Below are 71,754 nucleotides of genomic sequence, written 5' to 3'. Positions count from 1 at the left end.
GGACATTTGAATAAGCTTTTATATACCCTGTTTTCCTGACAATAAGTTACCCCTGAAAGTAAAACATAGGAGAGGTTTTGTAGAATTGCCTAATACTAAGGCATCCCCCAAAAGTAAGACGTAGGAGACGTTTCGTTTCGCAACGTTCCCGAACAGAACATATATAACACTGCTGTCCATAAATTGCATCCCAAAACGCTGCATCAATCAGATTTAAAACACATCCAACACGCATCTAACATGCGGCTGCGTGTTTGGATGCATTTTTGCTGCAGCAGGATACAGGATACAATTTATTGGGGATAAAAATAAGACATCCCCTGAAAATAAGATGTAGCATATCTTTGGGAGCAAAAATTAATAGAAGACACTGTCTTATTTTCGGGGAAACACGGTAACTCTTCATAGACTTTAACTCTGGAAAATCCTTAGTAAAGCCAACAAGGAGAATGCGTTATACTTTGCCTTTCCAGAGGCTCCTGGAGGAATCGGCACGGTGGTGAATGCTTTCGCTCTCTGAGATGTTTTCCATGAGCCCAATGGAGTGACTCCTTTGCTGCCGTTTCAGCAATTCCCTCAGCTGCCATTCTGGAGGTCTGGGAATATTCTTTTGGTCTTCTGAGAAGCTGCCAATTGACACTGCAGAGGCAGTTTGCAACCTGGGGCCTGCGAATGAAGTCTGCGCCCTTCGAAACAGAGAGTCTTTTGTCAACGTCGGCTCTGTTAGCTCATTCAGAATGCTGTCCAAAGCACAAAAACAAAAAAAGTGACCATGTGGGAAACGGCATTATTGTTCATTCATTATTAACCAGTTTTTGGGAACAATAGTAACAAAAGAAGTAAAGTTCCAGACTGGGGTTAGAGTTAATTCTCTTTGACACAATGAGACAGGGTTTTTCACACACCCCATCCATAAATTACCATTGTTTTACTAACAAATAAAGATGCCTGAGGTATGAAAAGGTGAAGTGACTCTCAAATTTGGATTAAAGCTGCAGATAACAAACCAAGAAAGAAGAACAGAGGAAGAAGAAGGAAGAAAAGTGCTTCCTTATGGACACTTACTATGTCAGTAACATTTAAGAGTTTCTGTCTATCTATCTATCTATCTATCTATCTATCTATCTATCTATCATTATTATTATTATTATTATTATTATTATTATTATTATTATTACTACTACTACTACTACTACTACTACTACTTTATGCCACCCCTCTCCAAGGACTCGGGGTGGCTTACAACATACAATAAAACAATGTATTAACATTTCAGATCCAATTAATGAAAGATAAAATCTAAAAAAAACCAAAAGCCATAAAAAACAGTCATTCCTATTCAATCAACTTTCTCTCAGCACATTTATTGGCTGGGGGCAAGAATCTAATGGCCTCAAGCCTGGAGACATAAATGAGTCTTAACTCTTGCGGAAGGCAAGGAGGATGGGGACAGTACAAATCTCCAGGGGGAGTTGATTTCAGAGGGCCGGGCTCCCCACAGAGAAGGCTTTTCTCCTAGGCCCTGCCAACTGATATTGTCAAGTTGACGGGATCTGGAGAAGGCCAACTCTGTGAGACCTGACCGGTCGCTGGGATTCATGCGGCAGAAGGCGGTCTCGGAGGTATTCTAGCCCGATGCCATGTAGAGCTTTATAGGTCATATCCAACACTTTGAATTGAGTCTGGAAACCAATTGGCAGCCAATGCAGTCCGCGGAGTGTTGGAGAGATATGTACATATCTAGGTAGTTCCACAACAGTTTGCGGGGCTGCATTTTGCACAATTTGCAGTTTCCAAACACTCTTCAAAGGTAGCCCCATGTAGAGAGCATTGCAGTAGTCAAACCTCAAGATGATAAGAGCATGCGTGACTTTATATGCTATACAGATTTGGAAATCACTTATCGGTATGGATTCTCAGTGGTTTACAAGAATACAGTGTTCCCTCGATTTTCGCGGGTTCGAACTTCACGGAACGTCTATACCACGGTTTTTCAAAAATATTAATTAAAAAATACTTCGCGGTTTTTTCCCCTCTACCACGGTTTTTCCCTCCCGATAACGTCATATGTCATTGCCAAACTTTCATCTGCCTTTAAAAAACATTTTTTAAAAATAAACTTTAATAAATAAACATTGTGAGTAATAATCTAAATGATTGCTAAGGGAATGGGAAATTGTAATTTAGGGGTTTAAAGTGTTAAGGGAAGGCTTGGGATACTGTTCATAGCCCAAAATAGTGTATTTACTTCCGCATTTCTACTTCGCGGAAATTCGACTTTCGCGGGCGGTCTTGGAATGCATCCCCTGCGAAAATCGAGGGAACGCTGTACTCACAAATAGTGATAAAGCTGAAATAATTTATAGACAACATTTTGTACAAAGCAAAGAAGGAATACGAGAGAGAGGTGAGATTTCAAAAAGAGGCAGTAGACGAGACACTACAATGACAGGCAACTCAACAAGAGGAGGACATTGAAGAGAAAGAACTGGAAAGAGCAACGGCTCTACCAAAGAGTTTGGCTGATTACTTGAGTTTCAACAGGGAATGAGGTGAATATTCTGAAGATGGACACTGCATGTTCTTTTATGATCCAGGTCCATGATCTTGCAGAGCACAGCCTGATGGTTGTGTACTTTTAACAACCTAATCTGAGATTGATTCAAGTGATCCAATTCTATCTGACAAATATACCTGCAAAGCCATAAGTATCTCTTTTATTATATGGAGTTAGTTAGTGTTGTGGTTAGCTCTGGCCCAGCTGCTGCCACAAGGACTGTGGATGTGGGGGAGACATCCACATGCCGCAGGCCTGTTTTGCTCCCGGTGGAATCTGCTGATGAAGGCTCCTCTGACCAAGAAGACATGAGTGACAGGAAGGAGGAGAGTGTGGCAGACAGCTCAGAAGGAGATCAATTATCTAGCTCCTCCTTGGATTCGGAACAAGAGTTAATGATACAGCCACACATGCGGAGAGCGATGCATAGGCAGCAAAAACTGAGAGATTATTATAAAAGAAAATGAGGCCACCTGTGGCTGGGTGGGGCTGTGGTAATTAGTGAGGCTGCTATAAATAGCAGCCTGTGGGTTTGGCCATTGTGGAGGATTATCTGATCGTTGTGTTTTGTGCCTGCCTTGCTGAGTTCGACTTTGTGTGCTGATTTTCCCCCGCTTTGAAACTAAACCAGAGCAAAGGGTGTTTCACTTTGTGAAAGAAGAAGGACTGTGAATTGCCTCACAGCTGCAAGCTAAGTATCACAGAACTGATAAGGGACTTGTACAAATTACCAGTTTATTTGGAGACGAGTGCTCTTTGCTATACAAAAAGAGTGCTTAGTTTATTTGAATGTTTGGTATAAAGAACATTGTTTTGACTTTTAAAATGTGTGTGTGTCTGAAATTTGTATCTGTGAATTTTTGGGAGGATTCTACCAGAGAGCTCGACAGAACAGTTAGGATATAGTTTTATAATTAAGTTATACTTTAAATAAATTAATAATAATTTTCATGCAGATGAAATGTTTAGGAGACATAATGCCATGATCCACTTTTCTCCTGGTTTATATAAATTCCACATTATTCTTTATCATCCAGTATTATACTACTTGCTTCTGCACGCTGTATTACTTTTTCTGTATTAAAAAAAATATATTTACTGTACTGATTTGGGTGCATGTGAACTTTCTGTCCTAAACCTATGCTATTTATTTCAACCTTATCATTCTACTGAATAGAGGAGTAATTTTCTAAAAGAAATGCTGAATTGTTGAAGTCCAGGAAGAGACATCCCTGAGCAGGCATCTTCAGGGGCTAAAACAGATCACTACCCTACATTTATGTAAAAGTATTTAAGCTAAGAGAAGTCAGAATAGGATGGGCATTTGGTGTAAACAAGACTGGGAAAGTTCTATATTCCAGCTGATCCAAGAAGAGGTTCACCTAAAAAAAATTCAGTTTTATCTGCAGAGAGGATATCCAGTAATTTATATTATTTTAATAAACTACTGGCCTCTTTGTTTTATGAATATTGCTTTGCATACTAAATAAATCTACTGGTATCCCACTGGCTTCTGGATGACAGAACTCCTACTTCTTGGGAATTTAATCCTGTTTCCCTTCTATTATAATTGAAAATTATAATTTGCCAGTAATTTGGGTTCTTGGGATTTCTCCGAAGGTTTTTGGGAGCTACAGATTGCTTCCCAAATGTTGTAGCAAACCTATATCTCCAGAACATCCACCATTGCTGTTCTGCCGGGCTCTCTGATAGGAGTCTCCCAAAAATTCAAGGGTACAAATTTCAGACACACACACTTTTGAAAATTCAAAACAATGTTCTTTATCATAAAATTCAAAATAAACAAAGCACTCTTTTTGTATTGCAAAGAGCACTCTTCCCAAAACAACCAGGTAGTCTGTACAATTTCCCTTAAGCAGTCATTAAGTACTTAGCTAGCAGCTGTGAAGAAACTTCACACCCCTTCTTCTTCCAACAAAGTGAGACACACACATTGCTCTGCTTTGGTTTCAAAGGCGTGAAAAAGCAATAAAGTCCAGCAACACAAGATTCCTGATGAACTCCGATCACATATTCTTCCACAACGGCCAAACCCACATGCTGCTATTTATAGCAGCAGCCCTAATTACTGGAGCCCCACCCAAACACAGGTGGCCTCCCTTATTTCCTGTAATATGTTCTTATTTGATCTCTTCTACGCATAATTCTGCGCTTGCGTGGGTCCAACATGTCATCATCTGAAGCAATAGAAGATAAGGAAGATTGACTGCCTGGGCTGTGTGCCAAGCCCTCCTCTGCCGAGTCACTCCCACCTTCTTCTTCATCCGAGGAAACTAAACTCTGAACTGATTCTGTCAGCAATAATACAGGCTTGTGACATGTTGAATTTTCCCCTGCATCCACCTCCCCATTCCCTGGGGCAGGAGCTGGGCCAGAGCCAACCACAACAATTGCTAGAAAATAATGGAGCACAATGGATGGAGTATGTTTCCTGGCTCCCCAGATCATGTACATTTCTCAATGGCTAAACATATGACAACAAATAAAATGATGTAAAGAGGAATGGGATGAATTCTCTTTAGTTTTGACTATGGTCTCCTTAGATCAGGGATGTCAAACTCAATTTCATTGAGGGCCACATTAGGGTGGTGTTTGACCTTGGGAGGTCAGGGTGGGTGTCGCCAGCTTGACATCACTCATATTGGGGGAACCCATGGTGGCCTGAGTGCTCTGCCAGTGAAAACGGACTCCCAAGTTCCGTTTTCAGCTGCAACAGCCTCCTGCAACCCTCTACCAGTGAAAATGGATCTCGGGAGGATGCGGCCCTCCTGAATTCTCTTTTCACTGCAAGAGGCACCATAGGTCAGTTCTTTGCTGTTTCCAGGGCAGCCCCTTGGGCCAGATCTAATCACCCCTTGGGCTGGCTTCTGCTCCGGTTCCTGGGCCTTAAGTTTGACACCCTTGCCTTAGATCAGGGGTGTCAAACTCATGTTGACATGGCATCATTATATGATGTATCAGGACTTTCCCTCCCCCTTCAGTAAACCGGGCAGGGGTGGGGCCAGCATATTCTTATATCTTCACTCCTATCCTTCCTTCCTTCCTTCCTTCATTCCTTCCTTTGTTCGTTCCTTCCTTCCTTCCCTCCCTCCCTCCCTCCTTCCTTCCTTCCTTCCTTCCTTCCTTCCTTCCTTTCCTCTCTTTGATATATATTACCACATGGTTAATCTCATTAACCTTCATTATGTATTGGACAAAATAAATACATAAAATAATAAAAAATCTGGCCTGCAGGCCGCAAGATTTGCACCCCTGCCTTAGATGAACTTTTTTAAACACAGAAGCCAATTACCTGGCTGAAAGCCAACTAAAAATAAACATATGCTGCAGCTTTGTGGTGAGTGATAGTTTTAAACACTGTTCTCATGTTTTGTTTACTCTTCAATGTTGCTTGGTTACATGAAGCTAATTGGAAAGCTCAAGACATGTTCTTTGCTAAAATATATCTGTGGTATTTCCCTACTGGAGATTAATTATTCAAATATCCCGGACGACACAATAAACCAGGCGATATAGAAATAAATTTTAAAAGACAAAATCTCCTTTGAGTTGAATGTCATGGACAGATGTGAATATTTTTCGTATTAATACTATCAAAAGGTTTGTCATTTACTTTTTTTTAAAGGCCCATATAGAAAAAGTTCTCGTTCACTGTGATTAACTAAATTGGTTACAGCACTAGTAAGAATATCTAAGGCGTGTGATTCACATATATGTGACATAATCATTCTATATTCTGCCGCACGAATCCCAGCGACCAGTTAGGTCCCACAGAGTTGGCCTTCTCCGGGTCCCGTCAACTAAACAATGTCGTTTGGCGGGACCCAGGGGAAGAGCCTTCTCTGTGGCAGCCCCGACCCTTTGGAATCAACTCCCCCCAGATATCAGAGTTGCCCCCACCCTCCTAGCCTTTCATAAGCTCCTTAAAACCCACCTCTGTCGTCAGGCATGGGGGAATTGACATGTTCCTTCCCCCCTAGGCTTATAAAATTTATGTATGGAATGCTAGTGTGTATGATTGGTTTTAACATGTGGTGTTTTAAAATTAATTTAAATATTGGATTTGTTTACATTGTATGGCGATTGCTGTGAGCCGCCCCGAGTCTGCGGAGAGGGGCGGCATACAAATCTGATTAATAAATAAATAAAATATAGTTTTGTTTATTCTTAACTGATACTTAACTGGGATGGGATGGGGATGGGAAGGTAATTGACTCATTTTATCCATACTAGCACTTTATCCAATTTAGTTAACCACAGTGAATAAGATTTTTTTCTATATGGGCCTTTAAAAAAAAGTAAATGACAAACCTTTTGATAGTATTAATAAGAAAAATATACACATCTGTCCACGACATTCAACTCAAAGGAGATTTTGTCTTTTTAAACTTATTTCTATATAGTGTTCTGTCGGGCTCTCTAGTATACTCCTCCCGAAAATTCACAGGTACAAATTTCAGACACACACATGTTTGAAAATTCAAAACAATGTTCTTTATAATGAAAATTCACTTAAACTAAGCCCTCTTTTGGTATAGCAAAGAGCACTCATCTCCAAACAAACTGGTAATTTGTACAAGTCCCTTATCAGTCCTGTGATACTTAGCTTGCAGCTGTGAGGCAATTCACAGTCCTTCTTTCACAAAGTGAAACACACTTTGCTCTGGTTTAGTTTCAAAGCGGGGGAAAATCAGCACACAAAAGGTCAAAGTCAGTAAAGCAGTCACGAAACACAACGATCAGATAATCCTCCACAATGGCCAAACCCACAGGCTGCTATTTATAGCAGCCTCACTAATTACCACAGCCCCACCCAACCACAGGTGGCCTCATTTTCTTTGATAATAATCTCTCAGTTGTTGTTGCCTATGCATCGCTCTCCGCATGCGTGGCTGTATCATTAACTCTTGTTCTGAATCCAAGGAGGAGCTAGATAATTGATCTCCTTCTGAGCTGTCTGCCACACTCTCCTCCTCCCTGTCACTCATGTCTTCTTGGTCAGAGGAGCCTTCATCAGCAGATTCCAAACAGGCCTGCAGCATGTGGATAGCTCCCCCACATCCACAGTCCTTGGGGCAGGAGCTGGGCCAGAGCTAACCACAACATATAGTATGAGTGCTGTTGCTATAGTAGTAAGTTGCACATATTGTAAGTCATCAATGAATAAGATTGTGTGACTGAATAACTGGCTTCCCCCCCCCTCTTGTCATAGAAAATTGTGATAGACCAGCTGCTGTGGCCTAGAGATAGAGCGCTTAATAATAATAATAATAATAATAATAATAATAATAATAATAATAATAATAATTTATTAGATTTGTATGCCCCCCCTCTCCGAAGACTCACAACAACAGTAAACAATGCAGTACAAATCCAATAATTAAAACTATAGCTAAAAACACACTATCATTTAAAAACAGTCAATACTACCCAATCATAACCACACATAAATCTTGCATCACAGTCAGGAGGTTGTGAATTTGATGCTAAGTAGAGGCAGAGGGTCTCCTTCTTGGGCAGGGGGTTGGACTGGATGGCCTGCAAGGTCCCTTCCAATTCTGTAATCTGATCTGATTTTTAAATATGCAAGGGAACAGAATTTTCATTCCTTACAAAAAGTGCTTTTGCTGAGATGTGTACTCTTAGCAGGAGTCCTGCAAAAGTTGTTAAAAGTTATTTAAAAATATTCCCTCTGCACTGTGAATTTAATCACCAGCATGCCAGAAATCTAACGTGTTATTATTTTTTTTGCAGGAATACAGTGGCTTTATTCTTAAGTTTCTCCTGTAAGGGTAAACCTTAGGTTTTGCCATCAGAAAGTCCCCAGGGGACTGAAGGGTGATTATAATCCACTGCATCTTCTAAAAACAAAAAACCCCAAAAACTAGCAGACCATCCTACCTAAATGTTCACACTTTTCACTGAAGCTAAATCCAGGGGTCAACTGTGCATACTGAACTCCTGGCGAGATAGAATTGAGGAAGAATCATTGCTAAGCAAAGAAGCCATAGTGCCAGACACAGACAATTATAATTCCTACGCAAGGGGGGAAAACAAACGCTAAACTCCAACAGCTTGGTTTCCCTGACAACCCCACAAGCTTTCCAGACATTGGCAGCTGCAAATAAATCTTGTTTCGTGTTGAAAGAAAGGAAAAGAAAATAAAGGCAGCGATGTGTTTCTGTTTAACGTACAGAGATGTAACATCGTCCTTTCTCTATTTGCCTCTTACCTGGTCAGCGTGGAGGACTCCAACTTTCCAGAAGCAGAACTTGGCCGTACTTTTTTCCTTAGGGGCATTATGGAAACTGAATCGTCGTCGTATTAAATCCAGTGGCTGAAATCTTGGATTTGTTTGTCGTTCATAAGGCAACGGCTTGTGCTAACTTTCATTTAGGAGCCAGGAACCTGCTGCCTGCAATGCTCAGGTTGCTGCAATCTTTGCCACCTCCCTTAAGTCCCCAAGCATCGAAGGAGGAGAAGTCGGGGAAGAGTTGTCACATGTATTAGGACCCTGTTTTCCCGAAAATAAGTCACCCCCAAAAGTAAGACATAGGAGAGTTTTCGTGGAATTGCCTAATATAAGCCATCCACATGCCGCAGGCCAGTTTTGCTCCTGATGGAATCTGCCAACGAAGCCTCCTCTGACCAAGGCAGCATGAGTGACAGGGAAGAGGGGAGTTTGGCAGACAGCCCAGGAGGAGATCAATCATCAGTATCATCCCTGGATTCTGAACAAGAATTAATGACACATCCATGCATGCATAGAGCGATGCATAGGAGACAACAACTATAGGATTATTACAAGAGAAAATGAGGCCACCTGTGGTTGGGTGGGGCTCCAGTAATTAGGGCTGCTGCTATAAATAGCAGCGTGTGGGTTTGGCCATTGTGAAAGAGTATCTGATTGCAATATTATTATTATTATTATTATTATTATTATTATTATTATTATTAATATTATTATTAATTAGATTTGTATACCGCCCCACTCTGAGGACTCGGGGTGGCTCACAACATAACAATAATGCAGTACAAATATAAATCCAATATTAAAAAGTTTAAAAACTAATTTAAAAATACATTGTTATCTCAATCATTGACTACAAAGTCATACACATTCAGTCCAACTAATCATCCAAATGAGCGGTCAAAAACATTGCACCCTTGATGGCTACAAGGTGTTCTGCCCGGCTCTCTGGTAGGAGCCTCCCGAAAATTCAAGGGTACAAATTTCAGACACACGCACGTTTGAAAATTGAAAACAATGTTCTTTATCACAAAATTCAAAATAAACTAAGCACTCTTTTTGTATTGCAAAGAGCACTTGTCCCAAAACAACCTTGTAGGCTGTACAATTCCCTTAATCAGTCCTTAAGTACTTAGCTAGCAGCTGTGAAGAAACGTCACAGCCCTCCTTCTTCCAACAAAGTGAGACACACACACTTTGCTCTGCTTTGGTTTCAAAGGTGTGAAAAATCAACAAACGAAGTCCGGAAAACAGCAAAACACGGTCCTGAAGCACAACGATCAGATAATCTTCCACAACGGCCAAACCAACACGCTGCTATTTGTATCGGCAGCTCTAATTACTAGAGCCCCACCCAAACACAGGTGGCCTCTCTTATCTCCTGTAATATGTCCTCAATTGGTCTCTTCTAAGCATAACTCTGCGCCTGCGTGGGTCCAAGACTTCCGCATCCGAATCGAAGATAATGGAGATTGGCTTCCTGGGCTGTGTGCCAAGCCCCCCTCTTCCAAATCACCCCCACCTTCTTCTTTGTCCGAGGAAACTGCACTACCTGCCTCTGTCGGCAATAAAACAGGCCTATGACATGTTGATGTTTCCCCTGCATCCACCTCCACATTCCTTGGGGCAGGAGCTGGGCCAGAGCCAACCACAACACAAGGGTATAATCAAAGTTCAGCCCCTTTATTGGCAAAAAGTGGCAGAAAGTCAGTCAATATCTGTAGCTTCCATTGTGATTTTTTTTTTTGGACATCTCTCCCTCCAATGAAAGGGGGGGGGTAATTTTTATGCCAAATGAAAAAACAAACTTGTGAAAAAAAGCTACAAATCAGATGATCATTTATTCAAAACACATGTACACAAATCATCTGGTGAGCTCAGAATCTTTTAACTGGAAAACAAATTAAAAAATAGCTCTAAATAATTCCAAGAATGTCCTTTTCTCTTTTGGGTTACACAAGACACAGGAATGTGACTTTGAAGCCTTTCCAACTTTTCTCAAGTATTGTTTCCAGTATTTCTGATTAAACAAAAATACATTGAGGAATTCTGAAATGATTCATAAAAGGCTTCTAGACAGAATATTTCAGAAATATAGCAGAACAGGCACAATCATTTTAAGATTCTTGTATATGTTTAAATTGTTTAATAAATATGCATAAGAATTCCAGTGAAAAAGGTAGTCAACAGTTGAACTAAAAGGCATTTGCTCTGAAAATATCTCAATATTTATTGATTGATTGATTGATTGATTGATTGATTGATTGATTGATTTGTATGCCGCCCCACTCAGCAGACTCGGAGCGGCTCACAACAGTAATAACAACAGTATACAATGTAACAAATCTATTGTTAAAAGAAAGTATCTAAAAACCCATCATTTAAAAATCATACAACATGTTGTGATTCAGCCTGAGGCTCTTCAGGGACCGGCTGGATCTCTGCCGGATACATGCCCAGAGGAGGAGGACAGTGAACAGGAGGGGGAGGACCAGGCAGACGGGGGAGAGGAACGTCAGGAAGAGGAGGAGGGAGAGCAGCCTGAGACCCCCGGGGCGGGGCTCTCCCCAGCTAGTAGCCTGGATTCATTGGATGAAGACGCACAGGCTATAATAGACATGAGGCAGCGACGAGCAGCTCAAAGACGGGGCCAATTAGAAAGGTATTTCCATCCCTGAATTGGCAACAGCTGGGTTTGGGTATGGTTCTCCTCAGCAGGGTTGAAAAGGCAGGCCCGCCCTTACAGTCTTGTGGAGAGTTATCAACTAGGAGTCCTGTGACCTTGCTTCGATTCTTGGCATCTCTGATCTTGGCTTGTGGCCTAGAAGTCTGGAAGACTTGGGGGAGGCGTGGGTTTTATTATCTCCAGCGTTGTTTTTGCCAGCAAGAATCCTGTTTTATTGCCTGGCCTTTGTGAAACCTCTGTGAAGCTTCATAGTGTTCCTGTCTGTAAGAACAGTTTTTGTTACCTGTGTTTGCTTTGAATTATATAAACTGCCTTTGCTTTTTACCAGTGTGTCTGGCTACTCTTTTTGGTTGGTGTTGGCGTCTGGGGGGACCCAGACAGAACACAACACAGGCATACCATACATAAAATATATAAACCCAGGGGAGATATCTCAATTCCCCCATGCCTGGCGATATATGTGGGTCTTGAGCAATTTACGAAAGGCAAGGAGGGTGGGGGCAGTTCTGATCTCTGGGGGGAGTTGATTCCAGAGGGCCGGGGCCACCACAAAGAAGGCTCTTCCCCTGGGGCCCGCCAGACGACATTGTTTAGTCAACGGGACCCGGAGAAAGCCAACTCTGTGGGACCTTATTGGCCACTGGGATTCATGCGACAGAAGACGATCCCGGAGATATTCTGGTCCAACGCCATGTAGGGCTTTATAGGTCATAGCCAACACTTTGAATTGTGCCCGGAAACTGATCGGCAGCCAGTTCAAGCCACGGAATGTTGAAGAGACATGGGCGAACCTGGGTAACCCCACAATGGCTCTCACGGCCGCATTCTGCATGATCTGAAGTTTCCAAACACTTTTCAAAGGTAGCCCCATGTAGAGAGCATTGCAGTAATCGAATCTCGAGGTGATGGGGGCATGAGCGACTGTGAGCAATGACTCTCTGTCCAAATAGGGCCGCAACTGGGGCACCAGGTGAACCTGTGCAAACTCCCTCCTCGCCACAGCGGAAAGATGATGTTCCAATGTCAGCTGTGGATGGAGGAGGACACCCAAATTGTGGACCCTCTCCGAGGGGGGCAGTAATTTCCCCCCAGGATAATGGACAGACAAATGGAATTGTCCTTGGGAGGCAAAACCCACAGCCACTCCGTCTTGTCCAGATACATTTCTGTTTTGTAATCACAGAAACCTGTGTACCTATGACAGATGCCTTGACAATTTACCATTGGCTGGGTCCACACATAATTGTAATCTAGGATTGTCAAACCGCATCTACACAAAACATTAAATCCTAAAATACAGTTTTGCAAATCAACCCATCTGGTTTTCACAACCTAATGCAAAAATTAGACAAGCTGTATCACAGGTGTAAAACATGATGGCATCATGTGATCTATCATGACTTTTTTTCTTTTGCGGAGCAGGGGTGGGCGTGATCTCATGTGACATATCTGGCCCACGGGCCACCAATTTGACAGGCCTAATGTCAAGGTTCCAGGTAACACCTGAACTAAATCAGAGTCCGAATCAAAGTACTCCTCAAAGTTCCAATTTATTTCTGGAGCCATCCTGACATCTACACTAGGAAACCTTTAATCTGAGTTTCCCACTCAGTTGAAAGTTCACATCCCTTATCCCCCACCCACAAACTTCTTCCTTCCTCCGCTTCCGCCCAGGTGGGTGGGCATAGGATGTCCTTGAACCAGTCGAAAGAATGCCTTACGGCTGCATCTATTCCCTCGTGAAAATCACCCCTCGCAAGTTCCCAGAAACATCAGGCCTTCTTTAGATAGTGTGGCAAGTGTAGTTAATTTTGCACCAACTTCTGCCTCAGCTTGACACCCACATTATAGATTAACAGAGCTGGAAGGGACCTTGCAGGCCATCTAATCCAATCTCCTGTCCAAACAGGAGACCTTACACCTGCCTGTACCTAGGATCGAACTCACAATCTCCTTCTTGATTGTGAGGCAACAGCCCCATCTCTAGGCCGCAGCAGCTTGGTAATACACTGATACCTCGTCTTACGACTTAATTGGTTTCGGGACGAGGTTTGTAAGGTGAAAAGTTTGTAAGACAAAACAATGTTTCCCATAGGAATCAATAGGAAAGCGATTAATGCACGTAAGCCCAAAACTCACCCCTTTTGCCAGCCGAAGCGCTCATTTTTGCGCTGCTGGGATTCCCCTGAGGCTCCCCTCCATGGGAAACCCCACCTCCGGACTTCCGTGTTTTTGTGGTGCTGCAGGGGAATCCCAGCAGTGCAAAAACGGGTGCTTCGCTGGCAACGGAAGTCCAGAGGTGGGGTTTCCCAGCGAGGGGAGCCTCAGCGAAATTGCAGCATCACAAAAACACGAAAGTCCTCGAAACCCCACCTCTGGACTTCCATGTTTTTGTGATGCTGCGATTTCGCTGAGGATCCCCTCGCTGGGAAACCCCACCTCCGGACTTCCATTGCCAGCAAAGCGCCCGTTTTTGCACTGCTGGGATTCCCCTGCAGCATCGCAAAAACACGGAAGTCCAAAGGTGGGGTTTCCCATGAAGGGGAGACTCAGGGGAATCCCAGCAGCGCAAAAACGGGCGCTTTGCTGGCAACAGAAGTCCAGAGGCGGGGCATCCCAGTGGCGGCGGCTTGGGTTTGTAAGGTGAAAATAGTTTGGAAGAAGAGGCAAAAAAATCTTAAACCACAGGTTTGTATCTCGAAAAGTTTGTATGACAAGGGGTTTGTAAGACAGGGTATGACTGTATTAGGATTACACTAATTCCAGAGCAGTGTAAAACATTTGAAGGGAGCACGATGCACCAAACCGGCTTTCCTAGATGTATTAAAACAACTGGGTATTGTCCCTTTTGCCTTGTTGCAAAGCAGCTGTATTAGCTTTGTCCTTGAATTTAATTCCTAGCACTTCTATTTGATTTCAATAAAGAGCATAGCATTTTATTTTTATCCTTCCTTATCCCCATAAACATACCCAGCTGTATCTGAAAAGAAGTGTTTTCATAAACATTCTAATTTGCATATGTTTTGATTAAGCTGCTATGAAGCACAGCAGGAATATTATATATTCTATCATAATGTCAAGGGACTCCGATTTCAAATAGCAGGCTTATTTCCAAATACGTGTGCAAGTGATTGTAAGCCTTAACTTCCCCCTCTAACTTTGTTCCACCGCCTTGGATGTATTTATGGTTTTCAATGTAGCTGAGTACTGGATTGACTGAAAATAATATACGTAAAATAAGCACATACAACAGAAATATTTTCTAATGAGGTTTTCTTGGATTTTTTTTGTTTCTGACCAATGAACATAACTAATATGTAAAAATAGTTCTTTACCTTGCAATATGTAAAAATATGGCTTCAAAGAAATAAAGAAGTTCATTGAAGAATGAAAATCTTGCCATTATAGTTGATTAATTAAAATGGAGGATTGTTTAATGAGAGAAATATTCACAGAAAATATGCAAATACCTAATGGCAGAGAAAAATAGTTTTGCAATGACAAAAACTCCTATGGCATTCAGATTTTTTCTTTTAAAATGATGGTTCTTTTAAGATGATACCTCTTTCTTTTACTTGAGAAAATGTAATTATTTAATTATGCCCATCTATTTTACCCATGCAAATGCAATTGATGAATTTTGTCTTATGGGGATTTTCAACTGTTTTGGTATCAGTATTTTGGTTGGATAATGTAGGGGGTGCAAGTTCCAGTGAAGGGTTAACAAAAATTTTACGACCACACTGTGGGCGTGGCTTATGCAGGACATCCTGCATTTTCTTTCAACATCTTTTAGTGCACATTGGGTGTTCTAGGGTGGGGCTCCATTTTCGCTACTCCATTGCTCCCCCCCCCCGTCCGGGCAGTAGCCCACCCCTGGACTACAACCAGGGATGGGCAGCAGGCAGGACGGGGTGGAACGCAGTTACTCCGGCGGAAATGAAGCTCTGTGTGCAGCTCCATCTGATTGGCAGCAGTCACTTCCTGTATTACCCGTCTTGGCTCGGCTTTCCTTTTTATCCCTGCTGCTGCTGCATCTGCGCTCCTTGCTTTTTTCCTCTTTCCTCCTTCCTGGCCTCGGATGAGCTTCCTTCTCTCCTGCCTGGCTCCCCTCCAGCCTCACGTGGCCATCTCTCGCCTGAGGTGCAAGCAGAAAGTGTGGGTGGAAACGGCACTGGCAGCATTTATGCTTCTGGCAGCACCCATTCGCTTAGCTACCCAGCCTGAGGTGGGGGGGGACCCAGGAAGGAGAGTGCGGGAAGCGCAAAGCAAAATGTCACCCCAGCGAGCGACACTGGTAAGGTTGTAAGTCGAGGACTTAACAGTTTCCTTGAACGATGATGATCATTCAAGCCACTCCCACCTGGTCACATGGCTGGCAAGCCACTCCTCCCCAGTTACATGACCATTAAGCCACACCCACAAAATAAGCCACACCCACAGTGTGGCAATAAAATTTTTGGCTGCCCATTACTGACTACAACCCTAACAAAATTGGACGGGATCAGGTTGCAAAGAAAAAAAGACGAAGCAATTTGTCAACAAAAACTCATCTATTTATTAAATTTGTAAGGTTACAGTCCCAATTAAAATGTCTGATCATTACGTCAGTACATTTAAGCAAAAATAAATGTGTGTGTGTGTATGTGTGTGCATAAAATCTTTATTTAAAAATTTCTCAAAATTGCAACAAGTCAAACAAAGATGTATAATTAATATAATTAATTAATGCAATTAATGTAATCTCACAGCAGGATGAAAATCAACCTCAAGTGCAACTGGAATGGATTAAGAGTTTTGATCTGCAATATATACCAAGCATACCACATCCTAGGTAATAATAACAACTGAAAACTGCTTAAATTCACATTATATTGTCAGTGCTAAGAAACTAGTAGTTGTTCTTTAGAGATTTCTAAAGAAACTCTCAAGTATAAGAAAAGTAAATGTAGCCTTCAAATGGTTTACTATTAAGACAGATCATAAGGATGTTGCATTTTGAAATAGCCACCCTTCAATTTTGATGAATTTTCTTCTGAAAAGTATCAGACACATCTGATTGGATTTTCTTCTGACTTCTTGGATGTAGAAGGTCTTTGTAATATTTTGTCTCCACTGACTCTATCAAGGAAATTCTGAAGTATTATTTTTTCTGGGGAAAAAGGGGGGAAGAAGGTTATTGCTTACATCTGAAGAGCCAGACAAAATATATGGCATTAATCATTTCCAATTTGGAGTATGGATTGATTGTCAACAAAATTTGCCTAGATGTCATACTAAAATAACTCTCCGTATTTAATTTCATATTATTTTTTTAAAATGCAAATTACTGAGGAAGTTTTGACAAGAATTAATGATTAGAAAGGGATTAACATTTTTTTCCATGTTATGGTATGTTAGGACTCTGTTTTTAACTGTTGGGTTGGCAATATATTGGCTGCAGGTGTTGCAGACTGCCAAAAGAGGGAGCTAGAGTTCATAACTTATTTCTCTGATTCACCCTCTTTGTTCCTCTTTGTCTGGCTACTCACTTTTAAGGGCTACTTTGCTCTGAAATTCTCTGCATGCTCTGTATTGTAGTTATGTATACTGCTCAATAAATGAATGAATGAATGAATGAATGAATGAATGAATGAATGAATGAATGAATGAATGTATAAATGAAGGGAACACTCAAATAAATAAAGGGAACACTCAACACATCCTAGATCTGAATGAATGAAATATTTTCATTGAATACTTTGTTCTGTACAAAGTTGAATGTGCACAACTGCATGTGAAATTGATTGTCAATCTGTGTTGCTTCCCAAGTGGACAGTTTGATTTTACAGAGGTTTGACTTACTTGGAGTTATATTGTGTTGTTTAAATGTTCCCTTTTTTTTTTTTTTTTGAGCAGTGTGTTACAGTTAAAATGTGTTTAAGCTTGATATCTTACTGATTATTGTTATGACAAAGACAACCGGTAAGAAAGACTACGTACTTAATATTTGGATTGTTATTCTGACTATTATGCGTATGATTTTGGACTGTTTATAGGAACATGCTATTTCTCAAAGTAAACTTTAATTCAAATTGGCACATCTGTGTGTGGCTGAATAATTATTCACAACTAATCCCAATATAAACATCTCTGTGTGTGCATAACCTTGGTAAACAAGGATTACTCTGCTCATACATTAACATTGTGTATATAAAAATTATTCCACAAATCATGGTATTTGTCACAATGTGAGATTTATAGTAAAAGCAAATTATTTATTTCAGTTGGACAATTTTCATTTAAACCAAAGTAGGAAAGAGCTAAAATTATAAAATTGTATTCCCACATTCACTACATTGCCCATTATTCACTGCCCTCCCCGACATACACTGGTTACCCAAATTTCTGTAATAATCTAAACTTTGAGAATCAATAAGATCTAGTGGATAGCTATAATACTCCTCATATCAATACATTTTTTTCATATACAACAAAGGGCTTCTGATTGTCAAGCACACAGACATTCATACTTCCAAACAGGATCTGTTTTCCAACTTCTGCTTCAAGGTCTCCTCTAAGGTCAGATGGTTCTACTGATTTACATGCATCAAGTGACCCAGACAATAATATTGTTTTTCATTTCCCCAAAAGATCTTGAAGATCTTAGAGATGAATTAATATGAATAATTAGAAGTTGTTGCTCAAGTATACTAGAGTTGGCTATCAAGGTCTCCTCTATAAGGCCAGGTGGTTCTACTGACTTACATGTATCAAGCAATCCAGATGCTAATATTGTTTTTCATTTCCCCCAAAGATCTTGAAGATCTTAGAGATGAGTTAATATGAATAATTAGAAGTTATTCCTCAATTATACTAGGAGTTAACAATTCTGTGTCTGAAGATGATTAAATCATTCCCAAACAACCCATGTGACTTCTGCTAAACCCAAACTCAAATGTTTTTTTTTAAAAACCAATAGCTTTCAAAATTTTAAAACTGATGTCTTACATCATTTTACAGCTTTTAATATAAAGACATTACCCTTTATAACACCGTTGATATGCATTTGTTGGGTCATGGTGTCTGCCATATTAAAAGATTGTTGACTCCTACCTTGTATGTTTTAGGTTTATTTAGGTAGGCAACAGACCCAGGTCTTGAAATAAACTTTGGAAATGGAATAATTTAAAAATCTTATCATTGCAGATGGAAAGGACAATTACAAAGTCTTATCATATTCAACACATTAAGTCATCTACAAAAGTCTTCCTCCTCCCACCCCACCCCACTCACCACACAACCATCTACCTGGCTTAGGAGCTCTTTCCACATATTGTTTAACTTCTTCTGGATCTAGAGAATTCAGAACTGATAAGATATCAAGGTAATCATGTCCGAAATCCTTCTGATAGGTGGACAGATGTTTGCTGTGTTCATGATTCCAGATCTGAGCAATTGTCATTGAAGGCACTGTTCAGGCAAAACAGCCGTGTCAAATTAGAATTCAACAAAACTTGAGTATTGTTTATTTTATGTTTATGGGGAAGGCAAAACATAAGCCTACTGGGCCCACCAGAAATTGGGAAACAGGCCATTTCCAGCCTCCAAAGGGCCTCCAGGGAGCAAGAGAAGCTGTTTCTGCCCTCCCCAAGCATTGAATTATGAGTGTGGGCACTCGCACATGTATGATAGCGCACATGCACACTCTTTCGGCACCTGAGAAAAAAAAGGTTCGCCATCACTGCCCTAGGTTATAGATGCTGAACATTGGCCTAAAAATCTGACCCTTGTTTTTGGTGAAGAGCATTGTCCACCGCATTTATGATCATTGAAGCTGGAAAGTGTTGTGGTTGGCTTGCAGCCAGGCCCTCTGGTAATGGACTTTGAGCCTGATGAACTGGGGCCATCTGGGCACGGTCGGCCTGTGTGGCTGTCAGAAGAGTCAGACAGCGAGCTGAAGGAGGAGGGAGAGTCTGGGTGTGAGGAGCCTACAGAGGCTATAGTACCCTCAAGTGGAGCTTTGCCAGGGTCTGAGGAGGAGGAAGAGATAAGGGACCCGATCCTGAATGTACGGGTGAGAAGGATGCAGGGGCGGCAGGAGCACTTAAGAAAGCTCAGAAAGAGAACGTGAGCTCATCTGTGCATAGTCTTCACTCCCAGAGAGTATATAAGGGGGAGGAGTTGGAGAGTGCTCTTTGCAAGAAGCCAACGTTCATGCCGGAGGAGAAGAGCCTGTGAAGAGTGTCTTTGCCTGACAAACCTGGAAACCATATTGGACATTCATAGAGTTAATAATATTGTGAGTAGACTTCTGGCTGAGAAGCAACTCTGTGGGACTTTATCTTATCAACTTGGACTCACACCTGGGTTTTGGCAGGGGAAAAGACATTGTTTTGGTTTGCGTTTGTGCAGTTCAACAAACATCTTTGTAAACAGACTCTTATTCTTTTTGAAACCTTTGTGTTTGAGTTTTAATTTGGGTCTAATTACCAGCCGGCTGCTGTGCAAGACTGAACAGAAAGAAAAATCTAACCAGGGAACAAAAGATGACTGCAAAGTTCATTTATGGACCTATATAGTTCAGCAGTAGAAAAACAGTGCTTACCGGCACCTTTGACTGGAATTTTACGTTTTGCATTGCACCCATATTTCCAAGTGAAATCCATTAATTCAGGTGCACGGACTTGCGGCTGATAATGGCGCCTGACTTCCGTATCTGGTGGCTTCGGGAGCAATGTTTTCCAATCTGGAGGGACAGCAACTTCGTCCCTTGGAGCTCCTGAAAGGATTTAGTAATAGAATGATTATTACAAAGAAATGGGGAATGGGTATTAAGTGAAAAGCAAACAGCAGAACCTTATTTCAGTTGTAGTCTTAAATACACTTGTAAATACTATTAATCTCACCAGGGCTCAAATTAAAGAATGGTACCTTACCAAATACCCCACTTGTAGTTCACCACAAATTCACCATATAAATGTTCAATGCATGACTTCGTGCAAAGAACTTCCTTCCTTCCTTCCTTCCCTCCCTCCCTCCCTCCCTCCTTCCTTCCTTCCTTCCTTCCTTCATTCATTGGATTTATATGCCACCCCTTTCCAAGGACACGGGGCGTCTCACAACATATAAAAAGAAACAATAGAATACAGTAGGCTAAATCCAATTAATTAAAGGAAGTAAGCTAGTCTAAAATGCCCAATCATATTAAAAATCAATCATACCCATCCAGACAACAATTTGTCAGCCAGGAAGCTAAGGTCTAATCGCCCCAACCCTGGTGGCATAAATGAATCTTGAGACTCTTGCAGAAGGCGAGGAGGGTGGTGGTAGTGCGAATCTCTGGGGGAACCTGTTTCCAGAGGGCTGGGCCCCCCACAAAGAAGGCTCTTCCCTAGGCCCCACTAAGCGACATTGCCTAGTTGACGGGACCTGGAGAAGGCCGATTCTATGGGGCGTAACCGGTTCCTGGGACTCCTATGGCAGAAGATGGTCCCGCACGTAATCTGGCTCGATGCCATGATGCCATCATGTTCTTCAAGGCTAGCATTCCCTGTGTGGTTACTTTTTATAATCTCCTACTTAATCAGAAATTTTCTGGGGACTTCCAGTGTGAGATCGAGCTCTGAATTCATAGCACAGATTTCTTTGATCGAGAGCCCAATTGGGGCACTGAAGATCCTGGGGAGATCTGCAAAACTATGGGGGTGGGTGGGTTTTCTGGAGAGTGTAAAGGTGTGAAGCAGATATCTGTTCACTTATTATTATTATTTATTGGATTTGTATGCCGCCCCTCTTCGCAGACTCGGGGCAGCTAACAACAATGATAAAAAAACAACATGTAACAATCCAATTTAATAAAGTTTCAAATTTCAAGTTTTATTGGATTTATATGCCGCCCCTCTTTTAGTTGTTTAAAACAACTAAAAACCCTTATTATAAAAACCAAACACACAAACATACCATACATAACTGGTAATGGCCTAGGGGAAGGAATATCCTAACTCCCCCATGCCTGGCGACAAAGGTGGGTCTTGAGTAATTTGCGAAAGACAAGGAGGGTGGGGGCCGTTCTAATCTCTGGAGAGAATTGATTCCAGCGGGCCGGGGCCGCCACAGAGAAGGCTCTTCCCCTGGGGCCCGCCAAACAACATTGTTTGGGGTTCCCACCCCCAAAACTGGCCCCAAAGAACCTGTCTTCTTTGACAGGTCTGGGGCAAAGACCCACACACAGCAGGAAACAAAAAGTGGCTTTTATAGCAAAGATCAGAAGACACCTAATCTTTAAGGCTATTTGAAGAGGCCAACAGAGATGCAAAAGAGTGAGCAGAAAGACTGAAGCTGAGAATTGGGCAATAAGCACACGAGTTTGATTGTGACAAAGCTAAAATTGAGTGCTAAGTACACAACTTGGGAGGAGAAAATGACAATGGTGGAGTTTGAATGCCAATGGTGAGAGAGATACTTTTGGATTTCTTTTCTACAGAAGAAATAAAGTGTTATTCATTCTTTGATTGGAATACTTGTTGATTTATGGATGCAAACTTTGTGAGAAGTGAACTTTATAGCAAAGAGTGAAACTGATTTCTGGCACAGAAGCCGTTAAAGAAAGCAGATTGTAACTAATCAAGGGAGAGAAAGAAACAAGCATGTAGTATTGGATTTTGAAATAGCTTTGACATTTGATTCAAGGAACACCTGGAGATATTTGGACTTTACAAATTAGGACATCAAACAGAAAAAGAGAACTGATAAGAGGAAGAATACTTTAAATGAGTTACAGCATAAAAGGAAGAACAGTGAGACTGACGAATGACAAAATTGCTGATAGAAATGAATGGACTCTTACAAATATGAAATAATAATAATAATAATAATAATAATAATAATAATAATAATAATAATAATAATAATAATATTAATGGACAGAGAAGTAACACACTACTTCTAGATAGATATCTTTCTCTCGCATATGTTACTTATAATATATACCCATTTGGATATTGACCTATTATATTTTACATCAGGGGTCGACAAAGTTGTTCAGAATCTAGGAGCCAGCCAAAAAATTTAGGAGCCAGAATTTTTTTTAAGCAAACTTGGTTTTTAATTTAACAAAAAAAACATTACAAACGTTATAAACAACATTTTACTTTTAAAGATAATAAATATTATATTTTGATATTTTAGATTTTAGGCAACATTCTAGTGTTTTTCACTTTGCGTTTTGTGGCCATGAACATGCCTTGTGATTTTAGAGCTGAAGTACCAGTGGTCCACAGCCTTGGCAGGATCAAACGCCTTCACAGATGGCCCATTCATGGTGATCATAAACAAGTCACTTAAACTTTCTTCTTGCATCCTTGATCTGAATTTATTTTTGACCATGTTCATCAAACTAAATCCTCTTTCACAACATGAGGTTGAGACAGGGAGCACCGCTACAATCGACAACAGGTTTCCCAGAACTGGAAATCTCTCGGTGTTGGAGAGTGCCAAATCCAGAAGCTCACACAGTTTCTTTCCTTTTCCAAGGACCTTAAACTCATACCACTCATTGAGGAGTGAGTGAATGCATTGGTCATCACTTTCAGGTGGAGATAGCTGTTTACGAAAATGATGAGCCAATGCAGTAATCTCAACCACACCGTAGTCCGGTGTGGTTGAGATTACTGGCCCGAAGGGAAGGAGCGGTTCGGGTTCCCCGCGCGGCGGAAGGAGAGGCGCCAGAAGACTGACGGGTTTCCCGGCAGGCCAGTCCGGCCGGCCACCCATGCGAGCGCTTTTCGGCGACTGTTCCGGCCCGGGAGGTCCCACAGGACGCACGCCTTCGCCGGGGTTCAGTTGCATCAGGGGGGGAGGCTTGGGCAGCGAGAAGGGCAACAGCTGAGGGGAGGCCGCGGCAGCTGCCGAGTCTCCACCTGACATCGCTTTCACCCCCTCCCCCCCGGCGCAGGCCTGGCTCCGCCGAGCCGGCTCTGCTGTACTCCCGTCGGGATCCGAGGGGAGACCGTTAGTCAGAAACCGAAACAGAGAAAAAGGAAAGGGAGACCGGGCCGGGGACGCGGGTGAGGGGGGGAGGGGGGAGGAGGGGTTACTGGTCGGAAGTCACCGCGCACGCGGCCGGAGGAGGAATGAACAAAACCTCACGCCGGGAGGGGAGGGGCTTCCGCTTCTCTCCGAAGGCGGGTGAGCGGCCAAGATCGGAGCGTCTGTGTGCGGTGGGGGGGAGTGAAGGGGTTCGAGTAGGAGGCGGAATGGAGGCAAGGGGGGGAGGGAGAGACGCACGCAAGCGCAGGGGACGCTGGGAAAGCAGCTCGCTCCGAGGTTGATGGGCGGAGCTACGGAAGCCAAGATGTACCATTTCTGGGCGTAAACACAAGGCGGGAAAAATATACTGTATACATACAGTACAGCAGGCAACATTTTCTAGGCGCCAGACAACATTTTCTAGGCGCCACTGGCGACCAGGCGCCTGGGTTTGTCGATGCTTGTTTTACATTATTAATTGACAACTGTTGCAAGAAATTATAGATAAATATTAATTATATTATTATATAGAACAGAGAACTGTTAACTAAATTATAATATATAGTAAGGATTTTAAAATAAGTTGATTAAGTAAGATATCTCTGCTAGACTTTCCTTCTTTCGCATATATTGTTTTATTTCTACTGTATATTTAATTGAATACTGATTTACTACATTACAGAAGATATTAGAGAATGTTTTCTGGGGATGTTTTCAGCTTTGAATCAAAACATTTAATGTGCACATCATTACATATTTCAAGAGAAGGAAGGAAAACCATAACATTCACCTGGTTGTAATCCTAAATAATCTCTTGTGTATATTGTTTTGTATTGCTTCTTAAATACATCCTCCAAATCTTGTTTACTAAAAGGCTTTGTCCATGGTGAAAAACTATCTGTAGGTAATGCTGTTTCTTCACGAGGCAGCTGCCATATCAGGAAACGCTAAAAAATGGGAAGAAAATTATAAAGAACAAAAACTTTTTTAAAAAAAGAATCCATCCAAATGTGCTTTCAATTATGTCTTTATAAAGCAATTTAATGTTTTATTATCTTTTTCATAAATGTTATTTATACCTTCCATAGCTCTGAACTGCTTGTTTTAAATTATTATTATTTTATTTTATTTATTTATTTATTTATTTGTTGCATTTATATGCCGCTCACTCAGAAACCCACTCTGAGCAGCTAACAACAATTAAAAATATAATACAGATGGAAAGAGCAATAAAAACATCAATAAAATCTACAATACAAAAACTACTACAGTGATCCCCCGGGTATTGCGATCCCGATCATTGCGAAACGGCTATATGGCGATTTTTCAACCCGGAAGTCAAAACACCATCTGCGCATGCGTGCCCTTTTTTTCTATGGCCACGCATGCGTAGATGGCGCTGGGCAGATCAGCTGCTGGGCGGCTTCCCTGGGTCTTCCCCCTCTTGCTGGCGGGAGGGCGAGCGGCGGGCATCAGCGAGGAGTTTCCCCACCGCCCACGCAAACTCCTCGCTGCTGCCGCGCCCGCCGCTTGTCTTGTCCGCCGCCTGCCTGCCCGCGCGCCCGCCTTTCGCCCGCCCACGCCGTTCGCTCGCGCCGCTTCCAGCTGAGTCCTGAAGCGAATTGGCTTCAGGACTCAGCTGGGAAGCGGCGCGAGCGAGCGGTGCGAGCGAGCGGCGCGAGCGAACGGCTTGTCCGCCGCCTGCCTGCCCGCGCGCCCGCAGCTCGCCCGCCCTTCGCCCGCCCACGCCGTTCGCTCGCGCCGCTTCCCAGCTGAGTCCTGAAGCGAATTGGCTTCAGGACTCAGCTGGGAAGCGGCGCAAGCGAGCGGCGTGGGCGGGGCGAGCGGCAGCGAGGAGTTTGCGTGGGCAGTGGGGGAACCCCAGCGCCGCTTCCCAGCTGAGTCCCCTTCCCAGGAACCCCAATCTTCGGCTCCTCGCTAGCGCTGCGGAAGTAAAAACACCATCTGCGCATGTGCAGATGGTGTTTTTACTTCCGCAGCGCTACTTCGTGAAAACCCGATCATTGCTAGGGGTCCTGGAACGGAACCCTCGCAATGATCGGGGGATCACTGTATATAAAAAATGATGCTAAGCACTTAGTTGGCTCTGTGCATATCATTTTTTTTTGTTAAAAAGCAGTAAAGTTTGAATGGAGAAAGGGTTTTAATATCCCCCCCCCCTTTAGTGTAATTCTAATTGGAACTGAAGGCTTCATACTTGGTGGAAATATCATTAGACCTATAAAAACCCAGTGATAAATAAATAGATATAAATTTCAATACAAAATTCAGACAATGCAAAGCAATAGAAATACCATTCTATGCAAAGCAAGGCTCCCATCGCTACTTTGAAGGTTGTTCACATTTCTAGGTGTGGATGGATGTGTGTATATGTGTCTATACAGACACTTCACTCTACTGGCACTTTTCGGTTCAGTGGAAATGTTGTCTGCAGGTGCAAATTTAAGTGCAGAAAACAAGAAAATTTTTGAAGCATACAAGCCTGGCCTGCAAGCAGATCCAGCTGTTTTGACACTTCAGAGGAAGATACTTTGACATTTCAAATGCTTTTCACAACTCTATTCAGTATTTTTTATAACTCAGCCTTTCCTTTCCCACAAGTTCATCTTTCAACAATGATTTCGAAACCAAGTTACCATGTCTCCAAAATCATCAAAAATTAAAATATGAAAGCATAAGACATATTCTTAAAAATAACAATAACAAATACAAAAATAGAATATACGCCAGAATTTTTTCTATCGGGTATTATGAGAGGTAACTATTCTAAAAATGTAAAATATTTAAGCTTGCATATTACAACAGCTGCAAGGATTGTATTTGCACAGAACTGGAAAAATCCGCAAATACCTGAAGACAATGAGATTATCAAGAAAATATACGACTGTGCAGAGATGGACAGATTGACAATGGAACTTAATAATCGAAAAGAATCGGACTATTATGAAACCTGGACAAAATGGTACCAATGGACAAAAAGAAAGAAACTTAAAAGAAGCATTGGAATAAAACATTAAGAAATCTAAAAGTAATTAGAAGACAATGTCGATAGGAATGTATATACGATGTAGATTCATCTGTAAATATGACTATGTATTTTTTTTTAAAAAGGAAAAAATTAATAAATATATATTAAAAAAAATAAATAACAATAACTCGAATCCTACTTCTCCAGGCTGAGGATTATTCCTGTCCCTGACTGTCACCAAGCCATCCGTTATAGGCTGTGCTTTGGAATATGGCTTCCAGCAGAATTCATCCTTGTAGATGCTTTTTGCCGTTGGTTCATCTACTTGAAAGGGAATGACGTGTCCTGTCCCAGCTCTAGCACTGCAAGAAACAAGACAATGGCAATGACAATGCAATCACACACTCATTGCCTCTGAACTACCTATAATTCTACTTGATGTCTCCTTTCAAGAGATATTGTTGTGTTCCTTGTCCACCTCTGATCATGTCAGATTCTGAAGAGGATGAGTCAGGCCCCTCTGGGTACCCTGGGCCAGTGGGGTTGCCAACTGATGCAGAAAGTAAGAGTGAGGGAGAAAGTGACCTGAGTGAACCCAAGGAACCACTAGAGAGGGTTGATATAACAATGGGGGAGTGGTTCCAGTCAGAAGATGAGGAAGACATTAGAGTGGACAATTAGTTGTTGGATGCTAGATATAGGGGATTTCTGAAAAGGCAAGAGGGATTGCATAGTAAACGGAAATAAGCTTACAGCTTTGCCTCTTTGAGGTGTGATGTCACTTCCAAGCAGTATAAAAGCAAAGGATTTGGGGTAATTTGGTGTGGGGTTTCAACGCCATTCATGAAAGAGGTGTCCGATTGGGGGTTGGGGGTACCTGAAGAAAGGCTTCAAAAACATGATTCCTGCTTTACTAAAAGACACTATTTGCTGGAGGATGTTTGACTGGGATTCTGGTAAGCTGGATTTATTCTCCTGAATGATAAATGGACTTTGTTATCACTAAGGAATGCCATTAGGCTGAGTTGGCACTTTTTCCAGACTTCGTTGATGTTTCACTTTGGAGAGAAAAATCACTCCCTTTTCCTTGCCATTCAATCTGCTTTTCACTGTGTGTTGCTTTTATCAATAGAGTGCGGTTTTACCATGAAATAGTGGACTTTGGGTTGGTGGGTTCGCTCCGAGAGGCTGTGCGCAGAACATATATCTTATGAGCTCTTATGAAATAAATAGGCCCATCAGAAATTGGCTTGAATTGAGTGATACTATACATTTATCATTTATTATTGTCTTTATTAGCATCCAACAATCTAACTCTCTCAGTTGTTGTATCATCTGCAAACTTCAGATGATTGTTTGAGATGCAATCATTGGTATAGAGAGATAAGTGGTGAGAGTACACAGTCTTCGGGGGGGGGCTCTGCTAATCGTAGAGGTATGTGATGTGCTTTTGCTTAGCTTCACCTATTGTTTCCTTTTTAGTGATCTACAGTGAACCCTCGATCATCGCGAGGGTTCCGTTCCAGGACCCCACGCGATGATAGATTTTTAGCGAAGTAGCGGTGCGGAAGTAAAAACACCATCTGCGCGTGCGCAGATGGTGTTTTTGCTTCTACTGCCGCCCGCCCTTCGCCCGCCCACCCCGTTGCTCGCGCAACGGCTTCCCTGGGTGCCCGCTCGCTTGGGAACATCCCAGCTCCGCTCCCCAGCTGGGAAGCGGATCTAGGGAGTCCCCACCCCGCGCGCGTTGCTGGGGAAAGCGCGCGCGCTTGGGAACATCCCAGCTTCGCTCCCCAGCTGGGAAGCGGATCTAGGGAGTCCCCACCGCGCGCGCGTTGCTGGGGAAAGCGCGCGCGCTTGGGAACATCCCAGCTCACGCGCGCGCGGTGGGGACTCCCTAGATCCGCTTCCCAGCTGGGGAGCGAAGCTGGGATGTTCCCAAGCGCGCGCGCTTTCCCCAGCAACGCGCGCGCGGTGGGGACTCCCTAGATCCGCTTCCCAGCTGGGGAGCGAAGCTGGGATGTTCCCAAGCGCACGCGCTTTCCCCAGCAACGCGCGCGCGTTGGGGACTCCCTAGATCCGCTTCCCAGCTGGGGAGCGAAGCTGGGATGTTCCCAAGCGCGCGCGCTTTCCCCAGCAAAGCGCGCGCGGTGGGGACTCCCTAGATCCGCTTCCCAGCTGGGGAGCGAAGCTGGGATGTTCCCAAGCGCGCGCGCTTTCCCCAGCAACGCGCGCACGGTGGGGACTCCCTAGATCCGCTTCCCAGCTGGGGAGCGAAGCTGGGATGTTCCCAAGCGCGCGCGCTTTCCCCAGCAACGCGCGCGCGGTGGGGACTCCCTAGATCCGCTTCCCAGCTGGGGAGCGAAGCTGGGATGTTCCCAAGCGCGCGCGCTTTCCCCAGCAACGCGCGCGCGGTGGGGACTCCCTAGATCCGCTTCCCAGCTGGGGAGCGAAGCTGGGATGTTCCCAAGCGCGCGCGCTTTCCCCAGCAACGCGCGCGCGGTGGGGACTCCCTAGATCCGCTTCCCAGCTGGGGAGCGAAGCTGGGATGTTCCCAAGCGCGCGCGCTTTCCCCAGCAACGCGCGCGCGGTGGGGACTCCCTAGATCCGCTTCCCAGCTGGGGAGCAAAGCTGGGATGTTCCCAAGCGCGCGCGCTTTCCCCAGCAACGCGCGCGCGGTGGGGACTCCCTAGATCCGCTTCCCAGCTGGGGAGCGAAGCTGGGATGTTCCCAAGCGCGCGCGCTTTCCCCAGCAACGCGCGCGCGGTGGGGACTCCCTAGATCCGCTTCCCAGCTGGGGAGCGAAGCTGGGATGTTCCCAAGCGCGCGCGCTTTCCCCAGCAACGCGCGCGCGGTGAGGACTCCCTAGATCCGCTTCCCAGCTGGGGAGCGAAGCTGGGATGTTCCCAAGCGCGCGCGCTTTCCCCAGCAACGCGCGCGCGGTGGGGACTCCCTAGATCCGCTTCCCAGCTGGGGAGCGAAGCTGGGATGTTCCCAAGCGCGCGCGCTTTCCCCAGCAACGCGCGCGCGCGGTGGGGACTCCCTAGATCCGCTTCCCAGCTGGGGAGCGGAGCTAGGCTGCCCCAAGCTCGCGCGCGCCGCCCGCCCGCCCACGCTGTTGCCGGCTCCGCTTCCCAGCTGGGAAGCGGAGCTAGGGTGCCCCAAGCTCGCGCTCCAGCCCACCGCCGCTGGGGTCTTACCGGGGCAAGAGGGGGAAGACCCAGGGAAGCCTCTGCCCGGCGGGGAAACTCCACCATCTACGCATGCGTGGAAGGGCACGCATGCGCAGATGGTGGAGTTTACTTCCGGGTTGCAAACTAGCGAAATAGCCCTTTCGCGATCCTTGAGGACGCGAAACTCGAGGGTTCACTGTATACATAAATATAGCTATGATTCTTTTTAAAAATTTCTAGCCAGCTTTGAAATTAAAAAAATTGTAATTTTGTAGACACAAGGTTTTAATAGGTAAGACGATATATGATGAGCAGAATCCGAGACCAAGCTACAAGAAATAAATTGGAATCACTCTATAATATGTAAATAGATATATTGCTCTTGGGTCAAGTGGACTATACAAGAAACACCCCCGATTTGGTCGTGGGGAATGTGTGTGTGTCTGGGTGGTGGGCACATTTCAGTATGCACTGTTTTATATTGTGTGTATATAAACTTGTTAAAAATTAATAAAAAATAATTTTAAAAAAATAGGAAAAACTTATTACAACAATGGATTCTGTCTTGTGGATTTCTTTAAGATGGGGAATGGCCAGTACAGTAGTAGATTTATTCTATGATTCCACTTGGTAGCAGATAATTTATTGAAACAACATTCTCTGGGGTGTGAATAGCCATTAGAATACAAGGACATTTTGAATACAAGGACATTTTATCTATGAGGTCAAAAGGTTGGCAATAAAATAGTCTCATGTCTGGCTTTCTGGCTTTCTATCAATAACACCTGATATATATTATAGCAACAGAATCTTCAAATAGGCAGAGAATTAGTTGAAGGCTAAAAGCATATTTTCATAGAATATATATCTTCTAGAAAACTAATTTAGGACTGGTTATCCTACTTGATTTATTTATGCTCTATTTATATGTATAAATATCTCTCTTTTCCAAAGGAAATACAGTGATCCCCCGATCATTGCGAGGGTTCCGTTCCAGGACCCCAAGCAATGATCGGGTTTTCGCGAAGTAGCGCTGCGGAAGTAAAAACACCATCTGCGCATGCGCAGATGGTGTTTTTACTCCCGCAGCGCTAGCGAGGAGCCGAAGATTGGGGTTCCTGTTTTAAAACGTCGCCGCCTCATTAGAAAGCCGCGCGGCTGTTTTAAAACGTCGCCGCCGGCATGGGCGGCTTGCTAGCACCCTCCCCGGACCCCCAACCCGGGTTTGGGGGGCTGCTAGGAAGCCGCCCATGCCGGCGGCGACGTTTTAAAACGTCCCCCCCGAACCCGGGTGAGCAGCGAGCGAAGGGCGGGTGGCCGGGCGAAGGGCGGGCGAGTGGCGAAGGGCGGGCGAGCGGGTGCTGGGGAGGGCTTCTCGCCCTCCCGCCAGCAAGAGGGGGAGCGAACGGCGTGGGCAGGCTGCGGACAAGCCGTTCGCTCGGGCCGCTTCCCAGCTGGGAAGCGGCCCGAGCGAATGGCGTGGGCGGGAGAAGGGCGCGCGAGCCGCGGGCGCGCGGGCAGGCAGGCTGCGGACAAGCCGTTCGCTCGGGCCGCTTCCCAGCTGAGTACTCAGCTGGGAAGCGGCCCAAGCTAAGCGGCAGCAGCGAGGAGTTTGCGTGGGCGGTGGGGAAACTCCTCGCTGATGCCCGCCAAGAGGGGGAAGACCTAGGGAAGCCGCCCAGCAGCTGATCTGCCCGGCGCCATCTACGCATGCGTGCCCATAGAAAAAAAGGGCACGCATGCGCAGATGGTGTTTTGACTTCCGGGTTCAAAAATCGCAAATTAGCCTGTTCGCAATGGTCGGGAACGCAATAACCGGGGGATCACTGTAAATCCAGGTAGCCCTTATTTTGAACTTTTGACCACCTTGGAAATCGGTAAACCTGGAAGGTTTGTATGGCATATTACATGTTTTTATACCTGTACATATTTGCAATAAATATGAAAATACTAAAGATATTTAATACCAATCCACGGAAAGCCAAAGCTATTTGGGCTGAATGATAAAAATCTACAGTAGCTAATGCTATTTGCAATGGCATATTACAGATAGTCCAGACCCTGGAAATGTATATAATGGAAAAATTCATAAACTGAGGATGTTTCTGCCTCAAAAGGAAGTATAGAATCAACATTCCTGACTAAAAAATTATTAACCCTAAACAAAATACAGTGGTACCTCTACTTACGAACTTAATTTGTTCCATGACCAGGTTCTTAAGTAGAAAAGTATGTAAGAAGAAGCAATTTTTCCCATAGGGATCAATGTAAAAGCAAATTATGCGTGTGATTGGGGAAACAGGACGCCCTGCTTCTTCCCAGGAGAATCCTAGAGAGGCCCCACGGAGGCTTATTCCCACCTTTTCTAGCCCTGTTTCCTCTCAGGATATTCCTAGAGAGGCCCCACGGAGGCTTCTCCTTGCCTTTTCCAGTTACAGTTTTGGAGGCTCAGGTTTGTAAGTGGAAAATGGTTCCTGAGAAGAGGCAAAAAAATCTTGAATACCCGGTTCTTATCTAGAAAAGTTCTTAAGTAGAGGCGTTTGTAGGTAGAGGTACCCGTGTATGTTCCACTAAGGAGTAAGGACTTCATTTCCAATCATATCTGAGTCATCAAGATCTAGAAGAGCATTATGATTTTTTAAAATTTTCCCTCCATACTGTAATTTACATGCTTAAACTAGCTGCTTCTATTCCAGAAAAATAATTCTGATTGAAAATATGCTTTTAGATTTGGGGGAGGGAATCCTGAATTTGTAGATGGGTATGTGTGACATATTCTCTGGATTTTCAGTTGAAATAAATTATATCTATCATGGCAAACAACAGATGTGAGCAGGTAATTTTTGGCAAAAAATGAGCATGGCAATCTGATACTGCTTAGAACCGATTCTATACTAGGAATTTATGTGTCATATTTTTCTTCAGTCGGGATGTGGCTTAAAACCTCTTTAAAAAAACACGAGGGACGTGTCAGTTGAATTCTGAAAATATTAATATTAACCTACTTTAAAAGTTTAAAATGGGAGGGAAATTGCAATCACACACTAGTTTAGTGGGAAAATATAGATAAAATAGAAGGAAGCAGAATTATTCTCAATCAGCACATATAACCAATCTTAAAGCTAGTCTCCTTTTCCAAATATGTATCATATGCCATCAGAAAAACAAAACACAAAAGTTTTAGGAAACAGATTAATAAAAGAACACGAGAATGTTCGAAAAGAAGTCAATAAACCAATTATATTTAAAAAGTTTAAATGTTAAATTAGTATATTCTTACCAATCCGCACTAGGATCTGATGTAGTTTTAGAGACAAAATCATGTTTCATTGTCGATTCATAAGGATCCCACTTTAGTCTACCTACTAAAAACAGTACGTGTTAAGTGCTAGACATTTTACATACTCCCTAAGGTTTCTTGTCTTACCAACCAAGAATGAACAAAATGAGGGTTAGGCAACAGATCTTTCGAAAGAGTTGTGGCATTGATGGGAATTATTTATAAAAGTAAATGGCAGATTGGGTAGGGAATCTGGATCAGATCTCTGATAGACAAAAATAACACTATCTGTTTCCATATTATTATTTTAATCCAGTTCATTTCTCTCCTCCCCAAAGGTACTATTTACTTTCATCATACTACTAATATAATTCAACAACTTCTTATAACAGTAAGAACTTATCTATCAGCTCTAAAGGGGAGGGGGAAACACTTACAATTTAGTGAATTGAAGAAAATCTCTTTTCTGCATTTCTTTTTCTGTTTCACATAGCCAACTGGCAATTATAGAACCTTTACCATGCAACATTCAGGCTTCTTGCTTGACTTGTTTTAAAGTAACAGTATCACAGAGGCTTTCTTCTGTTCATCAAAGTGATAGAAACTCATTCATTCATTCATTCATTTCTAATATTTTTTCACAAATGCAGGTTCCACTTTTGGGGAGAATCAACTGAGCTGACTGACTGACTGGCTTGTTACCTTCACATTATGAGCTAAGAGAGAATGACTGGTCCAAAGTGAATCAGCTAAACCTAACTGTGTCTCCTGGCTGTAGGGAAAAAGCTATGAAAATTGCTCATAGGAGGCCACAATAAATGTGTTCTTCTTTAAAGGAGGCTGTGGTGAGGGGGGTCTTCGCACAGGTGCGTTTGGCGCACCAGTTGCGGCCCTATTTGGACAGGGAGTCATTGCTCACAGTCGCTCATGCCCTCATTACCTCGAAGTCCAACTACTGCAATGCTCTCTAGATGGGGATAACTTTGAAGAGTGTTCAGAGACTGCAAATAGTGCAAAATGCACCCGCGCGAGCTATTGTGGGTCTTCCAAGATCTGCCCACATCTCACAATCACTCTGCGAGCTGCATTGGTTGCCGATTGGTCTCCGGACACAATTCAAAGCGTTGATTATGACCTATAAAGCCCTACATGGCTTAGGACCAGATTATCTACGAGACCGTTTTCTGCCTTGTGTATCCCAGCGACTGGTGAGGTTCCACAGAGTCAGCCTTCTCCAGGTCCTGTCAGCCAGACAATGTCTTCTGGAGGGGCCGAGGGGAAGAGACTTCTCTGTGGTGGCTCCGGCCCTTTGGAACCAACTCCCTCAGGAGATTTGTACCGGCTCACCCTCCTGGCCTTTTGCAAGACCTGAAGACTCACCTTTGCCGGCAGGCATGGGGGGCCATGAGTGTTAAAAAACTAACTTCGGCCGATGTCATGAATGGCTAAATCCAGTTGGATGAATGTGGCTGATTGTGTTTTTAGGGAAAATGGGGTTTTAGAATTTTTTTAATATTAGATTTCTCACACGCATTGTATTTTGTATTTATTTTGTAAGCCACCCTGAACCAGTTGAGAAGGGTGGCGTAGAAATCTAGATAGATGGATGGATGGATGGATGGATGGATGGATGGATGGATGGATGGATGGATGGATCATAAAGTGCCACACACATTATGGTTATTTTTGTAATAGTAATCTAAAACAGGTAGAACTCTAAGTTTTCCTTCTCTAACCTCAGATCTTCCAATGGAATTGCAGTGACCAAACTTTCTTAAACCAGTAAACTCTCTAACTCCAGAATGTTCTTATCCTCCCCATTTGGAATATGCTTTTTTTTTGGTTCTATTTTGCTTATTCTCTTCCCCTACACTCATTTGGCACTTCAAGCCAAAGGCAAACACATGGCAAATGCAGATTTTGTACCTTTTCTCCACTGTAAGCATTACTCAGGCCGAGAGGTTCTTGTTAAAATGCAGACCTTATACAGTAGTTGACTATCTCAACTCCACTGGTTTAGATATTGCACTACGCCATTTTTTGTGGAGCCATGCTTGCTTAGAACATAATTATAGTCTAAACCAGGAGTAGGCAAAGTTGGCTCTTCTATGACATGTGGATTTCAACTCCCAAAATTCCTGAGCTAGCGTGATTGGCTCGGGAATTCTGGGAGTTGAAGTCCATAAGTCATAGAAGAGCCAATTTTACCTACCCCTGTTCTAAAATATTAACCAGATTTGGACACTCCCAATGTCTAGGTGAATTCCCCCAATAATTTAAATTCTACACAACAAATCACATTGTAATTTTATACAAAGGTGCACAATCTGAATTCATAGAGCTTTTATCAGAATCCTCAAAGCCTTAAAAACAGCCCCCAAAGGCCCTTAACAATTCTTATAAAATTTTAAGGGTTCATGCAGCACAAGGAGAAAAATTATTAAAAACATGACAGAGGAGCAATTATATTACTGTGATTCTTAATTTTAAATAAAGTTAAATGAAATTATATTTTTTCTTGTGCCCACCCACTACCCAGCATGGTTCAGAAGGATAAATACTGTATCTGGAAAAGTTAAACACTATTAACTAATCCAATGTATGGATTAAATCAGTGCAATAGAGCAGTGTTTCCCAACTTTGGCAACTTGACGATATCTGGACTTCAACTCCCAGAATTCCCCAGCCAGCATTCGCTGCCTGGGAATTCTGGGAGTTGAAGTCAAAATATCTTCAAGTTGCCAAGGTTGGGAAACACTGCAATAGAGCACGTTTTTTGTATTTTAGTAAGGCTGAAATAAATCTGGTTTCCGCCTCTGCCGTATTTACTCAGAAACCATATTGCACAAATGATCAATTGCATCTGAACATTGGAAGATTTTGGATTTGCGTGTGTGTGCGTAAGGGGGTATTGGTGGGTTTGGCCTCATTTCCAGCCCGTCCCAGTGCGACCCTCGCCTCAGCCCTTCGTCGCCTTCGCAAACGATTCCCGCCTCAAGAGCTTTAAGGGCGCGCGCCTTCCAAGCTCTCCAACGCGCAGACTCACTCCGGGTAGTTAGAGGCCCCGTTCCTTCCCTCCCTCCCTCCCTCCACACAGGTTAGAGTGGGATTCTCACCAGCAGGCGGCGCCGTTCGCGCAGACCTGGGTCTCCGCGGCGTTGCGCCGGGGAGGGAGGCGGGGGCCGCTGGGGAGGCCCCATGGATCGGGGGAAGGAGAGCGTTCTTGTCGCGCTCCGGCAACTGCGTGCGGGTGGGCATGCGGGTGGGGCTGGTCCAACTCGGCTTCTTCCTCGGCTCTCCGGCCGCAAAGCTTCTCTGTGAGCAGAGAAGAAATTGGGAATGGCGACGTTGGGGGAGGGAGCCTCTCCTGTCACCAAGACGCTGGCAAGCGGGAGACGCAATAAATGCCGCTGCCTGTGTCCAGCCCTGCCTGTTGCCCCGGCACCACTTTTGCGATTGTGACCCAGGGAAGCGAGTAGGCTGCACCTTTCTCCCGAGGCACCGGGGACTATTAGTAACAGTAATGCAGACGTAGTAAATAGTTTGACAGTGTTGAGGGGATTATTAGTTTAGCAGAGTGATGGCATTTGGCGGGGAAATGTACTTGTGTCTAGTTGTCCTGGTATGCAATGCTCTATAGCAGTGTTTCCCAACCTTGGCCACTTGAAGATATTTGGACTTCAACTCCCAGAATTCCCCAGCCAGCATTTGTTGGCTGGGGAATTCTGGGAGTTGAAGTCCAAACATCTTCAAGTGGCCAAGTTGGGAAACACTGCTCTATAGCAACATTTTAAGGGAAGGAGTTGAAACAGTTTGTGTCCAGGATGTGAGGGGTCAGTAAATATTTTCACAGCCCTCTTTTTGACAGTACTGTATACAGTATGAAAGAAATATAAGGCCCTAATGTATGGATTCTTGGATTGGCAACCTGGGAGGGGCAAATGGCAGTAAAGTGGGCACCCCTCAAACGTGGTTGGGATTCCCCCCCCCCTTATCTGTGATGAACCACTGCTATTTATAAACTGCAATGTCAGCTTAATCATTTCATGGCTTCAAGGAGGTTTTTTGCATTTATTTTCTGCTAGAGAGTTTGGATTATTTTTTTTTTGCAGCTCAGATGTGTGTAGGTGTTTTTCCAATTTCAATGTTATCCTCTAGTTTTCACTGGCTCTGTGGCACAAAACTCTGTTTACAAGTTTTCAGCCACTTATGAACACAAGAGCAAGGGGACACAATCTGAAGTTAGTTGGGGGAAAGATCAAAAGCAACATGAGAAAATATTATTTTACTGAAAGAGTAGTAGATGCTTGGAACAAACTTCCAGCAGACGTGGTTGGTAAATCCACAGTAACTGAATTTAAACATGCCTGGGATAAACATATATCCATCCTAAGATAAAATACAGGAAATAATAATAATAATAATAATAATAATAATTTATTAGATTTGTATGCCACCCCTCTCCGAAGACTCCGAAATAGTATAAGGGCAGACTAGATGGATCATGAGGTCTTTTTCTGCCGTCATTCTTCTATGTTTCTATGTTATTGTCATTAATAGTATAACATATAGTCAGATCCCAAGGACCACAAGGGATGACTAGTACTTAACAATTGCCCTTTTCTTATGATCAGATAAACTCTCTTTGGAGCTTACCGTATCTTTATATAGAGCCTACAACAAAAGTAGCCAAACATAATTTGGCCTAGTCTGAACAATCTGATAAAAGTACAAAGACTCACGAGGCACCTTCAAATAGAATGGAAATAGAGAAGCACTTTATATGGAGAATGTTATAAGTTTGCAATGTCTTAGTTATGTGAGATTCCACTGGGTACTTCTTTTTGTTGAATGATACTTTAAAAGAAGAACATGCTGACTTTTCTGGAATTTGAGCCTTTAGGTGGTAAGTGAAGTGAAGGAATTTAGAATAGGAGCCACTGGGTCACATGAAAGGCTGTGCCAAAATTCCTCCTTTCTCTAAAAAAAAATAATTATAAGGATTTTAGTCCTTTATTGAATCTAATACAGTAATAGTATGGTTAGCAAGCTAAGGTTGTCACCATTTTAAAAGTAAGATTCTTAATAACTACGTTAGGAGGGAAAATAGGTAATGTAGATTTTCTTGGCATGCAAACACAGTAATAGAAAAGTTAATTTACAAACAATGTTTCGGATTAAAAGTTTCAGGGAAGTGTGGAAACAGCAATGAACTAGCTTGAATTTACAAAGACCTCTTAGTACAATGAATTTATGGCAATGAATTTAATATATTGCTTTTCACTTATGACACATTGAAGATGAAGGAGATGGTGTTTGTGGTGCAAAATAAAATCAGGAATCTGATAAGATTTTCTTTCCCAATCAACAAATTTTATTAAAAGGTATATAAGTTTCCTGAGCTGCCCCATACTTCATCAGATACATCAGAAGATACAAATGGATCACTTTATGGAGGTGCTTAATAGACACTTTCAAATCTTCACATTAGATGAAATATATGGTCACAAGTGTTTATTCTACACTTTTAGTCATTACATTACAATTCCTTTTCAAATATATGAAATTTAGTAGTGGAGTTATATTATGGAGTAATAAACATAAATGTTTCTCCTGTGTTCTGTGCGTTATTTATATTTCATATTTTTAAACCATTCATCTCCATCAAAGAGAGAAATACTTTGACTTAATCAGCCCATCAAGCTGCGAATTGTGAATGCTGTTGAAAACAAGTCCCCAATTGTATAAGCTCTCATTAAGGCTGTGATTTACAATGAACTGTTTACATGTGCAGGCTTTTTTTGGGGGTTCTGATATAATAATAATAATAATAATAATAATAATAATAATAATAATAACAACAACAACAACAATAATAACAACAGAGTTGGAAAGGACCTTGGAGTTTTCTAGTCCAACCCCCTACTTAGGCAGGAAACCCTACACTACTTCAGACAGATGGTTATCCAACATCTGCTTAAAAACTTCCAGTGTTGGGGCATTCACAACTTCTGGAGGCAAGCTGTTCCAGGGATTAATTGTTCTGATTGTCAGGAAATTTCTCCTTAGTTCTAAGTTACTTCTCTCCTTGTTTAGTTTCCACCCATTGTTTCTTGTTCTACCCTCAGGTGCTTTAGAGAATAGGTTGACTCCTTTGTGGCAACACCTGGGATATTGGAACACTATCATGTCTACCCTGGTCTATGCCCAGTTCCTGCAACCATTCTTCATATGTTTTAGCCTCCAGTCCCCTAATCATCTTTGTCGCTCTTCTCTGCATTTTTTCTAGAGTCTCAATATCCTTTTTGCACTGTGGCAACCAAAACTGAATGTAGTATTCAAAGTGTGGCCTTACCAAGGCCTTATAAAGTGGTATTAACACTTCAGGTGACATTGATTCTTTCTCTCTGTTAATGCAACCTAAAGTGGTTCCTCTACTTAAGAACTTTTCTAGATAAGAGCCGGGTGTTCAAGATTTTTTTGCCACTTCTTAAGAACTATTTTCTACTTAAGAAACCAAGCCCAGAAAAATTTCCCAGGAAATTTGAGAGCGGCACGAAGGCCTAGCCAGTTTCCTGCCATTCCCACTGGTTTTCTCTCTCTGGTGCAATGTATGGGGGGCAGCCTCGTGCCGGGTGTATGGGAGGCCTCAGAGTCCCTCTTATATATAAAAAAAGCCTTAAAGTTTTGGATTTTTTTTATTCCCTTCTCCTCAGCTTCTTCCTTCGGCAGCGACTGTCCTCCTCCTCTTCCTCCTCCTCCTCCTCCCACCCAAATTCTGAGCTTTTATTTCTTTCCTAATGGGTTTGCACACATTATTTGCTTTTACATTGATTCCTATAGGAAAAATTGCTTCTACTTACAAACTTTTCTACTTAAGAACCTCATCACGGAACGAATTAAGTTCTTAAGTAGAGATACCACAGTATTGGCTTTTTTTGCAGCTGCTGCACTTGCTACAGCATTAAATGCTGCACATGAAAGCAAATTAATGCTGCACATGAAAGCAAATGTTTCAGTGAGCACGCATTGCAGGCTCCTGCTTTTTTTACATGATGGCTATGTAGCCATTAACTTCTCTAGCGTTTCCCAACCTTGGCAACTAGAAGATATTTGGACTTCAACTCCCAGAATTATGCTGGCTGGGGAATTCTGGGAGTTGAAGTCCAGATATCTTCAAGTTGCCAAGGTTGGGAAACACTGCTCTAGCACACTAACAGCCAGTAGCATTTACAGAACCATTCTAGATTTTAGAGAAAGACATGCACTGTAAGATGCAGAGGATAATAGAGCATATTCCTTTTTCTGTTTCCTGTCTGCATCCAACCTAGACTGCCACCTTGTGGTTGTCATAGGCAAGCCACCTGAAGGGTCTGGAAAGTTCTTGAATCTCAAAGCTGTTCTTTCAAAAATCAACTGGGTTTTTCTTTGAGGAAGTTGTGTTGGTCTCACCCAAGAAGCTGCATTGGTTCTGGAAGGATGGTAGGGGTGGGATGAGTCACTCTTGGATGAGAAGCAAAATTTTTTCCTCAAGAAAAAAGTGTCCAGTTGCTTTTTGAAAAACTATGAGTTCCAGACTTCTCTTCTTTGAATTTTGACATTTGTAAATACAGTGTTCCCTTGACTTTTGCGGGGGATGCATTCCAAGACCGCCCACAAAAGTCAAATTTCCGCGAAGTAGAGATGCGGAAGTAAATACACTATTTTTGGCTATGAACAGTATCACAAGCCTTCCCTTAATACTTTAAACCCCTAAATTACAATTTCCCATTCCCATAGCAACCATTTAGATTATTACTCACCATGTTTATTTATTAAAGTTTATTTAAAAAAATATTAAAGGCGGATGAAAGTTTGGCGATGACATATGATGTAATCGGCGGGAAAAACTGGAATGGGGGGGGAGTGAAGTATTTTTTTAATCAATATTTTTGAAAAATCGTGGTATAGACTTTTCGCGAAGTTCGAACCCGCGAAACTCGAGGGAACACTGTACCCACATTAACCCACATTCAAGCCTCCTATGTGTTGGATGATACATTTTTTAATCCACATCTTTTATTTTACCTGATTTTTTAGAAGTTATTTTATTGTCCAGCTTATTTGTAAACTGCTTTTCGAGATATTTTTGTATTGATAGTGCCAGGGGTGGACAGCAGGCAGGACGGGGTGGAACACAGTTCCACCGGTGGAAATGAAGATACGTGCGTAGCTGCAGCTCATCGGCGGCTGTCACTTCCTGGATTACTGGTCTCGGCTCAGCTCTCCTTTTTTTCTTCTGCTGCTGCATCTGCGCTCCTTGCTTTTTTCCTCTTTCCTCTTTCCTGGCCTCGGACGAGCTTCCCTCTCTCCTGCCCGGCTCCCCTCCACCTTCACACGGCCACCTCCTGCCTGAGATGCAAGCAGAAGGCATGAGTGAAAGCAGTGCTGGCAGCATTTATGCCTCTGGCAGCACCCGTTCACCTAGGTACCCAGCCTGAGGTGGGAGGCTGGTAACCCAGGAAGGAGAGCGCTGGAAACGCGAAGCAAATTGTCACCCCAGCGAGCAACACTGTTAAGGTTGTAAGTCGAGGACTTAACAGTTCACTTGAACAATGATGATCATTCAAGCCACTCCCAACTGGTCACATGGCCGGCAAGCCACTCCTACCCAGTCACATGGCCATTAAGCCACACCCACAAAATAAGCCACACCCACAGTGTTGCAGTAAAAAATTTGGATGCCCATTACTGGATAGTGCTATGAGGATGTACACCTAACTGGCCAACCTTGACAGAGGTGGCAGATACTAAGAAGCACATAGAATTTCTCTGCTGCAAATTATGTCTAGTATGATAATAGAGCCCAAATTATTGAGTATTGTTTTGTTTTATTTTAAGGCCTATTAAGTGGAGGTCTTTTGTGTCCAAACCCTTAAAATTTAGTTTTATACTGTAGTTAGGCTTTAACAAAACATTGATTAGAAAATGAAGTTATAATTCAATTTTCCTCCCCAGTAATTCATATGCTAGAAAGGTCACGCAGCATAGCTGCCTTCTTGCAAAATCTGTTGAGCAGATTTCAAAAGTATTAACATTCATACACAAACTTTTTAGCCTGCCAAATTGTTTTCAGATTTACCATACAAGTTCACTCTTTCAAGATTTTACTTGTGGGAATTACCAGATGTTGGCTGGTTGCCCAGTCTTAGATTTTTCTTAGTCAGAGCACTTTTAAATAAAATATCAGGAGTCAGTAGAAATCCACAATGGAAAATTTGTATGTGGTGTGCGGGAAAGATGCTTCAATCAGAACTCTTCCTAATAATAAATTTAGAAAAGAATTTTTATTAGCTCCAGAGCGCTGAGAAATAAAGTGTTAACTGTGTGCTTAAAGAAACCTTGAAACTAGCTGAATTATTATTTTTTAATTACATAGAAAAACCAAAGACAGCATACTTAATAGCCAGAACATGCTTATATAGAAGAAAAAAACGCAGCATACCAACATGAAACAATGTCATCAGGCTGAAACAGTGAACAGGAATAGGGCACAACATCTGCATGGCACCCTTGCATTTTATAATGCATTTGTTTAAAGTATCAAGGGATTCCATTGCTAGCTTCGCTAATAGGAATGTTAATTCTTCTTGTGAATTTGGCAAATTCTTGGGATCTGTACTCCTAGATGATGCATTGGGTTGCCAATCAGTTTCAGGTCACAATTCAAAGTGTTGGTCATCACCTATAAAGCCCTACATGGCACCGGACCAGGATATCTGCGAAACCGCCTTCTGCCGCACAAATCCCAGCGGCCAGTTAGGTCCCAGAGTGGGTCTTCTCCAGGTCCCGTCGACTAAACAATGTCTGGCGGGACCAGGGGAAGAGCCTTCTCTGTGGCAGCTCCGACCCTCTGGAATCAGCTCCCTCTGGAGATTAGGACTGCCCCCACCCTCCTTGCCTTTCGTAAACTCCTTAAAACCCACCTCTGTCGTCAAACGTGGGGGAACTGAGACAGCTCCCCCTGCCTATGTAGTTTTTGTGCATGATATGACTGTATGTATGTTTTCTATATTGGGGTTTCTTGCTTTTTAGACTTTTGAAATGTACTATTGTTATTTTAGATTCTAATTATTAGATTTATGTATTGTTTTTATCACTGTTGTGAGCCGCCCCGAGTCTACGGAGAGGGGCGGCATACAAATCTAATTAATAATAATAATAATAATAATAATAATAATAATAATAATAATAACAACAACAATATAATGTTCAAAATAAAGTAAGAACTGAGGTACAACCGGCGATAAGACGTGTGCTACAAAGCTTTGAAGTTTGAAGATGGGTGTGGATATTAACTGTTCCTGGTTTTTTGTGAGAGATTTGTTTGGTGAATCTTGTCCTTTTGAAAACATCCTTTAATTTCCTTTCCTTTCCTGCTCTTGTCTTCTCTGTCCAGTTTTCTATTTCTTTTCCTTTCCTGTGCAGTTAGTTTTTGCTCTTATCTACATTCTACTTTATCCTTTTTTTGTTATTTCTGCTGGAAGGAGGAGTACATACCATGCAAGAGTGGTTTCTGAATGGTTGGTATTTGCATATAAGAGACAAAACAGCTTTTAAACAGCATATCTTGTTATGTAGACATTATTACTGGCATTATTATTATTACTATTACTATCATTACTGTGGTTCTGGCCTTGTTTTGTTTTATTTTTCTAATCTGACATCTCTCTGACTCTCCTCTGTCAGTGGAAGTGATGTGCCGGTGCCTGGAGGCTGTTGGAGCCTGGATGGGTGTCAACAAACTCAAACTCAACCCAGACAAGACGGAGTGGCTGTGGGTTTTGCCTCCCAAGGACAATTCTATCTGTCCGTCCATTACCCTGGGGGGGGAATTATTGACCCCCTCAGAGAGGGTCCGCAACTTGGGCGTCCTCCTCGATCCACAGCTCACATTAGAAAAACACCTTTCAGCTGTGGCGAGGGGGGCGTTTGCCCAGGTTCGCCTGGTGCGCCAGTTGCGGCCCTATTTGGACCGGGAGTCATTGCTCACAGTCACTCATTCCCTCATCACCTCGAGGCTCGACTACTGTAACGCTCTCTACATGGGGCTACCTTTGAAAAGTGTTCGGAAACTTCAGATCGTGCAGAATGCAGCTGCGAGAGCAATTATGGGCTTCTCCAAGTATGCCCATATCACTCCAACACTCCGCAGTCTGCATTGGCTGCCGATCAGTTTCCGGTCACAATTCAAAGTGTTGGTTATGACCTATAAAGCCCTTCATGGCACCGGACCAGAATATCTTCGGGACCCCCTCCTGCCGCACGAATCCCAGCGACCGGTTAGGTCCCACAGAGTTGGCCTTCTCCGGGTCCCGTCAACTAAACAATGTCGTCTGGCGGGACCCAGGGGAAGAGCCTTCTCTGTGGGGGCCCCGACCCTCTGGAACCAGCTCCCCCCTGAGATTAGGATTGCCCCCACCCTCCCTGCCTTTCATAAACTCCTTAAGACCCACCTTTGCCGTCAGGCATGGGGGAACTAAAACACCTCCCCCTAGCCCATGTTGTTTTGTTGATTGATTGACTGTGTGCCTGTTTTTTATATATACTGTTTTCTATGAGATTATTAATTTAAATTGGAACTGGATGGGTGGGCATTGGATTTGGTATTGTGTACTGTACTGTTTTTTATTATTGTTGTGATCCGCCCCGAGTTTGCGGAGAGGGGCGGCATATAAATCCAATAAACCTAAACCTAAACCTCTGTCAACAAAAGTATTATGGGAGATAAATATCCAGGATTGATGTTCACTATGGTTAGGGAAAATGCATTGCACAAAATTTGTGTGTTTACAATTCTTATATTTCCATTTCTGGAGGGATTCTCTTAAAATTGCTTTTTAAAAAATTTATTACTGAATTTGCCCAGTTTTGTTTGTAAAAACAATCAAGTATCAAAAATGCACCAATCTCCAGAACATTCTGGAGAATCTGGAAGATTCCATTTGCTCACCAGATCATGCGCTTCTAGAGTATCATTTCCAGAAATAAACCCTCTAAGCTGGAATCAGTTTGAAGTATCCTAGATACAGCATTTATTTTGTCCAGAATTACATCACTGAACTGCTTCCGGATTGCAGGATTTACTTCTGAGAACTCCCAAACTGCCTCCAGAATTGTGTGAAACGTAATATAATTCTTCAAAAGTAGAATCATGTGACCGCAGAATCCTGTAATCACCTACATTGGTGGATGGGGGGCTTGTAACTTTGAACAGTTGCTAAAAGACCAGTCTTTAAATGAGGACTACCTGTATTTATAAATTACAGGAACTTTCAGTTTTCTTAGTAGCTTCCAGCCAGATTCAATGCCTAAATAGCAACAGGTTTCCCTGGGTCTTGCATAAATAGAGGATTGTCTGTCTGTCTGTCTGTCTGTCTGTCTATCTATCTAATCAGCCATCCATCCATCCATTCACCTATGCCGCCCAATCTCGAAGGACTTCCAATCATATTTATAAACCTTCCTCTCTTAAACTTTTAATTCTAATTTTTCATGTCTCAATGTTATTCTTCATTTTATATAGCTCTTATTATTTATTAGTTATGCCTCTAGTTTTAGGGCTAATTTCAGATATTTTATACCTCTGGATTTTACATATTTAATACTGTGCCCCCCCCCCCCCAACTTACTTCCAACTCATTCAAATTCCTGCTGTGTAATTTGGCTTAATGTTTATAGATGAACTACAGTTTCGACACTGTGCAACATGGAAAGCTAACAAGAAAATAAAGAGAGATCCATATAACCTCTGTTTATTGTAAAACAATGATATACAGAAGGCACTGATTAGGCTATTGTTTATACACGAGGGCTCTTCAATATAAAGAGACTAAATATTGCATTCCTTTAGATGTAGACATTTAACTTGATAATAAAAAAAAGCCTAAGAAAAAAAGAGAGATATTTCTATGGCATATTCATTCCAGTCATTCTTTAAACCTGTTGGCATTCTGCACATTGAGTGGACCTACAATCAGAAGGCCATTGTGGGAGGTTTAGAAGCTGCAGCTGTAGAAGACATCAGTGAGAAAGGCTGCTATGTAACCCCAAAATATACCACACAATTCAAATTTAACAAGGTTAAGTTTAGCAAGGTCAGTTTTTCATGATGCAAAAATTACACTTCATCTACCCAAACGGTGTTTTAATGTTATGTCATAAAGAAAAAGTAAAATATTCATCAGGTAGCCCCAAGGTGACTCCTATAATTACCACCATTCAGTTCTTGTGCCTCCCTTTTACTGTGTGGACTATGTAACACTGACATTTTCTATAACCTTCCAAGATAGTAAAGCTCTGATTCAAAGCACCTTTATGTGTTACGTCTACATATTCCAGTAGCATCTGAAAAGAATGTTTATTCTGCATTTGCGATGTACAAAAAATTGCATGCACACCTCTTTGGATTCATCTCTTTGGATTCAATTGCAACGAAATGCGGAGTGCATAACGTATCACCTGTCTGCTGCTATTTAAAACAGTCTGTTTTTTCCTAGGAGACAATGAGAGATTGCAGCCACAGAATCCTGGAAAAAGATGTAGCTGCTCTAAAGAACTGAACAGGTGTTTCTGTTGAGTATCCTGAATTTTCTTTTTGAATTAAATCTGAAGCACTGCACAACCCTTAAGAAAATAATGCACAATGAGCAAAAAGTCATGCAACAAAATTTTCTAAGCCAGAATACAGCCAAACTCTGATAGCAGCTGACTTCTGGATCAAAAGACATGGATTTGAGTCTTCCTTCTGCCAGTTCTTTACCACAATCTATTTTACCCCAAAACCAAGCCAAAGTACAGTTCATAGTACTATTTATCATAGCTACTAACAATTCAAAGCTGTTTGGAATTATCAACTTGCCAGGGTATGATAAATGTTGGAGCAATCACAAAAACGATGTATTTTTTTCATGACTGTGAAAACCTGGCAGTTATTTAGAAACTGATGAAATAATCCTGGATTTAAAATCATTCTAGCTATACGGATTACTGCAGTAACAAAAACTCTAGGCTTCAACTGCCTTTTTATGTTAAATGTAGAACCAGATCTGTAAATAACACTTTAGTAATCAGGAGTCTTGTCCTGAAATGAAAGCAACATAGAATGCAGTTACATCCCATTATTTGCAACAAAAGGCAGAAATCCCTTGCATTCTGCAATCAGATAATCCCAATGTGGTTATCTTCCTTCTTCTTTCAATATGTTTTTCTCGATGTTAAGAAAATCAGACTTCGATACTTGACTTCTGAGACCCTGAAATTGTCCAGAGAGCTGAAGGAGACTCCATCCAAGTTGATTGTGATGTCAAGTTGCCATTAAACACATCATCTGTTGAAACTGCAAGATAATACAAATACATATGTAATGTCTAAAGCAGTGTTTCCCAACCTTTTTTGAGCCGCGGCACATTATTCATGTTTTCAAAATTCTGGAGAACACTGAAGGGGGGGGGGGCGGGGGGGGCTAAAGAAAAGTTTGGACAAAAAAAAAATCTCTTCCTCCATTTCACTCTATTTCTCCCTCCCTCTTTCTCTCTCTTCCTTCCTTCCCTTCTTTCTCTCCATCCCTCTTTCTTTCTTTCTTCCTCTCTTTTTTGCTCTCTTTCTCTCTCCCTCCTTCCCTCCCTCTATGTCTTTCCCTCTCCCTCCTTCCCCCCTTTCTTTCTCTCTCTCTCTCTTGCTTTCTTTCCCTCTCTTTCTCTTGCTTTCTTTCTCTCATTCTCTCTCCCCTCCTTTTTCTCTCTCTCTCTTTCTCTCTCGTTCACCACGCCAGCAACAGAGAGAAAAAGAAAGAGCGAGAGAGAGCCGGAGAGAGAGTGGAGTGCGCAGCAGCCATCAGCCTCCTCGCCCTCCCAGACGTCCCCAGCGCCCGGCCTCACGCCGCCTCCCGTTAGCCCGGCCGAAAGCCACACAGTCCCGGACTCCCGGATCGCTTGCTTCTCCGGCCAGCGCGGCGCTTTCCTGGGCAGATGGCTTTGCTGACCGGAGAAGCGAGTGATCCGGGAGTCCGGGACTGTGTGGCTTTGCGCCATGAAGAGAAAACGGCAGCAGGGAAAAGTCGGCCGTTTTCTCTTCATGGCGCAAAGCCACACAGTCCCGGACTCCCGGATCGCTCGCTTCTCCGGCCAGCGCGGCGCTTTCCTGGACAGATGGCTTTGCTGACCGGAGAAGCGAGCGATCCGGGAGTCTGGGACTGTGTGGCTTTGCGCCATGAAGAGAAAACGGCAGCAGGGAAAAGTCGGCCATTTTCTCTTCATGGCGCAAAGCCACACAGTCCCGGACTCCCGGATTGCTCGCCCCAAGGCAGGAGGCGGCGGCGGCGGAGGAGAGTGGGCGGATCGGGCGGGCAATGGGGCAGGGCGGAGAAGCCAGGGGCGCGTTTGGCCGGAGGCACCGTGGGGAGGCAGGGGCAGGGAGGTGTGGCAGTCTAGTGTGCCACGGCACACCAGTTGGGAAACGCTGGTCTAAAGAAACAGTAAACTTCCTCATCCTGACCAAAAATACTCCTAATTGATCCAAAACACTCATAATTTCCAGACATTCCAGTTCACTGGCTGAACTGAACACATTCAATTTTTAGAACTGAAAAAAGCGTGTAAACCTAGTGGTTTGTAAACTCTAGCTTATGTCTTACCATATTGCAGAAACAGAGTCCATTATATCAACAAACAACGCCTTATAGCAATGTGTACTGAACTCATTCACGGAATAAAGCTGTTCTACCTATGAAGAATGTAATATTTAAGATATCATAATATAACCAAACTCACCTCTAGAGATAATGCTGAACTTCCTGTCTGAAAAGCTGTTTGAACGCAAATTTGGCTCACTCATTTTATCCAGAAACTTAATTATAATTTCTTTCTTCTCCGGGTTGGTACTTGATAAATTAAGAACTTTCCCATTTATTGAAACAGTTCTTTTGCTGATCCCAAACCAATACAAGAAATCGAATAAGGCATCAGTTTTGAACTCATAGGAGAAACTTAAACTTTCTTCATGAACCAGGTAGGCTTCTGAGGGAAAAAACCTCTTTACAACATCTTGGAAGTTAAACTGTACAGAAAAAAGAAAAATGGTTATTACTGACTGATTGATTGATCTAATGCTCCATGAATGGATGCAGCCCTTAAAACCTGTTCCTTTCCTCCCTATTGGGAGCCCCTTACAACTACCATTTCTGAAAACTAACTTCATAGTTAACCCCCAGTTTGAAATAGGAAATGCATTAAAATTGCAACTCTACATTTAACATAACTTCTAAAAAGCAACTATGCTTCTGAAACTTAGAAAAGAGATTGCAAAATTTCAGCCATATCTATCCATGATATAGTACCTATCTCGTTCTCCAAAGTTAAATGACACCCCCCATAATTGTTCAGGTATGTAAACAAACAAACAGTTATTTAGCATAGATGACTATAGTAGTATTAAATCTTTAACTTAAACATTTGAGTTTCAACTACTGACTAGTCTTTGCTTCTTTAGAACTGAAGATTGGCTTTTATATTTTTGTTCCAGAATGGTAGATAAAATCGGATATCAGTTATATTAACAGGTGACTAACGCAATTTGTTTGCATTTTTCAGCTTGAAATCTGATTTTAAAGGACAAGCTTCGTGGCTATTATAGAATGAGTCTGAACTCATTCTTGGACTGCTTTACCTCTTCCCCTTCTTCTCTATACATTGTATTGTCAAATATTATATAGTCTTCCAGAATTTAGCCCTCCCAGAATTGGGAGGGCTTAGCAGTATAGAGGTGACAGTAGAATTAAGGGCAAGAACCCAGTTGCTAGAAACACTGTAGAAACATGCAATTTGTTATCTTTATTTAAAATGTTCGCCAGAAAGTACCATAAAATAGCACTTGTTTGGGTATACTGTATTTTACAAAATGGGGGAGAAGGGAAGTAAAGCAGCATATGAGCCATAGTGGCACAGTAGTTAGAGTGCAGTACTGCAGGCTACTTCTCCTGACTGCCGGCTGCCTGCAATTTGGCAGTTCAAATCACAGCAGGCTCAAGGTTGATTCAGCCTTCCATCCCTCCAAGATGGATAAAATAGGCTGACTCTGTAAAACCACTTAAAGAGGGCTGCAAAGCACCGTGAAGTGGTATCTAAGTCTAAGTGCTATTGCTATCTCTACACAGATCATCAGAAATGTTGCCATCCACTGAATTGTATGCATATTTCAACGCACATGTGGACATGTTCTATCCCAAAGAATCCTACAGCTTAATTAAAAGATGATTTGAGGACCTGTATACTGCACGAGTCAAAAAGAGGGCGGGGGAAATATTTACTGACCCCTCACATCCTGGACACAAACTGTTCCAACTCCTACCCTCAAAACGTTGCTACAGAGCACTGCACACCAAGACAACTAGATACAACAACAGTTTTTTCCCCGAACGCCATCACTCTACTAAACAAAAAATTCCCTCAACACTGTCAGACTTTCTACTAAATCTGCACTTCTACTAGTTTTTCTCATCATTCCTATCACCCATTTCCTCCCATGTTGACTGTATGACTGTAACTTGTTGCTTATATCCTAAGATTTTTATTAATATTGCTTCTTCATTGCTTATTTGACCCCTATGACAATCATTAAGTGTCGTACCACATGATTCTTGACAAATGTATATTTTATTTTATGTACGCTGAGAGCATATGCACCAAGACAAATTCCTTTTGTGTCCAATCACACTTGGCCAATAAAATTCTATTCTATTCTATTCTATTCTATTTGGGAACAAGTTGGAGCTCCAGTTCCAGGAACCAGATAGTTTTAAATAACTGTTGGATACTAAGCCTGAGGTACCACATAGGAAAACATTAGAAAACCTGAATTCACATTTACTTTTCACTGTCTTTGGGTGGATTTATGGCTGTCCTTCCAGGAGAAAGGCTTTGCCTTTCTAATTTAGTCAAAGAGCAATCTCCTTTGCTCCTTAAAACTCATCCAAAACGCCAACTTGAACATAGCAAGCTTACCTTAAACAAAAAATCTGCTCAACTTACCTGAAGCTTATAGCTTTCCCCAATCACAGATGATATTATATTGTTCATGCTGTTCTCGATTTGCCTTCTCATCTTTGGGTGTCGAGTATTCACAAGCAAAGCATATGATTTTTCTAATGGGAGATGACATTGTTAATGTAGACAATAATAATAAACCAGAGGTCCCCAAACTTGACAACTTTAAGACTGGTGGACTTCAATTCCCAGAGTTGGCTGGAGGATTCTGGGAGTTGAAGTCCACCAGTCTTAAAGTTGCCAAGTTTGGGGACCCTTGTAATAAACATTTGCAGATATCAAATATTTTCTTACTTATACATCACACAATTTTGCCTCTGGGTGGTTCTATTCATTACAATCCAAGCATTTTGTTTTATATCTTTTCTGAACCTGTACATTCCTAAGGAGAAGAACTCAAGTCTTCTTCAGACTTCCTTAGCACTTTCTAAAATATTTTCTTATCTTGGTGTTGTTTAGAAACAATTTGGTACAGTACAGGGAAGTATGATGTCTGAATTCCCTCCTATATAATTATGCTGCCCTCAAGTCAGTTTAAGACATTTCAGTTCTCCAAAGCTTTAATTTGGACAACTGTGCATTTTAGCAAGATAGCCTCCGTTTTACCAATTTTCAAGAAATTTGTGATTTTATCGGTTTCATTTTAAGTTTATGTTGAATTACAGTGAAACAATTTTAACAGATTTGTAGGGGGAGGGGAGGACCATTACTCCTACCTACGTAATACATATGAAAGTCATTGCGATTTGTGTAATGATGATATAAGGCAGTGATGGCAAACCTATGGTACATGCACCACAGGTGGTACATGGAACCATATTTGAGGGCATGGGAGGCGATGCCCTATATAGCTCAGCGGATTTTCGCCCTTCTTGTCATGTGTTTTTGCTCTCACCATGCTTTAGGAAAGCCTCCTGAACCCTGGAGACGGCGAAAAATGGTGAAACGGCCAAACAGAAGTTCAGAAACAAGCTTCTGGTTACCCTGTTTTTCACCATCCCCTGGCTTCAGGAGTTTGGAGGCTTTAGTGAGGCATAGGCAGGAGTAGCGTACGCATACGCAGGGGGAGGGCATGGGCGTGAGTCTGCACCCTTTTGGCACACAAGCCAAAAATGGTTTGCCATCACTGCCATAAGGTAAATGAGGCAAGTCACATCATCTCAGTTTATGACATTGCATCTGGACTGTTTAGGATTAATCAATCGGTCTGTTTTTGGGGGTGCCTCCTGATGAAATCGGGACTGTTGCATTGGAAATACATTTCTAATAACATTACAATTATTATTTTTAAATTATAATTATTCTAAAGGCTATTAATTGTAAATATCTTTACAATTTACATTGTTAAGTATTGTTATTGAAACAAGAATATGGAATACAGTGATACCTCGTCTTACAAACGCCTCGTCATACAAACTTTTCGAGATACAAACCTGGGATTTAAGATTTTTTTGCCTCTTCTTACAAACTATTTTCACCTTACAAACCCACCGCCGCTGCTGGGATGCCCCCACCTCTGAACTTCCATTGCCAGCAAAGCACCTGTTTTTGCGCTGCTGGGATTTCCCTGAGGCTCCCCTCCATGGGAAACCCCACCTCCGGACTTCCATGTTTTGGTGATGCTGCAGGGGAATCCCAGCAGCGCAAAAACGGGCGCTTCGGCTGGCAAAAGTGGTGAATTTTGGGCTTGCACGCATTAATCGATTTTCCATTGATTCCTATGGCAAACATTGTTTCGTCTTACAAACTTTTCACCTTAAGAACCTCATCCCAGAACCAATTAAGTTTGTAAGACAAGGTATCACTGTATAAGTAAAAATAAACCCGCTAAGGGTTTTCTCTTTTAATTATTAAAAGGTGTATTACTGATGTTTCAAAGTTCTTGGTCAGCTAAATTGTTTTATTGCCCTCTAATATAAATGGTTTTAACCTTAGGAGAGTCACAGTAAATTAACTTTCAAAACAAATGCCATACCAGAGAATTCTTATTTAAAGTCTATTTTATACTTTATTGCTCTTATGCTATTGTTAGATCTAGAGTTAAATACTGAACAGAATTCTTGTCCTTTGACTTTCTAAGATGCAATGATTATCATCCTGTTTCACTTTACTAAATCTTATGAATAGAACCTTTGTTGATATAACAAGCTCAATTGCTGAAAGTTGTACAGACTACTCCATTTCTTGCAGCTGGCTGGAGAAAGGCTTGGGTTCAGTTGAAAGTGCTATTGTTCTACTTAGAATATCTTACAGAAAAGCAACCTACTTAACCATATGTAAGAACCCAAGGTATGTAAAAACACTTTCATAAGCAAAGTGCTCCTTGCGAAGTTAGCACTTTTAAACATAACTCTACTACAGCAAGAGCCATGTTGTTATAAAATTAAATATTTCATATTCTTGCAAACTAATCTTACCAGTTTCACAGAAACCTCACAACTCTTTTATCCAAATTCAACCATTGCCATTTTAAAGTAAGGACCCAATTATCTTTTTATAAGCAAGGCGGCCAGTCTGTACATTTTACAATAGCATTATGGTACATACCTTTTGAAGAATTATATTTTGTTCTGACGTTAATGATAAACACCAATGGCCGACCCAATATAGTCTCTCTGTAGTTCTTGTAATCACGATGGCTATTCAACTCTACATGCCTGTTGAAGGAAATAAAATGTAAATATTCAGCCATTGGTGATATGTAGAATTGAAAAATGCAATGTTGTGTGAACTCCAGGAAAGTTATTGAAGGAAATCTGAAAGTGGTTAGAGCATTCATTTAGTTAGACAATCAGGAGGTTGTGAGTTCAATCCTACGTAGAGGCAGATGTAAGGTCCTCCTGCTTGGGCAGGGAGTTGGACTAGATGACCCGCAAGGGCCCTTCCAACTCTGTTAAAGCTGAGTCAAATCTCACTGTCTGTCCTACCATAGATTGTAGGGCCCATCCTATATAGGAAAAGGAGTTAATGAATGTGTTAAAATTACAGGAGCAGCAAAAAAATGGAGAAGATAATTTTTGGACAATGGCAAGACAACTAGGAAAAGCAGAATCTCAGTCACAAGTGAGATGACATTAGTCCTGACCACTAGTTTTCTGCTTTCTCCAGAAAAATAACTTGAAAAAAAGGAAATGGTAGCAATGCAGACTCGCTATTAATACAAATAGAAGCTCTATGCAAAGCTTCAAATTCACTCCAAGAAGTGTTTGGAAACACAATGGGATGCAAATTTAGCACCTACCCGCAATTACTTAAAGCAACTACCCTTTTCCTAGGATCCTAATGACAACTGCATGATCCCAGAAAAATATACAGCAGCTTTAAGGACTTGTCTGCACTTTGATGTGCTCCAAAGCACTTTTGTTTGAATAAAACTCTTAAAACACTGAATAATTCTAGTGAATATAGTAAATCAACCTGGGAAGCATGCCCATAGGAAATCAATTTCTGTTGCATCCCAAAATGCCAATCTGGTTAATTTACACCTTAATGTTCTGTCTGGGTCACTCCAGAAGCCAATACCAACCCAAAAAGAGAAGCCAGATACACTGGTAAAAGGCAAAGGCAGTTTTATAAAATTCAAGAAAAACACAGGTAACAGAAAATGTCCTTACAAACAGGAAAATGCTGTATCTTCAGATATATCCACGAAGGCAAAAGTCCATGCAGCAATACAGAATTCTTGCTGCCAAGATGAGGCTGTAGATAGCAGACCTACACCTCCCACGGGTCTTCCAAAGCTGCTGGGCCACAAGCCAGGAACAGAGACGCCGAGAAACAAGACAGGATAACGCAACTCCAAACTGATAACACTCCACATGGCTTCAAGGGCTTGCCTGCCTTTTAAACCCTGCTAAGGAGGACCACACCCAAACCCAGCTGTTCCTAATTCAGTGCTGATAATACTTCTTTAATTGCTCCTTTCTTTGATCTGACCGTCTGTCGCATGTCAATGACGGCTTGAGCTTCATCACCTAATGATTCCAAACTAAACTACTGGCTGGGGAGAGAGCCCCCACCCCACCCCCCCACCCGCTCTCATGCTGTTCTCCTTCATCCCATTCCTGATTTTCCTCTTCCCCGTCCGACTGTTCAGCCCCCTCCTCTTCGCTGTCATCCTCCGGGCATGGAGCCAGCAGAGACACAGTCGGTCCCTGTTCAGCCTCAGGCTGAACCACAACACTTAATATATCAAAACAGGATGTACACTGATTTTGTTCGCACCTATCTGGAGAATGTAGGCCTAAAAGTTTAACAGCTGAAGAGTGTTTATTAGTCAAAGACAGGATGCATCAGGTTCAGATGACACCAGCCTCAAAACAGGGAAGGGAATACTGTTAACGCACAAATTTATCAGTCCTGGATTGTCCGCCTAATGTTCAAGGATGCTGGAAGCCAAAGTTCAACAATATCTGAAGAGACATAGGTTTTCCACCCATATGCTTAAACTTATTAGCAACAGCTATTTCCAAGCCTCTCCAATTGGGAGGCAGAGATAAGGGCCGTGTTAGCAGAAAAACAGCAGAGCTGTTAGCCTAATTCTCTACAGAGGTAGTCCTTGATATATAAATGTATTTGTTTGTTTCTTCTTCAGTGGACTTCAGTTTCTTCTTCAGTGGACTCAGGGCGGTGTACAAGATAAAACAATTACAAAATTTAAAAACCCCAATATTTTTTTTTTTAAAAAACATTCAACCTAGATTCATCTGAACCACAAACATACTACAGGATGGTCCAGGGGGAATTTTGAAATTCCCTGATATTTCCCTGTAACTTGCGATCTAGTTAAGGCGTGGTCGTAGATGACATCATACCAAACAGCTAAACCGTGGAGAAATATCGGTAGCTGTGGAAGCAAATTGTCGTCACAGTTATGCTCATTTTTGCTTGACTCTGCCAGGCAGCGTGATCCATTATTTTTTTTACATGATTTTAAACATTTTAATAGTTTGGTTCCCTCCCCCCGATTTATTCTGTTTTTTCCACAAATTCTTTGATAATTCCCTGATATTTTCCGAACTACCGATTCCTCTGATAATTCCCTGATTTCCAGGTTTGCTGGACACCCTGATACTATCAGCCGGAGTAGTGTGTTCACGCTCAACAGTCCCAGTCCTGCTGGCAAAGGCATGCTTTCAAAGCCTTTCAAAAGGCAGGAGGGTGGGGACAGCACAAATCTCCGGGGTGGGGGGGGAGATGATTCCAGAGGACCGGAGCCGCCACAGAGAAGGCCTGTCCCCTCTGCCCTGCCAGTCGGCCTCACTTGCTTGGTTGACAGGGCCTGGAGTAGGCTGACCCTGTGGGATCTGACCAGCCGCTGGTCAATGCTTGTTTAATGACTGTTTGAAGTCACAACAGCTTAGAAAGGATGCTTTGTGGTCCATTGTATACTTCTGGTTCTTGTAAAATTTGGTTCGCACACGTCCCTTCCAGTCATGTGTATTTGGCTCATGTGATTGCCATCTGCAATCTTCTCTGCTGGCTTCCTCTAAAAGTCAATGGGGAAACCATTGGCAAGGCAGGTTGCCAACATTACGGCTGCCCAATGAATGATTTCCCTTCCTTTCAACGGGAGAGCGGGAGCAGAAATGAAGCTCTGATCTTTGGAATCCAAGTTGAATGTCTGCAAGTGCCATTCCATGCACAGAGAATAGAATAGAATTCTTTATGGGCCAAGTGTGATTGCACACACAAGGAATTTGTCTTTGGTGCATATGATTTCAGTGTCACATAAAAGGAAAAGATACATTTGTCAAGAATCGAGGTACAACACTTAATGATTGTCATAGAGGTCAAATAATCAATGAGGAAACAATCAGTAGGAAACAGCAACTCCTGCACTAGGCTGGAGAAATGAAGCTTGTACACTGAAGATCTGAGGTTAATTTCTGCAGCCCAGTGTAGCTGTTCCCTTCCATGCATGAAGGAGGGGAGGGCTGTCTGAGCTCCTTTTGGCAGGCAGCTGTTTTGCTCTGTCCACTTAATGATCCCTGCAGTTGCTTAACTTTCTGAGCATTTTACATAGTTAAGCAGTACAATTATTAAGCTAATCTATTCGGTTGAATAATATCTGTTTGTGAACACTCTGTACCAGAATGAAATAAAAATACTTCATCTTAAAAGAAAGTCTTTATTCCTGTGAAAGACATCCAGATTAGTGTAAAACTAAAACAATTCCAGTTCAAGTTTAACAGACTGATGCAATTCCTTTTCATATAAACTTATGGTTCCGGTCCATGGATACACTTATAAGTTGTAGTCAAGAGAATGCAGGAAAAAACCCCAGCATTCCTTAACTTTGCTTAGTTTTCAGTTTAAATAGATTCAAATAATCAGTGCAGCATGCCATGTCTAGGCCAAAGGAGCAAAAAAATTAAATGTGAATAGCTCTCAATACATAATTTCAAAAACTTCCTAATTAACTAAGTGTTGTGGTTCAGCCTGAGGCTGCTCAGGGACCGGCTGTGTCTCTGCTGGCTCCATGCCCGGAGGAGGATGACAGCGAAGAGGAGGGGGCTGAACAGTCGGACAGGGGAGAGGAAAGTCAGGAATGGGATGAAGGAGAACAGCATGAGAGCCCCGGGGGGGGGGGGGCTCTCCCCAGCCAGTAGCTTGGAGTCATTAGGTGATGACGCACAAGCCGTCATTGACATGCGACAGAGACGTTCAGATCAGAGAAAAGAGCAATTAAAGAAGTATTATCAGCACTGAATTAGGAACAGCTGGGCTTGGGTGTGGTCCTCCTTAGCAGGGTTTAAAAGGCAGGCAAGCCCTTGAAGCCATGTGGAGTTTTATCAATTGGAGTTACGGTGTCCTGCTTTGTTCTCGGCGTCTCTGTTCCTGGCTTGTGGCCCAGCAGTTTGGAAGACCCGTGGGAGGTGTAGGTCTGCTATCTACAGCCTCGTATTGGCAGCAAGAATCCTGTATTGCTGCATGGACTTTTGCCTTCGTGGATATATCTGAAGATACAGCATTTTCCTGTTTGTAAGGACATTTTCTGTTACCTGTGTTTTTTCTTGAATTTTATAAACTGCCTTTGCCTTTTACCAGTGTGTCTGGCTTCTCTTTTTGGGTTGGTCTTGGCTTCTGGAGTGACCCAGACAGAACACTAGGTATATTTTATATCAGGTATATCCTGATTTTACTTACGTGGCAGTAAGTAAGACCGCTTACTTACTCAAACAACCAAATGTACTGTTAATTTATTAATTGCATATGACAGTATATGTTCATCTAGATCAGTGATTTGCAACCTGGGAGTCGGAATGCCTCTGGGGGGGGGGGTCGAAGGACCGTTTCACAGGGGTTGCCTAAGACCATGGGAAAAGACAAGTTTTCCATGATGTTAAGAACTAAAGCTTCTATACTGGCGCCTTGGAACATATTTTTAAAATCCGACCAATCAGGCATTTACAGTGGAAGTGTCCTTCTGACCTTTCTGCCAATCAGCTTAAAGCTCTATTTGGAAAATTGGCGCTAGACGTATGGTTGGGAGTCACCACAACATGGGGAACTGTATAAAGGGGACACATGGCATTAGAAAGGTTGAGAACTACTGATCTAGATTAACTAACATTGTCCACGTAATGGCTGACAGCACTATGGTTGTCCTCTCCAGAAACAGTTTAATTATGGAAAAATTTTATTGTTTAGAAATATAACTAATTATTTTATAAGCGTATCGCAGCAAAACTGAATGCTTCATTTTCCTACCAGGGAAATGAATGAGTTTGATGGAATAATATACTGCCAGCTAGATCTAAGAAAAATTGGAAAGGAGCTAGAAGCAATAACAGGCACCCATGAGTCAGCTAACTCAAGACATGCTCGTTATCCATTGAAAATGATTCATTTGCAGTGCAAAAAATGTGAGGAACAAGTTCAATTGGTAGAGCTTTCTAAAAGGAAAAAGTAATGGAAAATTGAGCTCAACATATGCAAGCTCCAATTTCTCAGAACTAAGAAAAACCATTACAGTAGTGACAAAATCCAAGAAGTGTTTTTAATCAGTGTTTTATGTTTATGACTGCCCTTCCTTTCTTTTTTGATTTTATGTAAGCATACTTATAGCCTGTTATCAAGTTTACTTATCGTACATAAACTGTACATCTACTTGGTTTATTATTATGGTCAGGCCAAGAAGCCAAAAACACTTATTGTACCTTTTTAAACTTCTAGAATACCTATAACAGCCTACAATGTTAGATTCCAACAAGGTGCTCCAGTAAACACAGGCCCTTGTTCATAATGACTCATCTCACGGGTTTCTTCATGGAAGCAAATGACAAAAGGTGTGTGATATCACACAAGATTGCAGCTTACATAATGTACTTGCGTAAGATCATCAAAAAGTAAGTTTTCTTCAGTCAAAAATCAAATAGCAATTTAACTAAGGCTTATCTTATCGCTTTTCTGTCTTTATCACTTCCAAAAGATGAAACCCTTCAGCCATTTTGCAACATTTCAGACACACCCAGTGCTTTTTCTCCCTGTACACTATAGCCAAGCTTATTCAACTTCCTGTTAGAAAATTATATTTCTATAATTTTGTTCAGATAGAGGTTGAATCCCTATCTCATGCCCTATTCAAGTGTTTACTTGTATTCAGTGACTCTAGCAGTGGTGAAATTTCTGATTTAACTTACAGAAAATAAGTATCTCAGTCACAATTTTGACTGATTGGTTTTCACATAATTTTTAGATGCATTTTAAATTTTAAACATTTTTTACTATTTCGGGCTGTTAGTAACAGCATTACATTGCCTTGTGAAGAAATAATTCTTCAAGCTAACTGGTAGGTGTTATGCCAAGAGTAAGCTGAAGGGTGTCACCGCTTGGTACTGTTGGGCGAGAACCAATGACTCATTTGCTTTATTAAAAAGGTACTGTACTTTTCCTCTACTACAGCAAGTTTCCAAAGGCTACATAAGATACCTGCTATAATACCAGAGATACTTTCATAAAACAGAGGAAAAGTCACATCTGTTTACTTATCTTTGAAAGTCCACGTTTTTATATTATGAGCCTTATCAGACAACAAAGAAAAGTATGCAAGAATAACCTGTTACACAATTCTGTCAAAGACATCAGGATTAATTAACAAAGAAGCCACAGACTACTTGTTTTACATACAAACCCCTAGGCAGAAATGTTTAGAATGCCTTACAAGAAGCTATATAATAATAATAATAAAGCCTCATTGCTTTGGTAACTAACACACTTGCTACTGGTGGGAGGGGAGAATAAAAGCATAGTTTTATTAGTTACAGTTCATTTCATATTAACAAATAGAATCCACAGACCACAACTGTTCCATTAAATTCTAAGCAACCTTGGAGAACTACATTGAGCAAATATTAACCACCAGGTGTATACAGCACCGTCTCTGGGAACCTCTGGTATGGCATTTTCTTCTCTCAGCACCTTGAATTTCCATTTACTCACTCACCCAGTCTGTCCCATTCAATCTGTATGTCTTCTTTTGTTAGCCATGTCTCTAGGCTGAGCTATCAAGATGAGACAATACCTTTTTATCAAGGCCTCCTCCTGTTATATCTACTCTTTGATTCCCCCCTTCAAAGCAGGCCCTGGAGCAATCGTGCTACTAAGTTGTGAATGAGCAGTATGCATAACACAGATAAGACTAAGAAGTAGTTTAGGTGGGACTAGTAGTCTTTTAAGCACACACTCACAAGTGTCCTTCTTTGGAAAATCAATCAGTTTCTATCTCAGTGGCAGTCTTGATTGATCCAACAGAAACACAAAAAGTGGAGAATTACTATGTTGTAATAGGAGATTATTGCTATGTTCACAGATGATATTCAATATTCCCTCCATCTACTGGGTCCTTGTTCTTTTGCTATCAAGTCTTTTAAACAACAATTACATGGTGAAATGCAAGCCAGATACGGAGTAAGTAACTACTCTGTCAGAAAAGGCTGTCTGAAGGTCCCTCAGAATGCTTTGACTTACTACTGGATTGCTCTTATTTTTTCAAAATAAACTGCAGAATGTGGGGTGTCCTACAATTAATGAGCATCAACTGACTTACCCAATCCTTTTTTAAAAAAAATATTTTTATTAAGTATTAATATTTAAAAAAACATTTAAAACAGTGAGATAAACATATAGACAGTACAAAACAACACATTTACAAATACTGTATACATAACAACCTCTTTAACAATTCTACTGTAAATTGTCTTAAGATTAGATTTTCATTTATATGTCATTAAGTTAAACTGTATTTCTTTTATGGCTTTTATCTATCTATCTATCAGTAAATATACATATCCTTATATACTATCATAAATGCTTACACATCCTTACTTATACATATTTATTTTATTTATTAGTAAATACTGTATATACTGCTCAAAAAAATAAAGGGAACACTCAAATAACACATCCTAGAACTGAATGAATGAAATATTCTCATTGAATACTTTGTTCTGTACAAAGTTGAATGTGCAGGACAGCATGTGAAATTAATCAGTGTTGCTTCCTAGGTGGACAGTTTGATTTCACAGAAGTTTGATTTACTTGGAGTTATGTTGTGTTGTTTAAGGGTTCGCTTTATTTTTTTTGAGCAGTGTACATATCCTTAACAATCATATTTATAAAATCCTACATTCATTTTTCACTACACATCAGTATATACAATTATATACTGCTTACCCAATCCTATGCACCAGGTTTGGCTATTGCTTTTTTTGCAAGTGTACATTGCAAAAAGTATATTGCAAAACCATGTATGCTGTACATCGTTTGAGAAGGGCGGCACAGAAGTCAAAAGAAGGAAGGGAGGGAGGGAGGGAGGGAGGGAGGAAAGAAAGAAAGAAAGAAAGAAAGAAAGAAAGAAAGAAAGAAAGAAAGAAAGAAAGAAAGAAAGAAAGAAAGAAAGAAAGAAAGAAAGAAAGAAAGAAAGAAAGAAAGAAAGAAAGAAGCCTGGTCTCATACGATCCTGTACATCTAATTCAGTTTAGGATTATGGTTTAGGGGGGTGTTTCTTCTGCCATTAAACTTAATGAGTGGCATTTATTTTTGAGAAGGAAAAGGCCACTCCAGCTTCTCTCCTCCAAGCCTACTACTACTTCCCCTAGCAAAATCCCTCTTCTCCCAAGTCAAGCAACGGTAATCTACTCAGCCAACCCTGCCAGTGAGAGATACCAAAACACCAATTCCGTTTTGTTGAGATCGTGATTAATCGTGGTGGATATATAGGCCCACAACTAAGGAGCCCTTTTACGGGGTTGCCCTTTAGTTACAATGCAGTTTGCTAGACATTGGGCAGGTAAGGCACGCAGCAGGTAGATTTTGTTTCCGAAATTAAAAAAGTAAGTGGCAGACCCTCTTTTCCCACCATCTGTAGGATGCGATTTCTGAGGTGATTTTAAGACGTCAAGGACGAGCGCGAGGAAGGGGGGGTCAGAAAGGGCGCCTACTTTACCTCTTGAAGTAGCCGGTGAGCTTGCACTGCCGCCGGCCATCCAGCTGGAAAACCCCGTCGCCGATCACGGTGAAGCCGCCTCCGGGCCGGCGCTCCAGCGGGCTCAGCACCTCCAGCGTGTCCCCTTGCAGGAGGAAGGAATCCGGCTGCAAGGAGAGCAGCTGCCGCAGCGGCAACACCGCCATCTCGCAGTTGCACGTCCGAACGCTCTGCAGCTCGCCCGAAGAGACGGAGGTCAGGCTGGGCCTGACCGAGGTGGCCGAGACGGACCCGCCGGACCCGCTCCAGGCAGCCATGGCAGCAATTCCGAGCAAGGAGTAAAGAGAGAGAAAGAGAGATGCGCGGGGGTGGGAGAGGCGGAGAGACCGAGAACTAACAGCTTTTGCGGGCCAAGACCGAAACCGCTGCTGGAAATTGGCTGCCGGTTCTCGGGGAAGATATTAAAAACACACACACACTATAATAGCTCCGCCTCTGAACCGCCGGGGAGTAAGGGCGGAGGAACAAATCCGCTTTGATTACTCTCTCTTTCTCTCTCAATTTGTCACCCTGCGCAGCCCGGTGGAAAAACGCAGCTGCGGGGCAGGAAAAGTCCGCGAGGGCGGAGTTGCAATAGCCATTTAGGCTTTATATACCGCTTCACGGTGCTTTACAGCCTAAACGGTTTACTACCGTATAAACTATCTTGGTTTATGTATGGTTTGATTGGGTTGTGAGATTATTTTATTACAGTATAAGGGTTTTTTAATTGTTTTTAAATATTGGATTTGTACAATGTACATTGTTGTGAGCCGCCCCGAGAGGGGTGGCATACTACTACTACTACTACTACTACTACTACTAATAATAATAATAATAATAATAATAATAATAATAATAATAATAATAATAATATAATTTATTGTTGTTACTACTACTACTACTACTATATAATTATTACTATACTACATGATTCTTGACAAATGTATCTTTTTCTTTTATGTACACTGAGAGCATACGCATCAAGACAAATTCCTTGTGTATCCAATCACACTTGGCCAATAAAATTCTATTCTATCCTATTCTATTCTATTATTATTATGGAGAGTAAAAATAATAGTGAAATTATTTACTGACCCCTCACATCCTGGACGTAAACTGTTTCAATTCCTACCCTCAAAACTGTCGCTACAGAGCACTGCACACCAAGACAGTTAGACACAAGAACAGCTCCCCCCTAAACACCATCCCTCTGCTGAACAAATAATTCCCTCAACACTGTCAAATGACATTGCTAAAAAAAAATAAAGGGAACGTAAACAACAGAATATAACTCCAAGTAAATCAAACTTCTGTGAAATCAAACTGTCCACTTAGGAAGCAACACTGATTGACAAACAATTTAACATGCTGTTGTGCAAATGGAATAGTTGTGCAATGAGAATATTTCATTCATTCATATCTAGGATGTGTTACTTGAGTGTTCCCTTTATTTTTTTGAGCAGTATATTTAGTAAGTCTGCACTTCTATTACTGCTACTTTTTTCTCATCATTCCATCACCCATTTCCTCCGGCTTATGACTGCAACTTGTTGCTTGTATCCTTAAGATTTTATTAATATTGATTGATATTTTTATTAATATTGTTTTCTGACCCCTATGACAATCATTAAGTGTTGTAGTTCATGATTCTTGACGAATGTATCTTATTTTATGTGCACTGAGAGCATATGCACCAAAGACAAATTCCTTTTGTGGCCAATCACCCTTGGCCAATGAAGAATTCTATTCTATTCTATTCTATTCTATTGTATTCCATTCCATTTTCTCTATTCTATTGTATTCCATTCCATTTTCTCTATTCTATTCTATTCCATACTATTCTATTCTATTTTCTCTATTCTATTGTATTCTATTTTATTGTATTCCATTCTATTCTATTCTATTTTCTCTATTCTATTGTATTCCATTCCATTTTTTATTCTATTCTATTCCATGCCATGCCATTCTATTCTAAGAATATTGCCTCCAACAATCTGGGTCCTCCTGCCCTCGCCTTCAAAAGTCTGGCTGCTTCTTCCTTCCCTCAAGACTTGTCCGTCTTTCTCCCCCTCGGTGAGGCGGCTTGGGTAGCCTCGCCCCGCGTTTCAGTGTACTCGCGAAGGAGCCTGGCCTCGTTCACACGTGCAAATCACACGTACTACAAACACACCCACCCCGCGCACTCTTTCCTTTTTAAGGTGTTTTACAGCCTAGGAAAATTACCAGGACTTAAGAAACGGGGTCTTTTAGGCAAAACGGGGGGAAACCGGCTCATGCTCCATTCTTAATCACGTGTGAAACGGTTATGAGGAAAGCTTTGCAGCCCTGTGAAACTACCTTAAAGAATTATAAACCCAAAATGATAAACCCTGAACTAAAGAATTATAAACTTTGAAGACCCGGCTCTCCCCTTTTTTGAAAAAGGGGCGTTTGGCAACCACCTGAAAGTTGTTTTGTTTTTGTTTGTTTTCATGTGAGAGAACGTTGTTTTAGCCCGGAATTCCCCTTCAGGGTAGAGAAGCCCTGCATACCTGTATTATTATGCACCTATCACGTGGTTGCAAAATATGTAGCTGAAGGCACAACTAAAAAAAAATAATTAAGTCTTAAGTTTCCTTATGCAATTGAAGGGGGCGGGGCTGTTAACGGTACCCCATCATTGTCCTCCTCCTCTGCCTGCTGGCAGTATTGAGCAACGAAAATCAAACCTAGGTTATTACAGGGAGGGGAAAACATAGAATGTTTGAAGAAAACACGAAATATTATTTTTGGAGGGCGATTTGCTGGGGAAAAGCTATCCTCTTTGAGGGAGAGGGGCAGTTCAGAAATATGAAAAATAAATAAAAAATAAACTTGATTTATGATAGAGCCAAGTCAGTGCTGCTCTTGGTTGCATGCTATATTTATTTATTCATTCATTCATTCATTCATTCATTCATTCATTCATTCATTCATTCATTCATGATTATTTATTTATTCATTCATATTTATTTATTTGGTTGGTTGGTTGGTTGGATTTCTATGCCGCCCTTCATAAAAACATAAGAAAAGCCATGCTGAATCGGGCCAAAGCCCATCGAGTCCAGCATTCTGTGTCACACAGTGGCCCACCAATTGTACATGGGGAACTTGAGCCAACAAATGGTTCTCAAGGGAATCCTGCCTGCCTCAACCAACATAGAGGCGGCACTTGGACATCCGTTTCAATAACCATCGATACACTTGATATCCATGAATCTGTCTAATCCTGCCTTGAAGCTATCCAGGCTATATTTCCCTTTATTTGTCCTCGCTTTCTTACCTATGAGCTTTAGGGAGTGCCCCCTTGTCCTAGTATTGTGTGATAGAGAAAATATTTTTTTTCTCTATCCACCTTTTCTATCCTATGCATGATTTTATACACTTCGATCAAGTCACCCCTTAAACGCAGTCTTTCAAGGCTGAAGAGACCAAGGCGTTGCAACCTGGTTTCTTCTCCGCCGACTCAGGGTGGCTTACAAAAGTAAGAATAAAATACAATACCAAATATAGCAGAAGAAACCCAATCTAAAACCAATATTAAAACCCCACAATATATTAAAAAACCAGGCATTCACAACCATTCTAACTACAATCAAACAGTCATATTCCCAATGGGAGCAAGATGTTAGGCTCAACAGCCCCAACACTTTAAATTTGAATATGCTTCAACTGAAGGCCAGTCTTAAACTAACCTTGTTTAAAACTTGGTTTATGTTTACTAAATATAAATCTATTTTCCAATGGATGCTGCCTTGTTTGAGTAATGAAAGGTCTGCAAGAAACCCAGCTCAGAGATCACCAAAGGCTTTTTTTTTGGCTATGTCCATGCAGCATAATAAGAAAATAACCCTCTCTTTGTACAATATCGGTTACTGTACTGTCTGATGGAATTATTTCCTGTTTGGTTTTGTGCTTCTTTTTAAGCTCAGTGGAATTTTTTACCCATTAGCAGCTGGGTTCTACAACCAGGCAATATTTGACCCATGGGGAATGATTTTTGGTCTGGCTGGTTGATGCTGTTCCAAAAAAGTAATGCACGAACTCCACCCATGAAATGATGGATACGCATGATGAACTGTAAGAAGTAGCCTGCAGACTTCAAAGACTGGGCCAGCATCATGCAACGGATAAGCTAATTTCCATCCTTTCTGACAACTTCATCAATGCAGAGAGAAAGTGAGAGAATGGAGTAACAGAAAGAAAATATTGATTAGTGGAAAAGGATAAATCTTGAAGTCTGTGAAGTCCTTCCATCTCCTTCCCCTCGTCATCAGAACTGATGAAATACTTGGATGAGAAGCGAAAAGTTCTCTTCTGTTTTCTCAAAAAATACTCCAGTTGCTTTTTGAAGAACCCCCCCCCCCCCCCCGGCACCTTTGACATAAATCTTGATCATTGCATTTACCAACAACTTCACTTCTGTCAAATTAAAGTGAATATAATGTGTCCCAGAATAATGTTGCAGGATCCAATCTGGGTGGGTCACCGGGACAGGGGACAAAGAGAGAAGTTCCCTGAAGATGGTGTTGTAAGGAATAGTCTTCTGGATTCAGTTCCAAGTTGGGGGGGGGGGGAAGACACTGGATTCATAGAAGTTGCTTGGAAAGAAAGTTTAATGGAGAAAGGAGGACATGCCCTGAGTTACTGCACAGAAAAAGTGGATGACATGCTTCTAGATGTTGGATGAAGAGATAAGGGCAGTTGCTAAGAGTTCCTGAGTTTTTATAACTTCTGCTGGGCCCTACTTCAGCATTTTCTGTTCCTGTATAAGAAATGCATTCTAATTGGCAGTCAGACTCCCTAGGGAAGTGTTTCCCAACCTTGGCAACTTAAGGTTATCTGGACTTCAACTCCCAGAATTCCCCAGCCAACATTATGGTGGCAAAATGAGATACAAGTAGAGGCGCAAGAGATGGAAAATACAGTAGAGAATATAAGGAAAATCAAGAATACAAGAGTTAGGGAAATGAGAAGGAAAATATTACATAAGTGGTATTACACACCCGTTCAACTTGCACACTTTCAGCAGAACGTTAAAGGTATCTGTTGGCATGGGTGCCAAGATAAAGGAGTGTTTATGCATATGCTCTGGGAATGCCCAGTGGTGCAGAACTTTAGGCAAAAAGTGCAAAAAGGATATTAATAGGATATTAAATATAAGATGGACGATTACTAAGGAAATGGCAGTATTAGTTAAAAGTAGGGAGATGGGAGAATACAGAGAAATAAAACAAGCAGCGATAGAAAGTGCTAAGGCAGTAATAGTCTTGGGGTGGAAAGATGCGACAAAATGGACAATGCAAAATTGGTATAGGTATATGGTGGACCACATTCAATTCGAGATTATGGATAAAAGGATGAATTCGATTAATGAAACTGATTTGCAACAGCTGATGGGGCGATGGGACAAGGTAAGACGATATATGGCGAGTAGGATCCGAGACCAAGCTATAAAAAGCAAGTTGGAGTCACTCTATAATATGTAAAGAAATATTTCACTCTTGGGTTTAAATGAAATTAAAGAAATATCCCCAACTGGTGGTGGGGTATGATTGATTGTCTGGTGGTGGGATCACTGAGCACATGTTATATGTCATATGTTGTGTGTATTTTATATTATAAAAATCAATAAAAATATTAATTAAAAAAGGGAATTCTGGAAGTTGAAGTCCAAATATCTTCAAGTTGCCACGGTTGGGAAACTCTGCCCTAGGGCCATGCCCGGGCAACTCTGTAGGCCAGTGTTTCTCAATTATTTTCTGTTACACCCCTCCTAGGAAGAAGTAAACATTTCATGTCTCCACCACAACTCTCTGCCGGGATGATTGTTTGCAATATTCAGCATGTTTTCGCTGAAAAAACTCAAGAGGCTTATCAGCCTTAATTAGGTGTCACATTACACCCCATCAAACTAGGCAGAATCCTCAATCTGAGTATTGCATTGGCAGTTCTGTGTTAGCAAAAACTTCAGAAGAGAAGGATTTAGGGGTAGTGATTTCTGACAGTCTCAAAATGGGTGAGCAGTGTGGTCGGGCAGTAGGAAAAGCAAGTAGGATGCTTGGCTGCATAGCTAGAGGTATAACAAGCAGGAAGAGGGAGATTGTGATCCCCTTATATAGAGTGCTGGTGAGACCACATTTGGAATACTGTGTTCAGTTCTGGAGACCTCACCTACAAAAAGATATTGACAAAATTGAACAGGTCCGAAGATGGGCTACAAGAATGGTGGAAGGTCTTAAGCATAAAACATATCAGGAAAGACTTCATGAACTCAATCTGTATAGTCTGGGGGACAGAAGGAAAAGGGGGGACATGATCAAAACATTTAAATATGTTAAAGGGTTAAATAAGGTTCAGGAGGGAAGTGTTTTTAATAGGAAAGTGAACACAAAAACAAGGGGACACAATCTGAAGTTAGTTGGGGGAAACATCAAAAGCAACATGGGAAAATATTATTTCACTGAAAGAGTAGTAGATCCTTGGAACAAACTTTCAGCAGACATGGTTGGTAAATCCGCAGTAACTGAATTTAAACATGCCTGGGATAAACATATATCCATTGTAAGATAAAATACTGTACAGGAAATAGTATAAGGGCAGACTAGATGGACCATGAGGTCTTTTTCTGCCGTCAGTCTTCTATGTTTCTATGTTTCTATTTGGCTTCATGCTGTCCACTGTCAACCTTTTTAGACACAGTAAACATACCGATATTCCCTTGTCTGCCACCATAGTCACAGTGAAGCCAAACACTACGTACACTTCACCATGTTTCCTCATATTAGCTTTTGGGAGACTCATTATCTCCATCTCCCTCCTCCTTTCTTTTCATTCGTGTTAAATATTTTCCGTGGTGTCTCTTAAGGGTTTGTTATCTGCACTTCATATTTCTTGCTATGTGCTATTGTGCAAAACCTCCTACTCCTTGTGGCAAAAAAAAAGAGCAGGTTCCCTGGGGACATGTGCTCTCCCCCCCCCCCGCATCGCTCCTTGCCCCCCCAGGGGGGGGGTCCACCCCACTATTTGAGAAACACTGCCTGTAGGCTGTGTTTTTGAGTTCACCTTTGGCTGAGCCTTGCTGGATGATGGTGTAATAAAAGTGGTTTGGGCAATTTCTGATATGGCTCTTTGAAGGAGGTAGATATTTGTTATGTAGAGTAGACTAGTCCAGGCTATTAACAGAGGGGGCCTTTCCTTGATGGCACATTGACAAAGGTGGGGGCTACTAAGAGTGAGACTTTTTTCTGCCTAAAAAAAGCATGTTTGCTGGGATATTCTATATAATATTCTTTTAAATATTTCCTATGATATTTCATTTTTTCTAGGAGACGGGTGAGTGCTAACTTCCTAAAATGGGCTCCAGTGTGAGTCCAAAAGCTCAGAAGACAAAACCTCTGGCCCCAGTAACTGACTCAGATTGGATCCTTCACTTTCATCTTCTGCTAGAACCAGGCTCCTTGGGAAACTATTCCTGATAGTAGGTGGTCTTTAAGAGAAATGAGTGCTCCTTGCCCTCCTCAAACAAATTGTTTCATCTACATCTGAATAATTAGTGGTGGGCTTCTGGGGGTTCCCAGGGGTTCAGGAGAACCTCTAGCTAAGATTCTGTGCAGTTCGGAGAAGCCTCAAACCCCACTCCTAGGGGGCCCTGGCCACCCCACTCCATTGCTCCCAGGAGTCTCCGTGTGGTCTGTTTTGGATGCAGGTAAGTGCGTGGGGAGGATCAGGGAGGGTGAAAAATGGGCCTACCAGAAGCTTGGGAAAGGGGCCTCTGGAGCCTGGGGAGGCCACTTTTGCCCTCCCGGAGGCTCGAAGAAAGCCTCCGGAGCCCGGGAAGGACAAACACCCATCCACCCACCAGTAGTGGGTTGCAACTGATATGGTAGAGCAGTGTTTCGCAACCTTGGCAACTTGAAGATATTTGGACTTCAACTCCCAGAATTCCCCAGCCAGCATTTGCTGGCTAGGGAATTCTGGGAGTTGAAGTCCAAATATCTTCAAGTTGACAAGGTTGGGAAACACTGGTAGAGGACGGTGCAGTGGTAGCGAACACTGCACCACATGTGCAGCTTTGGTTCTCTTGTGTGCACATGTGCACATATCCTAGCATATTTTTGCTTCATGGGCATGTGCAGAAACAGAATCTTGCCAGGGGATGTGCATGAAAGAAATTTTGTCCCAGCTGCCGATGGCTGCACTGGCTGATGATCAGTTTCCGGTCACAATTCAAAGTGTTGGTAATGACTTATAAAGCCCTACATGGCATTGGACCAGAATACCTACGGGACCGCCTTCTGCCACACGAATCCCAGCAGCCGATTAGGTCCAACAGAGTCGGCCTTCTCCGGGTCTGTCGACTAAACAATGTTGTCTGGCAGGGCCCAGGGGAAGAGCCTTCTCTGTGGTGGCCCCAGCCCCCTGGAATCAACTTCCCCTAAAGATTCAAATTGCCCCCACCATCCCCGTCTTCCGCAAGATGTTAAAGATCCACCTATGCTGCCAGGCATGGGGGGATTAACTCTCCCCTCTCTTCTGACTATAGCACTTGAGAATGGTATGATTGTTTTGTATTGATTGTTTTTAATATTAAGTGGTTTTAATTCTACTTTTATTAATTGGATTTGTATCGTTATTTACTGTATTCATTGTTGTTGTGAGCTGCCCCGAGTCTTCGGAGAGGGGCGGCATACAAATCTAATAAATTAAATTAAATTAAATTTGGTGATTTTTGCTTCTGCGCAGAAGCAAAAAACCCACCTAAATCTCTCATGCGCATCTCTTCACCATTTTTCAACTAAAACTTGCTGGGACATGCGTGCGTGCACATTAAAAACTGAAGCTGTGCGCGCAGCGTACTGGTAGTAGCGGTAATGGAAATCCACCCCTGACCTCCACCATGGTGCAGGAGGCTGACTTGGTCATGCCCACCATGGCTATGCCCATTCAGCAACTAGGTAGAGAACCCCTTGCTAAATTTTTTGAAGCCCACCCCTGTTAACATCAATTGTGTTACAAGCTTCAGTCTTGTGCCTATTTAGTTGGCATCAAAAAAAAAAGTTGGTATTTAAAGTGAAGTGCTTTATACTGAAATTATTGGTCATTGAGGATTACTAATACAGTGGTACCTCTACTTAAGAACTTAATTCGTTCCGTGACCAGGTTCTTAAGTAGAAACGTTCTTAAGTAGAAGCAATTTTTCTCATAGGAATCAATGTAAA

General features: G+C 42.1%; 3 protein-coding genes across 10 annotated transcripts in view; all 3 read right to left on the bottom strand.

Moving 5' to 3' along the window:
• LOC139166409 (cilia- and flagella-associated protein 337-like) overlaps positions 1 to 9,041 on the bottom strand; it is a 70,371-nt gene extending 61,330 nt beyond the window's left edge. For 4 of the 5 annotated variants that reach the window (XR_011558950.1, XM_070749881.1, XM_070749882.1 and 1 more), the window contains exons 1-2: positions 8,811 to 9,041; positions 461 to 740 (exon numbers count right to left, since the gene is read on the bottom strand). Coding sequence is in view for 4 of the 5 variants with exons in the window: in XM_070749881.1 (XP_070605982.1) it covers positions 461 to 740; positions 8,811 to 8,878 (348 nt within the window). In the remaining variant the exon portion in view is untranslated. The remainder of the gene's footprint in view (positions 1 to 460; positions 741 to 8,810) is intronic. The other variant, XM_070749884.1, reaches the window with a different exon arrangement.
• Positions 9,042 to 16,048: 7,007 nt separating this feature from the next.
• Positions 16,049 to 36,424, bottom strand: TEX26 (testis expressed 26). Of its 4 annotated transcripts, none has more exons than XM_070749855.1 (7): positions 36,082 to 36,424; positions 32,966 to 33,050; positions 26,712 to 26,874; positions 24,314 to 24,470; positions 20,102 to 20,275; positions 18,805 to 18,966; positions 16,049 to 16,666 (listed from the first exon to the last, which is right to left on the bottom strand). In XM_070749855.1, exons 1-7 carry the CDS (start codon positions 36,221 to 36,223, stop codon positions 16,560 to 16,562), a joined length of 990 nt encoding a protein of 329 aa, XP_070605956.1. In that variant the 5' UTR covers positions 36,224 to 36,424; the 3' UTR covers positions 16,049 to 16,559. The 4 variants fall into 4 exon arrangements, with proteins under 4 accessions (XP_070605956.1, XP_070605957.1, XP_070605958.1 ...); XM_070749856.1 differs by having other exon boundaries at positions 32,966 to 33,047; positions 36,082 to 36,402; XM_070749857.1 differs by lacking the exon at positions 18,805 to 18,966 and having other exon boundaries at positions 36,082 to 36,334.
• A 9,319-nt stretch (positions 36,425 to 45,743) lies between these two features.
• On the bottom strand, positions 45,744 to 63,097 carry MEDAG (mesenteric estrogen dependent adipogenesis). The gene is made up of 5 exons (XM_070749854.1): positions 62,495 to 63,097; positions 53,593 to 53,702; positions 51,031 to 51,143; positions 48,775 to 49,060; positions 45,744 to 47,342 (listed from the first exon to the last, which is right to left on the bottom strand). The coding sequence occupies exons 1-5, from the start codon at positions 62,788 to 62,790 to the stop codon at positions 47,230 to 47,232; spliced, it is 918 nt and encodes a 305-aa protein (XP_070605955.1). The 5' UTR covers positions 62,791 to 63,097; the 3' UTR covers positions 45,744 to 47,229.
• Between the last annotated feature and the right edge of the window lie 8,657 nt (positions 63,098 to 71,754).

The sequence above is a fragment of the Erythrolamprus reginae genome, chromosome 4 (assembly GCF_031021105.1).
Source record: "Erythrolamprus reginae isolate rEryReg1 chromosome 4, rEryReg1.hap1, whole genome shotgun sequence".
Taxonomy (NCBI): Eukaryota; Metazoa; Chordata; class Lepidosauria; order Squamata; family Dipsadidae; genus Erythrolamprus; species Erythrolamprus reginae.
This window is presented reverse-complemented; position numbering and strand designations above follow the sequence as displayed.

Bases quoted from the DNA above. Each gene is read 5' to 3' on its own strand.
- TEX26 (XM_070749855.1), bottom strand. From the start codon at position 36,223: ATGCCCACCCGCACGCAGTTGCCGGAGCGCGACAAGAACGCTCTCCTT. The intron at 33,051-36,081 runs GTGAGAATCCCA...TACTGTTTTTAG, and splicing joins GCGAACGGCGCCGCCTGCTG to TAGGTAGACTAAAGTGGGAT. The intron at 16,667-18,804 runs GTAGATGGTTGT...CTTTTTCCCCAG, and splicing joins GGAAAGAGCTCCTAAGCCAG to AAAAAATAATACTTCAGAAT.
- MEDAG (XM_070749854.1), bottom strand. From the start codon at position 62,790: ATGGCTGCCTGGAGCGGGTCCGGCGGGTCCGTCTCGGCCACCTCGGTC. The intron at 53,703-62,494 runs GTAAAGTAGGCG...TTCCTTCAACAG, and splicing joins CTCACCGGCTACTTCAAGAG to GCATGTAGAGTTGAATAGCC. The intron at 49,061-51,030 runs GTAAGTTGAGCA...TTTTCTGTACAG, and splicing joins GGGAAAGCTATAAGCTTCAG to TTTAACTTCCAAGATGTTGT.